This window comes from Scomber scombrus, chromosome 14 (genome assembly GCF_963691925.1).
Source record: "Scomber scombrus chromosome 14, fScoSco1.1, whole genome shotgun sequence".
Taxonomy (NCBI): Eukaryota; Metazoa; Chordata; class Actinopteri; order Scombriformes; family Scombridae; genus Scomber; species Scomber scombrus.
The window spans coordinates 18,739,296-18,811,384 of NC_084983.1; the positions used below are offsets into that span (position 1 = coordinate 18,739,296).

Consider the following 72,089-nt stretch of genomic DNA (forward strand, 5'->3'; position numbering starts at 1 on the left):
TGCAGTTATTGCAGATTTAAACATCCTGTTAGACAGGCATGTTGGAACTTCTTAGAAAACAGTGTATATTCAGTGGTGACCTCATGCTGTACTAGTAGGTGTAACTAAAGCGTCTAGCTATTAAAGCATCACAAATGTTCCAACGCCACCCATTTGAACACACTAAAACTTTCTTTCTGTGCATAGTTTATAGCCCACTAGTTAATAAGATTTATCTTTCACTGTTTAATGTACCATCCTAACATCATGTTTCGCAAGGAATTACATCACTTTAAGTAAGTACTGATATCATTTAATGGGGCATTTAAAACAGCAGCTTTGCTCATTTCAGTGGTTGTAAATGTCACCACATGCAAACAGTGATCTCTTGCTAGTGAACGTAACACTAGGCTGGGTTTCACAGTGTTCCACCTGTAACCACACCTAACAGTGTCGTCATGGTGTGCTGACACACCCTGCACTTCAGTGCAGCAAGCTGAATAGTGAAAACATTTCAACAAAAAATAGACTTTTAGCTGTTGTGGTATGAGTTTGGTTCTCTTGTAGCTCATTTTGATCATCATTTCTATGCGATATGATGAGAACATTGCTACAACAAAGTCCATCAGGACAAGATGAACCAGCAGTCAGACCATGAGACGGGTTGTAAGCAAGCCAATCGTTTATTTACCTTATCTAAACCACCTTATTTAGGAGATTTAACTGAAAGTGAACACACCCAAAACTTTGGTTGTAATTTCTCATTGTGCAAGAAACTGTGCAGCACAGAAGGTCAAAGAGAAGCAATATTTGAACAATGGACTGTTTGGATAATCATTGTTGTTGTGTGCCTTTGTTTTCTCAGAAAAATATGTCAGGCTAACTTTAATATAGTTTAAAACCTGATTGTATTTCTTGCATGTCTGACTTCTTTTGAGTAACATACCCATATCTCAGAAATGAACTTTAATTACAGTGATAGGAAAGACAGGCGAAACTATGAAAATAAGAACCAATATGTAATAAATAGGGCTCTGTAAGTGAACTGCACACAGCACACTAAAGTTAACCAACTTGGCCGGTCTGCGTCCTATATAACCAAAGGAGAACAAACAGATGGATCAAGAATATGATCTCACCTTACTTAGACTGGAGGTTTGAGTACTATGATACAGTAGCTGACAAGTAGCAAAGTGACTGCTTACATAATTTCCTCACAGGGATCATTAAAGCTTCTCCAAAAGTGATGTAATCTAATATCATCTTATCTTGTGAGCAGGGCTGGGTGGATTCTGAGGGGCTCAGTTGTCAGCAAAGGAGCTGCATGGCAGTATTGAAGAGTACAACACAAAAAAAAAGAGAGAAGATGTGAACCAGATGAGAGCAGAGAGGGAGGGAGAAGGAGAGATGGGAGCTTTGATATTTTCTTCTGGTACCTGCAAAGAGAACAAGCAGGAGACGGCTGACATTTGCTGTACTGTGGCGCTGTGTGGGTGGGAAAGGAGAGGGAGGAGGGCTGGATAGGTAGACACAGAGGGAGAAAGGAAGTGAGGTAGAGGTGGGGGTGGGGTCGAGTATGTTGCAGGGGTGAGGTAGGATGAGGAGCACAGGGTGTTGGGGTCGAGAGGAGAGGAGATGGGTCGTTTTGCCTTTGAAAGAGGAAGGCTGCAATGGCGGAGGGGTGGGGGCAGCTTAATTGTCTCCAGAGACAAAGAACCCTTCTTTTGGTGTGTGACCCGCCCCCCACCACCACCACCACACAGACACACACACACACACACACACACACACACACACACACAGACACACAAATACTCCACCCAAATTCCTTGCGTCACCCTTCCAACTGCTCCACCCCTCCTCGCCCTCTCCAGGCTGGGTGGACTTTGAACAGTATGGCTACCACATTCCAGCACGGATGAGAAAGGGGAGGGCGGGACACTTGGGATTTTATTCATTACGTTTTCCAACCAAATAATTAATCATCAAAGTTTTTGACATAATTCTTTGTTGCCTTTAGTTTTGTTTTTCACTTTTTTTTTAATAGTGTTTCACATAGAGCAGCAGCCAGAGAGCCAAGAGGTAGTGATGGAGGAGAGAAAGGGGAAACGTGAGAGAGAGCAAGCTTAATGGTTCCAATAGATTAAATGAATGACTGCTACTGTCTGACCCAGACCCAGATAATCTGACCACAGAGAAAATGATATTGACAGTAATGGCAGTGTAAGGGTAAGAATACATATTTTCATTTGACAGATTGCTGGTAATTAAAAAGTGATAATTATCATATTATCATGCCAATCATTCTGTCCCAACGCCAGAAATTTCACAGACATGTTTGGATGTTTATGATCTATCATAATATATTGCAATTTTATGTCGTAGAAGATGAAACCACATGGTATAATTACCAACACAGTAGATCAATAAAAGCACACAAAAAACACTTCTTCTATGCATACATGCAACCGCATTTAACCAGATTCACTTGTTTGTGTTCATATGAACTAAACCCAATTTGTTACTAAATAAATATAAAACTATAAACTTGTTTTAACATGCTATGGCTGACCCAAACATTCCCAGAATTGTTTAAAAAAACTGTCATTATAAATCTTTCAGTAGCGCCTCTCCCATTCCTAGAAACAGTTCCTGTACTCATCTTTTGTCATTTATTTATTCATCCTGCAGAAATGACATTAGCATTCATTTGGAGTCTTTCTGACCACCTGATGAATGCTCTGGTTTTGGTCTCCACCGATTCCTGGAGGAGACATCTGGCTCTTAAGCAGCTCAATGCTTCAATGCAGCTGCTGCTATGAAGCTCATTATATCGGCTGCAACTTAGCTGAAGTGAAAATGAATTTACACAGAAATGTCTTGCCAGCAATTACTCCCAACTATCAAGGATTCAAAAAGTAAGAGCACAGCCTTACAGTGACTGTCCTCCCTGGTGAAAAAACCTCAATGCGTTAGAAAATTATACCAGCTTGCCAAAACTTGAGGACGACCAGCGGAGACTTGAGATAGCCTCGAGAGATTTGTCTTTCAGTTAATTGCTAATTAGCATTGTCTGTGAGTTCTGCCGAATATTTTTCATTAGCATCTGTTCACATTGTTTTCCTTGTGCTTTTGACATTGTGAAAGGTTCTTGAAATTGGAGAGAAAGAAGGAAAGAGGGACTGCTGAAATACTTTCTTTAAAAAAAAGAAGAAATTTGACACTAGAACAGGATTAGATACTTTGACAAAGACGGAGAGGAGACGAAGTTTGGCCTTAAATTTGATCTATCGGTTCTGGAGCCTAGCAGACCACATCTAACTGCGCGCACACACACACTTGGAGCAAGTCTTTGTCTTGCTAAGTTGCTGGAATCCAGGCATCGTTGTTAAGAAGTTATTAAACCCCTGCTGTTCTCTTCTGTCTGTTTCCACTCGGCTTCTCCTTCTTTTATTCTCTTGCTTTTCCCATTTCACGGATTTATCTCTTTCTTTGGGCCTTATGTTCTCCATCATCCTCTTCCCCAATTTCTTTTCCGTTTCACCATCTTCCACTGGTTCTGTCCCTCCTCTCCGTCCATCGTTCTATGATCATTCCCTCATCCTCTCCTTTCACATTGAGTGCAATATCTGTACAGGGAGTGTATCTTCACCCCATCTGTTATCAGTGCTGTGGCCATTATTCTATCATCTTATCATTTCAATATTGATATAAATTGTCACTTTCAACCTGTCACTGACACATCCATGTCTCTAGCTGCAATGTGTAAATATTTTTTATTCTATTTTTATTTTTATTTTTGGGGCATCATATATAGATTTGATGAAAAATATCTTTCTCTACCCTGTTTTTCTGTTGCATTGAGCACGTTATGGCACTAGAATTTCATTTCTTTCTTATCTTCTTCTCATCTTCTTATCTCTGCAGTTCGAATTAAGCCAGGTTCAACGTCTCCGGTGGAGTATCAGAGTGAAAGCGACGCAGAGAGCGGTACGGAGTCTGGATCGGCCTCCCTTAGCGCCCAGAGCCTCTACTCAGGGTGAGTCCACGCCACAGATGGATACAACAAACAGCTCAATATCACATATTTAGAGAAAAAATGCAGACATGAAAGTGGTACACTCTAGTCAGTAAAGCTTGGTTTACTGTGACATTTTGTTCTTATATATCTCAGACAATTAGAACTGGGGATCTTTGTATTAGTAGATAGTGAAGGTGGAGCAGGGATACAGTATAACAAAAGTACATTGTGTCTTTTAGCACAAGTGGTGATGTGGAGCAATATTTTGATAAGCATGTCATCAATAACTACTCTGAAACTCTTTCTTTTGAACATGTAACAAGCAATCTTTGTGTCCATGGAGAGGTTGCTTTTTACATGTTTGACCCTTTATACTCACTTGGGTTTATATCAGTCACTCTTATAAAGGAAATGTCCTATATTTATTAGATTCGAGGACTCTCTTACTCCTGCTTGAAACATTTGATTGTATTTGTAAGTTGGGCCTTGATATCAGCTTTCCTGACGTGATGCTATATAAATCTTATCTTACTTCACTTTATTTTGTGACCTTATCTACCAAAAGTTAAGCAAAAGCTGTATCCTTCAGTTCCTGAAGTTGCACATATGGACAGCTGGTGGCAGTAATTCGTCATAAACAGTAGCAGCACATTATTAAAAGACCAGAAGAAGACAAGGTTTACAACATTAAGAAAAACAGCTTTGCTTTTGTTTTATGAGACGGGATGTACAATCAATATGTTTGTCTTAAAGGACCAGTTTAACATTTTTGGAAATACGATGAAAAGATGAGAAGAGTTTAAAACATTTACCTATCAATACTTCCAAAGCTCACTTGTTAACTCATTGTTTCTTCTCTGTTTAACCTTTACAAAAACAGGAATGCAACCATGACAGTTTTTTAGTTACATATATGTATTGGATTAATATCTTAAGAATAACAGTTTATCCATCTGCCCAGCACCTCTGTGCAGCATCTTTAGCAGGAGCAGGAGCACCTGATTTGGTTTTGGACTTTGTAAAGGTGCGATAATATCAAACGTGATCATATCACTGAGATGAGAGGACTCCAGGATGTTGGGTACAGTCACTGCTCCTGGCTACTCCATTTGTCAGAAAATAGTTATAGAATGCAACTCCCCCTAAAACTACTAATTGTCATTTTATATTTCTATTTACTTATGGATTAAACAATCATAATGTTAATGTTAAGCTACATTAAACACATTCTGACTTCAGCTCTGTACTTAACACAAAGACTGTAAGACTGATTTTGTCCTTTTCATTTCACTCTTGGAAACAATGTGAATAATTCCTTTAAGGACAGACTGTATTTGGGTGAGAAACAGTAAATGAAAACAAAGCTATCTTTGTTAGAGTGGAATATGGCGTTGAGAAAGAATTTTCTCTCCACAGAGTGCCAATATAAAACAAATGCAAAACTGTTGACATCATATAAGAACCATAAACCATGTGTGATGTCATCTCAGTGTGAAGTCCATGATACGAGTCGGCAGGGCCAGGGAGAGAGAGACATTAATGCACAGCAGGGTTTATGGGAAATGCGGTCTTTTTTGTGGATCACCTCCCTCGCCTGCAGCCTCCGGACTAATTACATTACTGCAGTGCTACCATGACTGGACACTTATATAACCTTATATAACCCACTGTACAGCACTGGAGACGCCCTGGCTGTATCACAGGGAGACAAGTGTGTGCATGTGCTGGTGTACACACATGTGTATACATGCTAAGTGCACACTTCACAAATTAGGACATTTGGTCCTCTTAAGGAAGGTGTAGACATTTGAGAGGTTGTTAAGACTCAAGGCTACAGAGTGAAGGTTAGGATTCCACTGAAGGAACAACAATACTTAAGTGTGTGTGTGTGTGTGTGTGTGTGTGTGTGTGTGTGTGTGTGTGTCCGGTGTGTTTATTAGTAAATCAGGACGGAGCTCCTGCCACACCCAGAGGGCGAGGCTGCCTGGCTATGACTTAAAATCAGGGTGTGGACACTGACGGTTGGCTTAATGCTGTAATCTTGCTTGTGTGTGCGTGTGTGAGGGAGAAAGAAAGAAAGAGTGAGAGACAATGACTATTAGAAACAAAGTGTTTTTGTGGATATTTGTGATTTTTAATTGGGGAAGATTGTTTGTGAGCTTGTGTGTGTGTGTGTGTGTGTGTGTGTGTGTGTGTGTGTGTGTGTGTGTGTGTGTGTGTGTGTGTGTGTGTGTGTGTGTGTGTGTGTGTGTGTGTGTGTGTGTGTGTGTTGCTGGGCAGGGCTGTCCCAGAACTGGGGTGTAAACAAGGTTACGTAATGCAGCTTGCCGTCACACCTCCCTATAAAATGGCTCGAGAGAGAGAAGGAGAGGCTCTTTTTTCAAGTCAGCTTTATTTACATTCTGATTATCACATGAATATTAAAGAGGGAGGATGAGAAAAGTAAAAAGGACAATGAGACATAGTTAAGAGTTCATTGGTTTGTCATCTTCTGTTTGTCACTGTGGGGGGTGGTGGTGGTGGGGGGGGGTAAAAATGCAGAAGATATTAGGGAATCAGATAGAGAGAGAGAGAGAGAGAGAGAGAGAGAGAGAGAGAGAGAGAGAGAGAGAGAGAGAGAGAGAGAGAGAGAGAGAGAGAGAGTGAGATGTACAATAATGTTGAAGTAGAAGCTGTCGTGCAGCTGTGTTGAAGACAGTGTGACTCTCTGTCGCCCCCCAGTGGTCCTAAGCAGCCCATAACATCACTTTCAAATTAACCTGAATTAACCTGAACCTGATGAGAGACAATAAAATTCGTATCATAGTAGTATCATGTGAAAAAGGTCCAACAATTAAACCTGGTTAGTAGTTGCTTCTGATTTTAAATGTTCTTTTTATGTTCATGAATGCAGATTGAAAAAGAGATTCCAATTTATTTAAGTCAAGACCATATTAATACGGTATGGAGCACAAACTGTGACAACAAAAATGATGGCTGGCAGCAGGGGAAAAATGTGTCACATAAATTAATTGGTCAAGGGTAAAACATTCCTCATGGAGACACCTAAATTACAAATTCCACAATTTAAATAGTAATGATCAAGTACCTTTTTCTTGCATTCCTACATTCGGCAAGACAGTTCTGTATATGTTATTTACACGTTGGCCAGTCTTCTTATTTTGGGTAACGAGGCATGCTTCATGTTAACTCAATGCCCTTTATGTGACAATGTGTGTCTTTTTTTGGAGGAAAATATGCTCACTTCATATTCTTTTTTCCTTCCTCATGCTCTGTCTCAGATCTGTTATGGACTTGGAGCCAGTCGATCCAGATTCACCAGACATCAAGAGGAGGCGGATCCACATGTGTGACTATGAAGGCTGTAAAAAAGTTTACACCAAGAGTTCCCACCTCAAAGCCCACAGAAGGATACACACAGGTGAGATCTGAGCAGACCACACACACACATATACACACACACACAACTACGAGACAACAAAATCCATCCCAGTCTGAGGGACTGTCCCCAGAAAACGGGGACGACTGGTCACTGTATCCTTGTTTCTTTGGTAATGACATTTATTTGGGCTATGCATCATATCGTACTGCGTAATAGGTTTCATTCAGTAAAGCTAATACAACTTAAATACTCTATAACTTGTTTATTTAATCTGTACAAAATCTGAAGTGTAAAAATTGTGTAAAACCAGCTGAAACTCCAGGAAGTTGCCCCCTCTTTTCAGTCTTCGTACTAAGCTAAGCTAACAGACTGCTCTCTGTAGTTTCATATTTACCATACAGACATGAGAGTGGGATCAATATTCTCAACTAGAATCTCAGCTCAAAACAATAATGCAGACTAAAAAGAGGTGAATAGAGCAAGTTTGGTTGTTTGGTTGCAAATGATCATTTTTCTGCAGTCTGTACAGCAAAAACGCTTTGTATCCAAATGTCATCTTCTACCAACTTCCAACAATCACACAGTGGAAAACCCTTTGCAAAAAGAGGGGGAAACTGCCATGAGTTGTTGGAAATTATGGGAAATGTCATCTGTAGTAGGATTACATGGGTTTTGAGGTTTTTTTACCCGTTAATCTTTTTATGAAATATTTGTATCCAGCAGTATCTAATTCCTTTTTCATTCCTTCCTTCTGTCGTGTCCTCCCATCTTTTCCTCTCCCTTAACTCTTCTCTTTGTTTCCTGCCTCTTTGCAGGAGAGAAGCCCTACCACTGTACCTGGGAGGGCTGCACCTGGCGCTTTGCCCGCTCTGACGAGTTGACCCGACACTTCCGCAAGCACACAGGAATCAAACCTTTCCGCTGCACCGAGTGCGACCGCTCCTTCTCCCGGTCCGACCACCTCTCTCTGCACCGCCGCCGCCACGTCATGATGTGAACTCTGACCTCCCTCCTACCCCTCCCATCCCAAACACCCACAAACTCCTCATCAACCTTCCCTACACACCGACCTCTTGACCCTCTCAAAGTCCCTCACAGCACATCTTGTACCAGTTGGCCCCACTATATTTCCCCTCTTCTCCTCTGCTGCCTCTCACCTCCCACAGGATGTTAACCCTCATCAGCAGATATCATCTTCTTCTTCCTCCTCTTCCTCATGTTGAAATCACAGGAACATCAAGAATGTGTCTGTGTGTTGTGTGTGTGTGTGTGTGTGTGTGTGTGTGTGTGTGTGTGTGTGTGTGTGTGTGTGTATGTGCAGTGGAGGTGACAGGATTTTAACTGTGTGTGTTTCAACACATAATCATCATTACCGTCCACCCAACTACCCACCCCCACCATCTTTCAACTCAATCCCAAGCCCTCACAGAACACGTCCCCTCCTCAGAAAGAGAAGGATGGACAGATGGACCTCAAACAGCAGGGACGTTCATCCATCCATCACATGCATCCATCCATCCATCTGGAGCAGAGGAGGAAGATGAAGGGACAAGAGGAGGAATGATGTGTGTATTGTTTCTAAACTTACATGAGAAGGAGAATATTAAGCCGGATGTCACTTCAGCTGCTCTTTTCTTTTTAACAATATTAATTCTGTACATATCCAGAGTTGGAAAGTGATGCAACTCCAATCCTAGATAAAATGTTTAGATAAAACGACTCAATAACCCTTTTCCACATAGGAGCATTTCTTGGAACTTTTTATTAGGAACACAGGAACTTTACCTTTCTGTCTGACTCTACTGTTTTGACCGGAGGAACCTGGCAAAATTGGTAAATTTTGATCTAAATCAGGAGCTTCGTGATCTAAGACAAACAAAATATGAATGCAAATCTCACCAGACCTTCCAGTTTCTAAACACTGGTACTTGAAAGTTCTTGATACTTGTTCAGTGCTATTGGCACATTTTGGTTGGTACCACAAAAGAAGTAGTAGAGTATTTATGTTGATACCCTACCTAAATCCTGGGCCATAGATCCTGACCTCCAAAATGTCTTCTCTAAGGGACAAGGAACTATCTGGGTGGCACAGAAATTTAAAAAAAACAACAAACTCAGCAGATGTTTTAAGCCTCCCTTTCCACCTCTGCACGTCTCCTTGTTCAAACATCATGGTTGTGCTACTGTAAACTACGAAGTACATCGCAATGACTGAAAGTAATTTTGCACATGTCAAACCACAACACAAAGGTACTTTTAGTTCCTGTTATTCTTTGGTTCCTGCTAACAAAGCCTAACGCAACTAGAAACAAGGTTGGATTATATAAATTTGTAATCACAACTTTTAGATGAGGCATTTACTAAACTCTTATAGATTTTTTGAAAGGATAGACTTCCCAACCTTGTGCATATCAGTGTATGAATCTGTACATGTGTGTGTGTGAATGTAGTGAGCAGCTGAAGTGACATCAAACACACATTTCCTCCAAACATCTGTCTGAGGTTAAGAAAAAGTAGTTTATTTTCCTGACTCCTACATCTACCCCAAAACCTTTCAACCCCACCCCCATCCCCACCCCAACCCCCATCCCAACCCCTGGTTCAAGGAGCTTCAAGACTGTGAACTTTATAAAGATTCATTTGTTTTCATTGTATCAATCACATTATTGTTATTTGCGTGTTCTCCCCCCCCTGCACAGACCTTTCTGACTTGTTCTTCGATAACAGTATTTGCTTTTTATGCGTCGTTGTTGCTGTTGTTTTATGAAATAAGGCCTTCAGTTTTTTCTCTTTTTTTCTCTCACCCCTCTTTGCCAGATTTGGCGCTCTTAACAAAAAATAGCATTTTGAAAAGAAAAAAAAGATTTCAGATCCTTTGGTTGTGTTCTGAGGCTGTGAAAAAAGCAGAGGAGACACAAGTAGTTTGAGATTACAAGTAAAACTCTCGCGCAGGGAATAGGGGGACTTTTCTGAGTGTGTGTTTTTTGCGCGTGTTGTTCGTGTGCGTGTCTGCGAGTGAGTGTGCATGTTTTGAGACAAACACATAATCAGAATTTAAGATTTTTATGAGTGTGTGTTCCGGGCACTTGTTGTTCTTTTACCTCTTGCCCGTTGAGCCTTAATAACTGAAGTCAATCTGTAAAGGGCGAAACCAGAACCACTGACAGAGGGCGGTTGGCCAAAGAAGCTACTTTCCGAGACACTGACCAACTCGATCTTAGCAGTGTTGGCTTGTTTCTTTCTTTGTTTAAGTGGAAAAGATGGTTTTAACGTACAGAGAAGCCTCTAAAGTGCTATTTAAGTAGTCAAATACTCAATATTGGGAGGTTTGGCCAGGAAATCTGTTGAATTGCTGCACAGCACAAATCAGGAAGAGGGCGCTGTTCCTCCAGCGCAAGCAGATTTAAGGGGCTTTGACAATAGCAGAGGGGGGAAAAAATCACTGCTTCTTTAAAGTTAAGTAAAGAAAATGTGATCTTAATTCTGAGAAATTCTAGCAGTGACAATATCACCACTGTCTAATTTGTTTACACCACAAATTATTTGACAGTTTGATTTCTAAAAATGCTACCTGTAACCTGTAATAGAAACAGAAACAGACACATCAGCCACTTTTTGCCATAATGCTAAAACAACCAACATTGTACCGATGGAGCCAACATGGCTGCCACTGATAGCGACACAGTGGCCAGGCCCTCTGTCAGTGGTTCTGGGAGAAACCAGGCACTGTGTCGGGCTGTCAGGGTCTGTGGTGCCAGGGTTTAAAACAAGGGGGAACTAAGCTCTCTCCTCACTAGCATTTCTATACGGGTGAGGGGGTCAATTCTCTTTCGACTGAGCTTGTTTTCCATTGTGGTAGAACTTAATTTAATGCCTCAAAAACTAACTACCAATACATGTTTAATACATGTTTTTCTGCCTTTTCCATAAAGTTAGGTGTCTAAAACCTTTCTGGCATAACTCCCCAACCTTTACTGAACCAAATCTAATCAGAAAACGTCTCAAACTAAATTTTTAAAAAAATATTTAGGCAGTTGGAACAGAATTGACCCGCCTTTGACCCTGTTCTGTAACCCACAGTGTCCATGTCTTAAGTGGGCTGTTTTTCAGCACCTGATCTGGGCTGAACTTGATTATGCAACATAACACGACCTCGCTTCAAGCGCTGTTCTGAACTCAGTAGTAGAGCATTATAGCTGGTAGTTGTACTGCTGATATGCAGCTCACATAGGTTGTAACAAAGAACCTTAAAAAGGGAGGTCAGGATGTGTAGAAGCCTGTGCTGTTGACCACTGAATAAAGCGCCCACATAAAACACTCTGAAGCAAAAAGACAGACAGGAACTCATGTGTTGTGATGTCTTAAACGAGGGTATGTGATCAATGGAACAATAATCTTTTTATAATCCTGATGTGTCCCTTTACAAAATAAAAAAGTAATGGCAGAAGATATTTTACTTTAAAGAAAAAATAGGGAGTGCTGCACCGGGTCAAGAAACAGTGTTGGTGAAGTAAAAATGTAGGCACTCTTCCAAGTATAGGGCAAATAGTCGATTAAGAATAAAGAAGGCTTGGACAGACTTTTTGCTGGGCGGCGGCGCTGTTCTGGTTAGCAATTCGGAGTTGTTGTTGTGGTCATTTTGAACGCTGGCAAAATGTTAGACTTTTCATAGAGCTGAGATGGACGTGCAGGCTTCCTGTCAGCTGACTGCATGCCATGAACAGGGCAGATTGTTATATGGTCTGCACACTGCAAAATAATCCCTCTTAGCAAGTAACTGAATCTGGTTCGAGACTTTGATATCGTATTTTTCATAAATAAGATCAGGCTAATTGAAAGATATTGCCACTCATATCAATAAAAGTCTAGGAAATGTTTTTTTTCTCCATCATATTGAGAATCTGAACTAAATTCAGTCACTTGTTTTGAAGGATTTTTCCTTTTTTTGCAGTGCTGAGCAATGCAATGTTCCCATTTCTCTTAACATCCCCCTCTGCTTCAACTAAAAAAAAAAAAGTTACTAAGCACATCTTTCTAGAAGAGTATATGCATTTGATTGCAATTTTCTTTCTTTTGTAAACTGTTGATAAAGACATTAAGGACAATGACAAATGATTAAGAGAAATCCATGTACATAAATGTATATAATCAAAAAGTGCAGAGTAAATGTAACGGGTGAATTTCTATTTTTAACACTGACTAGATAATGTGAAAAAAACATTTTTTTCTCCTTCCTCCTCTGTTGGTTTGATGAAATGTGTTCATCATGTGTTCTTCTTTTCAAATCTAACAATACATTTGTTTTGTAGTTTCTTTAAAAAAAAAAATGGTCCCACTTGTGTTGTGCACACTTGTGTTGCATGGAGAGTAGCCTTCTTGTTTTCTTATAGTGACGTTGGTGAGCATGTCAGTGTGTGTGAGACAGTGGGGTTCCCTTAACATTAAAGACCCAAGGAAAAATAAAACACCTCACTGAGAAATCATGTTAAAGAATTAATAACTAAATCCATTTATTACAACAGAGCTTGACATTTCTGCACTGCACCTGATTAAAATATGACTAAAACCAGTCAGTTAAATGCAATATTTAGCAGGTTTGGGTCAGAAAACATTTTTTACTCCCATCTTCAGGTGTTCAGACAGAACATTTCAGGTCAGATAGGGCTAAAGTATCAATGTTTTTGGCTATTTTTGGTAAACTGACATGAGTAGATTTCCCAATTCACTCCTGACTCATAGCGGATTGATTATTTTGAATAGTTACAATAGTAGTAGATTCAAACGTATCCAACCTGTATTACATCTTCTATTACACGAAACAAGAAATAATCCATAGTTGCCTACAGAAAACCAGCTTGCTATTATTTTATTGCAGCCGAGTTTAAGCAGTCAAGTTCCCAAATAAAATATAGACAAATTATGCTAGTATCTTTTCTCCCATTTGAAATTCAAACATTAACAAACATTAGCACGCGTCATTGGTTGGGTAGATAATTCACTCAGGTGTCCATGCTAAAATTTTTGCGTGCTAACATTGTAAGATAAATGAGTATCGACGGCTATACTGATAAAAGATGTTTTTTTAAAAGTTAGCTCTCAACACTTAACATATGCCATGAGGCCTTGAACATCTGCCAGTGGTTAAAATTCCTGGGATATGTTCTTGTCGTTGAATGCTAACAAAATAAATATTGATATAACTACGTTAAAATAAAAGGGTGTTGGCATTAACCAATCCAGTATGGTTGTAGATACCCATTTATCTCAGAAGACGGACAGAGCTTTGTCGAAACATTGACGTTAAAGTCCCGCTTTGTGAAAACGCACTGAAGCTAACTGAGCAGAAGCTAGCAAGAGACATGACAGGACTTGAGCTCTAAATAGTTTTAAGTTTGTTTAATAAACTATAGAACAGCTTATATTTACTTTTCCTACCCAAAACAATCAGTTCATCCACAAATTAAAAAACTTCTACTTTACCTCTAGTCATATGTAGCGACGCAATGTAGACTAGCTTTGGTGTTATTTACTCGGGTTTTGAGAAATCTGTTAAGAACAATATATAATGAAGGTGAATGGAATTTGTGGTTTCTTTAAAAAAAAAACATTAGCAACAACATCACCTTAACCAGTTTGTCAAAACAATTGGAAGTCAAGGTCCATTTGCTAGCTTTTTCCACCCCAAACTTTCAACTAATTGCAATCTGATAGTAGCCTAATCCCCGTCTCTGTTCAAAGATGGTGTTTGGAAGTGGAAAAGAATGACCTCTTGAGCTTTCCCACTTTTTCTTCGATTGAGCACCAATGAAAACTCAAGACAGTATCTGTGGGAAAGACACACAGTCAATGTTTCAATCTTTTGAGCACCACAACTTGAATTCCATACACCTCCATTATACTTTGATAGAGGCAGAAATCAGAGACATATATTTCAAAACACAGAAAAAAATAAAACCAAAGCTGTGCGACTAGATTCAAAATGTTTGTATTCAACAAAATAAATCCAAGGCCCCTTTTATTTATAGGAACATGTACCACACGCCCATAACACATATGTGTGATTATGTAAATGAACATGATATTGATCCACTGCTTTACAAGCACACTGATCAGCTCTGGCGATCATCATAGCAGCTAACTCGGTAAACACACACATACTTAAGCCTTCAGTGTCAAAAGGAGGACAGTGAGTTATTACATTTCAGAGCCTGTTGATGACCCTAACAAAGCCTTTTCACCTGGTTTTAGAGTTAGAGCTGGGAGACTGATGCATGTGTACGTGTTTTTCCTGCTTCTTTGTTGGTTTTTCGCCATTTGTGCAAGCTTGTTTTACTCTGTACTCTTCTAAATCTTCTGTTCGTGTGCAAAGCAGGACACTGAAACATTTGAAAGATTTTGTATCCTTGCTTAAACTTTAACCTGGGATAGAGCTCATGTGTAAGGGTGACGTCACTGACCGTGTCCGTCGGTGTGCGAGTGCCTCGACTCACCACAAATCATTTCCTCTGCAAAATCAGAACTTTTAGGTATTTTCTATTGAATGCAGTAACTTATGGGCCAGTACTATATTTACTCAGTGCAATGCAGTTATCATTATAATAATAAAATTATTAATAATATGTTTTCTTTCTTTTTATTTTGTATTTGTACAGAACAAATGTGTAAAGATCAGTGAGGAAAACGTGAGCTTTTTGATACTGTGACTCATAGTGTTGAAAAGTCAGTTTCTCCCTGTACAGTTGTGATTTATCCCCCCTTCCTCCCTTCTTCTTTTATAGAATAAAAAATGTTTTTGGTGCAATTTATTTCGGTGTCTCTGTGTTGTTTCTTATATTTGGGTACTGACACTATACAGTTTCCAGTGGTTGGATTAACAGTAGGTCATTGATGTTACGGAAGAGGTCAAATTTCAAATGATCATGTAATAAAGAAAATGAGAAAGCACAGGAGATTGAAAGACAGTTTTCAATAAGAAATAAACCTCTGTCCTTTAGGAAGGAAAGAGGTAGAATTTCATATCAGTGACAATTAAAGATTAAATGAAAAAACACGAGACGACAAGGGATATAAAGAGGTCCTGAGAGTCAAAACACTACATTTCACAAAACACATCAACAAAACCCAATACCTACCATTACCAGAACCCTGGTTTTATTTTATTTTTATTCCAAAAAGGGCATTATATGAAGGATATTTTTGGTCATAATTAAAATTATATAGTATAAATAAATAAACATTTAAATTATTTTACCACATTACTAGGAATAATAAACAATCAGGAATAATAAACAAATTAAACTTAGGAAAAGGAAATTGAAAATGGAAATGCTCAAACTACAAGTTTAAATTGTACTTCACCATGTGTCAATTGACATTTTAAATTTCCACTTTCCCATTTGGCTTTTCAAGTTGTGTGTAAATAAGTGGGTGTGCACCAAAGGCTGGAGGGAGGGTTTGAAATGGCTGAACGTTAAAGAGAACAGTGAGTTCAGCGGAGAGGTATGAGTTAAAACTAAAAGAGGAACCGAACCATGCTCTAATGTCCACATTGGCTGCTATTGATGACAAACCCAGAGCTAACTTCATGGCTGAGACTGGGTCTCATATGAGGATACAAGACAGTCTGAGCCACCAACATGTTGTAAACTGATATAAAACAGCATAAACACTATTTGAGAAGTGGGTAAAAGGTGTTTAAATGCCTTTATCTTCCACTACAGCCCTGATTGGACTTCACAACATAGTGTTTATGGGAATACAGGACAGCAGCCTGCTTCATACAGATGCAGTGATATTTAGTGCTCAACTCATCAGTAGCCAAACTGGTCAGTAACTTTACAACATTACCTGCCACAGTGAATTTTTACCCCATTTGGTGGGTTGGACAGGTGTTGATTTCAAGCCCTGGTGATCATGGTTGTCAGCTTTGAGCTCAACTATCTGAACAGTTAACTTGGTGAGGATAAGATCCTAACTGATCTGTAAAGACATTAAATAACTCAGCACCTTAGACAGCAAAGTCTTATAAATAAAGACACAAGTTTGACGGTGTCTTCTAGATGCCAGAAACAACCATCCAACCTTTCAATTGTGAGTGCGACAGATGTCTGCTTTAATGAATCTGTCGCTATTTTAGGTTGAACTCCCGATGCAGACAGACGGAGACCAGTTGGCAGGGGCAAAGACGGTCTGCATTTCACCGAAGTAAAATGACAGGTGAAGAGAAACCAGGTGACCAGGTGAAAGGGTGGCAGGCAGACAGGATCTGTGGCACAAATTGGCAGTTGGGAAACCTTTCAAAAAGTTGCTTAACCAGTTTAGAGCTTGAGTTGGCACTTCTGTACCATGAGTAATATGACAATCTGGCAGAGATCTGTGCAATCTGTGCTGGCTTCTTATGGAGCTGTGGTGATTGCTTAATTACAGGCAGGTGCTTTTTTCTCTCAGGATGCAGAGCAGGTGTGTGGAGAGCAGACAGAGGGAGAAAGAACTGCACATTTGTCATGTCCCGCAGGTCAGTCCGAGCCACTGGCTCACCTGATATTTTCTGAGTGACACCCTGACGTGGTGTACTATCAACTTGAAATTAGATTGTGGGAACAGGAAGTTTTTAATTAATATTGATGTGAATGTGAATTCAGAGGAAATATAGCTCAGATATGTTATTTTATAGGCTTTCATTTTGAAATTCCACATGAGAATGCCATGATTTGTATATATGATGATATAGATGATGATATTAATGACATCTATTATAAAGGAAACAGGATAACTGAAGTCAATGTGGTCCATTGAAAAACCGATATCACCATTCGTGGAGTGTGGTCAAAAATATAAAATATAAAAATAATCTGTAAAAACCAAATATGAATAAACTTAAATTTGAAGAATTACCCCCTTTTTTTAAAGACTTATTGTTTCTGACATTTGAATCACAACACAATGACCCAAACACTGTCAAAAAGATACCAGATATGGGTGTGAACATTAATAGATCACATAAGCATCATGCAATATAATGTATTATATTTATTTGTTTATTTGTGCAAAAAAAGTTTCATAACTTTGAAACTACTAACTACTAAGACCAATTTTACTGAGAATTTTGGGAGTACTAAAAGTAAAGTGTTTTTTAAATGTATATTGTAATGACTGTCACAGGTTGGCACATGAATATTTATTGTTTTAATTACGTCCCTGATAAATACCACATAAAGTCAGTGTGGTGTGACACAATACACTCGTACATTGAACTGTCCGCCACAAGAGGGCGCACTGTAACAGAGAATGGGAGGAAAACTGAAGGAATCCTATCAAGGAGGAAAAAGAGCCAAAACATCAAAGTCAGGTCGAAGTCAGCAGAGGAAAAATTACAGGTGTAAACATCTATGTACTAGCTTAGTCATTTAAATGTAGGTTACTGCCTTTTATAATTATTCATTTTTAGATAATGAAAAGATTAGAAAGGTTCCTTCATTTGCAATCCAAACAGAGGGAGAAGATAGAGATCAAACTTGGTTAATAAATAAAAAACTAAATAAAGTAGAACCAAGTAATAAAAACCCTTTCCTTGTGTGTGTGTGTGTGTGTGTGTGTGTGTTGGCTTTTGGTGTAACTGTCACTGCTTTGCCGTTTGCTCTAAATAGGTTTATTGGCCTCATGCAGTCATGTTCAGGCCAATCATTAACACACAGTGACAGCCGTTTGATCCATCCATGTGGAGACAGACAGGCACTATATAAATGTGATAAAGAGCAAAACCTTGCTGCTTTATGTGATTTGGCGGCGTGCAGAACAACGCTTAGTCAGGACAGGAAAGGACTTGTACACTGCCGAGCTCAGCTGCTGTAGCCTCATGATCTGATTTACTTATTTTGTCATTTTTGTGAGTTCCACTGTAATGAATCATAGGCTACCAGCTCACAGCTCATTTCGGCCACAAAACCAGTTTTTGCTTCCCATACAGAGAATCACAGATTTGCAAGAAAGCAGAACCTCCATTTAATCTTCATGTTTGTTTGTATGTTTTTCAGTCATTTTACAGAATATATTTTAAGAGCAAGGTTCATATGATTTTCTAAGATAGTAAAGGTGCTGTAAAAGGTGGAGACACACTGTGTAATATGTGGGACAGATATAAATAATGGATGTTATATCGGGAACCAAATCTAGGTTTATTACAGTAACTATACTTGTGTAATCAGGATGATTCTCTTCAACTCCACCACTACTACAGCAAAGTGTGTGTCTGACATAATGAGGTTTATAATGAAAAAGTGCCACACAGTGTTTAAGAACAGTTTCCAACCACCTGGGAATCAAAACAAAGCTTTAAACTGCTTCAAATATCAGTGGTGTGCTTCTTTGCAGTTTTGAAGCTATCACCAACACAATGCTTTGAACATCGCTGCTTTGGAAAAGCCTCAAAGCTCCGTTGTCATGTGTAACATCAACACTTTGAGGGTTTTTTTTGGGGGCTTTTTTTTGCCAATACTTGTTTACACTTTTTTGCTCCATGAAAATTCATGCAGGATTAGCTGTTAGTATTTCCTGTTTGCGTCATGTACAGACAGCTATCATGGGATTATGATTATGATTATCAGGGCAGCTTTATGGACTTTTATCCAAAACCGACATAGGAGATATCAATTTCTCCAGAAAGCGTAAGTCATTTTGAATCTGAGTATTTGTACCAGGTCTGTGTGTTAAGATTTGACTGATTTATGAAGACTGAGTTAGATTTTTTGATACCAAATCACTTTAAGTAGGCACTAAAGGCTAATGAAACTACAGGCTGCTTTTGGATACATTTTCACTTTCTTTTTATTTTGGACCCTCACTTTCCAATTGACTGTCTGACTGGCATCTGATCTATTTCAAGACATGTTTTCAGTATCAGTCCACAGGTCAATTACCTTGGCAAAAACTGTGATCACACAGGATAAAGATTTCCTGGAAGCTGTGTGTATTTCTGTGAACTTAAATGTGTTTGACTGAATGCAGCCATTGTAGACAGACAGACAGACAGACAGACATCATAGCTGTACCCATTGGGACAAACACCCAGCAGCATCTTTACATGCCGAATTCTGCAGATACATTTTACACGAGAAATGCATGTAGAGCAGTATAAGGCAGGCACTCACTCATAATTAAAATTCAAAAGAGAGCCCTCAAATGTTTTTAATCCACCTTAAATCCAGCTCTCTCTCAGACACACTATGGCTAGTCTCACACCAACACTGCCTTCCAAAACAACAATCAGATTAAACCAAAACACAACACGATGTTAAGAAGAAAAAAAGAAAAGAAAAAGAAAAACTTATTTGGAACATTGTGAAGAAGAAACTAAAAGTCAAAGTAGATCCAAATACTATCAGACCCAAAAAATAGATTATGAGTTGAAATGAGATGATATCTCTCTATTGTCACAGGTAGAAAGCAGAGACAGATCCTACCCAAATACAGGCTCAGTGACCACAAACTGGATGACACACCAAAAAAAGTCTTGGCAACCAAAAGGAAACAGAAGCTGTTCAAGGTGAGGTTGAGACAGAGATGTACTTCCTCCTACAAGGTGAAAACGTTCAATGAAATAAAGAACATTTACTTAAAAAAGTTCAACTCTCAACTCAATTTCAAAGAGCTTATTGACCTCTAAAAATGGATAAGGAGACAGGGGAATAGCTTGCTGCCTAATATGTATCCACATGCCATAAGCTGAGGGACAGTGAAATGACCTAGACAATGTTGTTGCAGTCATGACAATAAAGCAAATTTGAATTTCACAGACAGAGCTTTGTATGAGGCTTCTGACCTGTCTGTGCAATACAACTGCTATAGATAGACTGTTTTTACTTCATAATACAGTATACACTCTGTGGGTTTGGTGAGACTTGTCCGAGCAGCTCTTTTGCTAAACCGTAAAGCCAGGTGAACACTACAGCTGATCCCTGCATGTCTGAGTGAGTGACAAGTCACAGTCTGTAGGTGCTATGGGTTGTTTTGACAGCTACGTTGGCCGCTTTCCCTTTTCCATTTTCACACTTATCATGTAGGCATGCCATGATGTGCAGGCAGCTTTTGTCTAAAACATTGTATGAAAAATGTAAGCGGTTAAAACAACGCCTAAGTACAGTGATACCAGTTCGGCCACGTTAACAAAAGATGTCAAAGCGATTCAATTGAGGTTTTGTAATAAACAGAATCCACACCTGCACTTTGACAGACATCACTGTGAGATCCTGTTGTCTCAATTTTATGATTATAGTTACTTTCAAAGTTGCTAACACGCCTAAAGTGTAGCAAGCAAAAATGATTGAATGATGAGATTTCTTGCAGATGCCAGATGAAGCAATCCAGGGAATTTCATCCCAAACATGTCAAGTGATGTTCTCTGGCTTATGTCGTAACAAGTCATTAATTTCTCTACCTTGTAAAATTTTCTGTCACGTCTGACATCTTGGTACAAGTTTCACAACGCAAAATACATCTTTCTGATTCTCTAAAAAGATGCAGCACACATCTTTGGTCAACTATAAGTGTTTTTAATGTGAATGCTGAAGATCTTCTCATCCACAATTAACTGATACAATGCACATCAAAGCTTATGTTCTTCAGTGCGAATTCACCAGAGAGATGTTTAAGAGAGAGGCTGCAGAATCAGATGGACAAGTTTTAACAGGAGTTTTACTGCTGTGGCTGTGGAATGAGCTGCAAGTGGTGCAGCCAGCCTCACCAGGCCCTCAGGTGAACGTTCAGGAGACAGAGGCCAAAGAAAATGTACCTGAACAGAAAATGGAAAAGCATCTGATTGTAGATAAACAGGTGAGTCATCTGAGTACCTGTAGGGAACAGTTTGTTGCACTGCTTTTGCCAAATTTAATGCATGTTAACATCTGGGAACATCAGGACAGAATGCACAACAATAAGATATGATATTTCCTATTGGACTTCTTATTTGAATGATCCACCACAAAATTAGTATTAAAAAATTATCTCTTGTTGAAGCTCTATCAAATTTTTGTTGATCACCAAACATAAAGTAAACATCCGCATAAACATCCCACCCTTATCTCAAACTGCAGAAAAACTTGAATAAAACTAAACAAAAACATCAGCCATGTCTATGTCCAAACAAGACTAAGAATCCACAGCCGTGCTAGCTGCTCTTTGAGACTGAGCTGTAGTGCTTTCAGATAAATGCTAACACCATCATGCTAACAGGCTCAAATTATAGTTAAAATACAATAGTTAATGTGTGCTAACATTAGCACTAAACTCTACCTGATTATGGTGCTAGAAGAAAATTCACTACAGTTCCTCCTGAAGGGGACATGGATGCCTAAGCCATTTCACTCAGGATACTGTCACCTGGGAAACATGAATGGATGTACAAACCGTTGTGCCAATCTATCAAGTAGAAATATTTCACTGGTTGAATGAAAACTTTGCCCCGAGAGGAAATATCAGAGGATCATCACAGATTCATCCTCTGGAAACCATTAATGTCAATCTATCCAGCAGTTGAACTAAAGCATTGGACCAAACAGTTCAAATTTGGACATTTTAAAATGATATTTATCTATATATGTGAAGTAAACAAAATCTGTGTCTGCTTGTTCCACCATTAAAACTTATGCTTTATTTGATAGAAATATGCAAACACTGAAAAGTCAGTTTTTATGCTTTACACATATCTTTTTATATCTATTTTTATACATATTGTTCTCATAATTACACCTGACATACAGCATTTGGAAACTCTTTGACCTTGAGTAAAATCTAAAAAGAAATTGTGGGGTTGAACAGCACAAAATGTAGTTAAAACGGTGTGTTTAGCAGGATAAAGGAGATTAAACAGTGAGGAAAACACAGATGTGGAATAATATTCAGATGCAGCATTTTTCTTTCAGTCTGAAAAAGAAAAAAAGGATTACTGCAGAAAAAAACACATTCAGCTGCACACATTGTAGATTAACAGGTATTCACACAAAAGACATTTCTTGGTGATTCATAATGCATATAATGTAGGTAATACACCCTTGCACGCACACAGAGTACATAAAGGGCGTTGTCCAAAATGATGAGGCAAATCTCTGAGGCTGGCTGCTGAAAGCATCTTGGCACAAACATAATGATTATTTTCCCCTGCAAGCAAAATGCAGTGGTGTCTCCAGTCTAAACTTTTAACTGTCTTGTTCTTCTTGCTTAATTGTCGACTTTTTTTTTGTCCGTAAAACCGGCAGCTTCTTTTGTGTCATGCAGCCCCAGCAGAGCTGCCTGGCAGGGTTTACCTTTCACCTGCCACGTCACACAAAGACAATCAGCTATCTCAAATGTGCAGAGCCTTAACGGAGGAATCAATACAGGAACAATGATTTACTCTGTTTCTGTTAAAAACAGTCAATAACCTCTTTTTAATATTTTACCAAATCTTGTATGTCCTCATAGATGTTATCGGCATCTGGCAAAAAATCTGCAATAAAATCAAATCTTGACATGACATGAATAAATGTTATTTCAAGCCAAGATTTATGATTCATATCAAAATATTGCCAGCTGAACTGTGCACTGATGCCAAGAACTTTTTTCTCGAAAAAATCGTATGTATTCACATATTTGTTGTTCCATATACATCAAATTCATTTTTAGCACAATTTTGCATTTGGTTCTTTTAGATTTACACCTGCTCAAGTACAAGCAGCCCATGGCCTCCAGCTGCTGGATCATTGGTCGGAGTAGATTCAGTGAAAGACACATGTAAAGGAAGTGTCCATTTATAGTATAGTTACAGTTTAATTAGATGGGGAAATATTAATCTTTGAAGAAGCTGTCAAATAATCTGAGCAGCAACAAGGATTCTGCAGAAAGGTAATGCCCCTTAATAAACATATATGAATAGGAATTCACAGTAAAATTAACAATACCAAAAGCTTTGCTCGTAATATAACAAGAAGCATCAGGTTATAAATGCTGCCTTGTACACGTGTCTGAATATAAAACATGCATGCACAGGCCCCTCAGTACAGTCTTAAACAGGCTGTTTTAGACCCTTTCTATTTAAGGCCCCCCTCTGAATGAGCGTACTCTGTTCTGATTGGACAGCTTTTAAAAGCTAACCAAAACCCTAACCCTTAGAAAACTTCTGCCAGCTCTGGAGGATTCATAAAAAACAATAGCAATAGGATTTAACCTCTTTTTTCCATTTTACTCAAATTTTCAATTTATGAAATACTTCTGTACATGTCAGAGCTGAAATCTGAGTGCAACAAAGACTACAGCATGCAAAAACAATCTGACGTAAGTTCAGTGGGGATGTAATTTTTGCAAATCAATCATTCAGGGCAGACTGAAGCCCTGCCTTTGACTTGAAGGCAGCCTTTACACATAAATTAATCTCATATTTTGGAACTTTGACTATGTTTAACAAAGACAACCCACATTATGACAGTATATGAATAGCATGTACAAAATATATAAATGATAGAAAGTGACAAAAAAAACAACACGATGAATTAAAAGAGTAAAATTGCCACTGATTTTTGTTTGCCCACTTGGAGGCAGTACAAAAAGTCCTTACATACTGCAGTTAGGTGATTAATCTCACACTATGAGATTCATTTGATCCATTATTAACGTAAAAATATTGATAGTGCAGCTCTAAGTGTCAAGGCTTCCCAGTTTGACTAACACATTCCCAGTTTTATGCAAAATACAAAAACTTCCCCAGGGTTTAACAAATGCTGAAGACATTTTAATTTTTCCTGAATATTTCTCATTTTCCTTTCTGCTCGATATTTGAACAATCAGCCCAGATTAACAGCTTTGAGAACTTCCAAACCATTTCATTCAACAGAAGTAGAGGACAGATATATCATCAGTTTGGTTGAGGGACAGTAGCTAATAGTTTACACAGTATATGATGGGCTTATGTGTTTAAATAATGTTCTGTCATCTCACTATTTACTTCTTCAGTTTGACTAAAAGCTCCTATGTTTGAAGAAAAATTGCTCTCAAAGAACGATGACAAAAGAAAACTATTATTTTGTGAATTATTTTATTTCATTGCAGCATCAAACAGAAAACAGATAAAAATAGCATTGTTGTTCTTATTAATTTGTACATACACTGATGAATTCTTGTACACACATTAAGTATCAAAACCAAAGAATTAAAAACACAAATTCCATACGGCCGATCTAAAATCCCATTATTGAAAAGAAAAAACAATATTAATATTATATTGCAAACAAACAAGTATTTACAGTCGGTTCTGTTGAACTTAAAACTAGTTATGTACACTGTGTGTGGCCAGTGCTCCCTCCATGAGAGAGACAGGAGAACTTGTTTCCTTAGGAAGGAAAATAAAAAAAAAATAAAAATCCATAGTGTTGAAATAACAGGATGCGTTTCCCCTACATGGAAACAAGTCAGACAGATCTGAGCCAATCGATGCTTGACGTTTGTTTTATCCTCCATGGAGTTCCAGGTGGGTGAAGCCTCCAGTGCAATACAAACAGCTTGAATTACAATTACATAAAACTGTTTATGTGATTGTTTAAATGTTCTGTACTCATCACCTCACTTGATACTATCAATGAAATACCAAGTATATAATTTTTTTCAATTTCTTAAATCAATTCTTTGGTGTCATTTTTCCTCAACGCTTCGACGAGTGAACCTGCCGTTCATCGACTTACAAGGACTGTGTCTGCTGTACACGTACATTAAAACAATCAGGAAAACAATCTTGATTACAAAACAGGTCGATCCACCCATCTGTCTTTCTTGAGTGTAAGTGTTGAACAAATACAGGATAAAAAAAAATAGAGGATAAAAAAAAAAAGCACTGAATAGAAACTGCAAGCAAACCGCCAACTGTCGTCAAAGGAGCTCGGTCGCCGTGGGAACGGGTAATGTCATGGATACAAACATTGGCAAATTGCTCTGCTCTCTGAGCTCGCCAGGTATTACCTGTGCTGAAATAACTGGGCGATTATTAACTTTTCCATAGAAAGCTTTCAGATTTTGTCTGTTGATTATTTGTTTTTGTTTTGTTACACCCTTAAAGGAAGTTGAATGTGTACTAATTCTGACATTAAGAATAGCTTGATGAAGAAAACAAAGAAACAAAAACAAGTTGTCAAGTATGAATCTCAATACATTCATTGTATTCTCACACACGCACACACACACACACACACACACACATATATACATAGGTATTTACAAAAGCAGTACAGAGCAGTGTCCGCTCGATGTCTTGTTTCCACGTCTCCTTGAAAGTTCAAAATGATCAAAGACGGTGACGATGATGATGAAGTTGGCAGCAGATTTGTACGAAAAAAATAGTTCATGTTGTTGTTGTTATGTACAGATGAAGAAAACGTTTCCAGGATGTAATCAGAAAGAATCCCGAATGTGTTGTAGGAGCCTGACACCACAGTTCTCATGACGGCAACATTTGTGATAGTTTCATTATGCATGTCAAGTGCTCGAGTGTGTGTTTGTAGGGCATGGGTGTACTGTGTGTGTACTGCATGTTTATTTAAATCAACATACTAGGTTATTTCCTGATTATTGATGAGAACAGGCACCAAAATCATCTCATAGTTTCTGGTAGATCATTAGCTCAAGTGCTAAGACTTCAGCAAACAGTGTTGACTGATAACAGGCGGCCAATAAAGAAAACAATGAGAAAATGAAGGGACTATGAAGCTAAACAGCCAGAACTTTTACATGATGTACACTGTGGCTAAGACAGAAGTTAAAAGTAATGAAATGTTTACAAACAGATATACTGACCATTAAAAGATCCCCTTATAAATATGCTTACAATGTAATTGATGGAGGACAAAATCCACAGTCCTTGTTTTAGGTACTTAAAAACACTGAGTATAGTATAGTGGATATCTTCCATAGTTAGCCTTTTCAGTTTCCTTTGTGTTTCCCTGGGCAATGTTTTCCTGTAATAAAAAGAGGGAATTTGACACTAAAAAGACAGCAACTGTTAAATATATTGACTTGATTTGACCAATTTGGACGACTGAAGCTTTATATTGTGGCGCATAGCTGTAAGTGTGTGGGTCTGGGGTGTGTGTGTGTGGTTTATGTGGCCGCAGTGCCATGTGATGCTGTTAATGCTCGTCTTGGTGCATGTAACATTACCTCTGATGATGTATCAGGTTTGTATGAATAAACTGTGGTGCATCCTGCCAAGTAAAGTTGTAATTGCCTTTTTTTGGCTATCATATGCATTTCAGAACCTATAAAGAATGATTGGGTCTTTCTCTGTGCCCACCCACACTCACTTCTGCCTATGCTGCTGTTCATATTAGCTTCAAATAAACATTTAAATACATTTTTGCACAAATAGGACTGTATGCACATTATAAAGGGATCTTCTAATGGTCAGTGCAAGAAAAACCTCTCAATGTTCATTTTGGCATCTTAATATTATTTTAAGATCGTTAAAATATGTGTGATCGCTTTCTCTTTTTTTCTTTTTCCATTGTTCACGTCACATTCCTATTGGCTGTGGTAGGTGTAAACCACCAAACGACTCAGGTGACACACCTGCTACTTTTCACTTGCCAGAGAAGAGTTTCACCAGGAGATCAAGAAGCGTAACGAGAGCACGCTCTATCTCCCTCAGACTCACTCACTGAAAAGGAACCAACCAGCATATGTTTGCAAGTGTAACAACAAGGATATGATACCCACCTGCAAACACCACTAGTGGCATTTGTAGGAGAACCAGAATAAACACAGGTCCACAGGGATGATTTTGGACCTGTATCTGGTCATGATTCCTTTAATGCTGTTAGGTTCGGGTGGACTGTCATGTGTGTGGATACTGTAATATGTGTGTGTGTGAATGTGTATGTTTGTATATATATATATATATATATATATATATATAAGTATGTCTGTGTTAATTCTGGTGGCGCTTCATGTGCAGGGCCAGGTGGTCGGAGCGTGAGAAGCAGCGGCTGCAGGCGACACATTTGAAGGGTTTGGCTCCGGTGTGTTTCCGGTAGTGTCTGGTGAGCTCGTCCGATCGGGCGAAACGCCAGTCGCAGCTCTCCCATGTACAGCGGTAGGGCTTCTCTCCTGCAAAAGAGAGGAAGAGAATATGTCTGCTTAAGACAAGAAGTTTCCTTTTCTTTTTTATATCTTGAGATCAACCACCCACATTTGACCAACACACACCATGATTTTGAAGGAAATTTGTTTTTGTTTCCCATCCTGGGTCTTATTTTTGTACTTTTATCCATCACTTCTATCAGCTGACATTTTAATCACAATATAAATTGCTGAAATCTTTCAGTTTGATTCCTATCAGCGTGTTCCTGCATTACTGGACGTAGCCGTATATCTAAATGGGGATATAATCAGTATTTGGGCATTGTTAAATGGCAGTTAGCTGTGTGGGTAAGAGACTGTCGCTTTTCAGAGCTCCCTCCTGTAAACACTCTGCTCGTTTCCATGAAGCTGAACAGCGAGATAAAAATTGCATGATGCAACATTTTAGATATGGGCTCCACTATTGTGTCAGGTGTCAGCACCCACATACACACAGATATCAAGACTGTTTTGCTTTGTTAATAGACAGAACTTTATTTACGGAGTGATATTTCTCAATATTGAGCCAAGTGTGTCTAATTTTGGGCGAGTAAGAGAGAAAGAGTCAGAAGGAAGGAGAGAGGGGGAGAGAGAGAGAGAGAGAGAGAGAGAGAGAGAGAGAGAGAGAGAGAGAGAGAGAGAGAGAGAGAGAGAGAGAGAGAGAGAGAGAGAGAGAGAGAGAGAGAGAGAGCGAGAGCGAGAGAGAGCGAGCGCATAGAAAAACATTGAAAGTCTAATTCAAGGGTTTTATCTCTTTACGTGAATCAACAAGATGAGGTCACTTCATTCACAAACCATAGCAGAATTTTAAAAATACACCGTCACAGCCGCAAGATGCTCTCATTAAATTCTTGACAATGTGTAGCTTGTGACAAGCTGACAGCACTAACCGCTCTGTGAGTGTGTGTGTGTGTGTGTATGTGTGCCATCACAACTCACTTTGTTAAAAGTGTAGAGGTAATGGACACACCTTTATTTACAGTCACATTTGTCATCATTAGACCTAGTGTTTGTGGTCGCATGTGCCCCAGGTTAAGCAATCCTCAAGTAAAAAAAAATAATGTCTTGAAGCAGGTTACACCTGACGGCTGGAGGAACTATTAATCAGCTCTAACTGCAGTCAGTCTGCAGTTTTATTCTCTCTGATAATCAAAGGCAATGTGATTAATTCAATTATTTCATCATCAATTCCTGAGTTCTTGCGAAGTTACTAATTCATAATAAAGATCATTTTTATTTTTCACAAGAAGGCGTCTGATTAAGTAATGTCTTATTTATAAGGGGATCTTTTAATGGTCATTATCCCTGGTAGATGTCATTATCTCTGGGGGGGTTTGCCTGCAACTAGAGAAAAACCTCCTGTATGCAAGAAAATGTGTACGCTGCCTTGGAAGTGATTGTTACAAACTTATTAAAATCAGGATGTGCTTCAGACATGCAGGACCTGGACCAACAGGTCCTCAAAACTAAATGACAAAATGAGTTGTTTGTTTTAAAACTGCTTTCTTAAAAGGTACCCTGTGAAGTTTTTTTTGGCAATGTTTAATGAGTGACGTGTATGCAAATGCGCTTAGCATTTGCGCTGAGCATGCAGGTAATGCAATACACATTTGAGCCAATGGTATCATACTGTTCCTCTGATGGACAGGTGGTGGTAATGAACCAAAAAGAGTAGCATGACACCATCAAAACAAAAAGCGTGGAAGACAACAAGCTATGTGTTTTATGAGGATGGAAGTGCATTACTTGTTTTTGTGAATATAAACAGAACAGAAAACCTAACTTTTGAATATGAAGAGTACTGATTAGAGGAGCTTTAAAAATGAGCCCCATACTGGCCTTTCACAGTGTGCTCTGGAATGAACACTTGCTTATTGTACATGTGATGTTGATCATCTTGGAAATAAAGTGTGTCCCACTGTAACAAAATTATGATGTGGTTCGGGATAAGAAGGTATGAAGAGAAAAAGCACTGAAGACTAAAACTAACAAGATACACCCAAACATTGACATTTCTCTGCTGTGCCTCAACGTGCTTTTGCCAAACAGTGAGCTAATCATCAACAAAGAGGGGGAAAAAAAGGCTCTGTTGAATAGGCCAACATGCAAACAACAGGAAAAAAAATGTAATTTTTCATAGTTGAGCTGGAAATTAATGTCTGAGGATCAATGTGAGGCATGAGCACAAACAAAACTCAGAAGGAGATAACAAAACAATGAAGCCAGATTCCTTTTCGGAGTACTTTTCTGAGCCAAAAGTTAAAGAGTCCACGTCTTGAACAAAATATTAAATGCTGTTTATTTGTTTAAAAAAATAATAATTCTGAACCAGGATATAAAGGATCCAGTCTGTGATCCATTCTTGGTTTCTTTGAACCAAAGTGTTGTTAGCTGTGTTTTCTTGTAGATTTTGAATGCCTCAAAAGGTCATTTCTACATTGTGTCCTTGGCTGAAACCACTTGAGAAAACCCTTCTATCAGTGAGTGTCATGGGAGTGTGACTGTCTTTGACCATTCGTGTCATCGAGTGCTCATTACCAGCATTGGCCCTTTTAGTGCTGATTAGATAGCTTCTGCAATTGACCATCAATCACCATCTGATAGCCATTACCAAAGCGAAGGGGTCCAAAGAGCAAAAGGGGGATTTTTGTGTGTGAATCAATGTTAACAGTTTTTTTAACTTGAATTGGCATATTTCTAAAATACCCCATCCACAATAATCTCATAACTATTATAACATGATATTAGGATGACTAAAAGTTAAAAATGGTATTTCACAAATGTTTTTCAGTAAACAAAATGTGTTTTTTAACAGCTAGAAACATAATAAAAGCTTTAAAACACACATTTGGAGCACCCCTTTCCCCACAATTAAATATAATTTTTTTTTTTTTTTCTTTAATCCAACAAGAAACGAAACCCCACATCAAAGGCTCAGAAGCACAGCAAAGCCTCCTATCTGGACAATATCCTGTTTCTAGACTTAACCGCTCTTAATGTGTGTGTAGAGGTGGAGTACAAATGTCACCATATAAAGGGGTTGAGGCTCTCAACCTGCAGGTGTGTTTGGTTTTTGCTCTATAGCTGCGCTGTTGGGGTCAAAAGCACAGCCGCCTCACTCAGACTATTATCCCTGAGGGCTAGTAAATAGGCTGATGAAATACGACACATACGCACACTGAACAAACACACTTGACTGGTATATATTTCTAAACAAGCTGCCAAAAAGGTCAGGTGCAAGCCTACCCTCAATTCATCCATCCATTCCTTTTCCTTTAGTGTACAGCTGAGTTTTGGGAAAATTTTACCTGTTGGTAAACTTATTACCTGTGAGAACAAGGACAACAGCATCATTTTGTGCATGTTCAAATACCCTGCCCATATTAGTATACATTTAAAAAGTAAAAATCTATAGTTTTTCATCAGTTACATTGTTTAAGACAACTTAAAACTGAGCTCTCCCTCAACAAAATGCAGTAGATCAACTTGAAACAATGCTTTTGCACTATTATATGGAGAACATCAACTGAGCTTGAGGTGCATAATGACTGCCGTCAGTGCCGTGTGTAAAACCTTTCACAAACACAGACGATAGCAAACACAGCCAGCGTGCAGTTTCTCTTCTTCTTCCCACTTTTTCCAGGAATCAGTCTTTGGCATTTGGAAATATTAAATTAACTTTTTTTCACACAATAATGACTTTTGGTGTCTATGATATCATCTCTTAACATGTAGGATCACCACAGCTCCTAACCATGCAGACATCTTCCTCAAAACTAAAAATGATACCAGGGCTTTTACAAGCATTTCTAACAAGACAGACAGCAGCTGTTTGATCAGGTGGCTGATAAGAAACAACTGCACTATTATGTCTTTCTGAAATACACACACACACACTAATGTAGTATGAGTGCACGTATGAACACGTCATGAATAATAATAGACAAACAAGACAGTTTCATCCAAACAAACGATGAAACACACTCAAATGTACAGCTACAGTGCCATCGATCATTCAGGGATACAAAAGGCTTTTGTTTCTGGCTGTACTGCAGAACATGTACTGTATATTTACTCTATAAGAGGATTCAAATCTCTAATCCCTCTGGATTAAAACAAAGTGACTCCTACTTTGATTCCAGGTGATTCTACTATTACTACTACTATTATTAATATTACGCAGTCTGATTCTGATTTTGACTTCCTGAAGTTGCATCATTAAATGCCACCAACAGCAACCAGTCCATAGGTCAGAATCTTAGATATAAACACATTATTATGTTTATCAAACATGAATAATATACATTTCTCTAAAAGAAAGACACATTGAGAAAATGTCCAAGATTTCTCAACATTTTGATCAACTTAAACCATTCATGCCATAAATGACTACACCCATGCTAGTATAATGTGTTTTACTGTGTCAAAGAGCAAACACTCACAGGCTCTCCAGGACGCCCATAAACTCTTTGTGGACCTCTTAGCTTTATCAGCTCAGTTAGTGTTTGTGAAGAGGGCTGAAGGGTTCCTTAATCAGAGTGATAGTACTCTACTCTTTACACACACACATGATTACAAAAGTCAATGTGCAGACCTGTTGAGGCCATGGTCATGGCTGGCTCCACATGGGAGGGGCAGATTGTTGTGATAGCAGAGCTGACAATGACCCCAGTGATGCAGTCCAACAACACTCACAACTACAGCACCCTGCAATCTGAATCTGTCTTTTGAATCTGTTTTGTTTACCATTTGCTTTTCTTCCTTAATTAAAACTTTTACTTATCCAAGTATTAAGTTGACATGTGCTCATTGATATGTTTTACATCCACATTTGCTGCCACGGGAGCTGGTTCAATGCATTTGACGATCGGAGGCGTCTCAGCAGTAGACGCTGAGAGAGGGCAGTTATGCCACGTTCATATCATCGAGAGTTATCGTAATCATGAGTTTAATGTGTAATGTGTACTCTAATGTGTAATTATGACTGGGAAACTGATTTAAAAAAAAAAAAAAGCTTTGCTATACAGTACCAATCACATGTTTGGAAACACTTTCTCATGCAACTTGTAACAATAGATTGCAAGTAGATATTGCTTAATTTTAAGGGTTCCTAGTCAAACCGGTTGGGAACCAGTGCCCTTTTGAAACTGTTGTGCATGCTCATTTCAACTATGTGCGTTGTCTGTCAGTAAGTCAATAATGGGATATTCACTGTCAACTAATCACCTCACAGCCACGCAACCACAGCAAAGACCCATGCCTACAGGGAACTCTTTTCCAAAACAGGTGGAATAATCTATTTGAAATCACAATAAATAACAAAATTTCCTTCCAGTGACAAATGGTTTTATAGCTGTGCATTGAAAATGAGTAAGATAGACATCCAAACTCATACGCTAATCAATAAATTAATTCATACTCCTTCCTTATACTGATATTTCCCATCAACACATTTTACATTTGTTATGAAACGGTCGAAGATCATGTAGAATTTCTCTGCTCTCTCATTGCTTTACAGTATTGTATTGTTTACCATTCTCACTGCACATTTTACTGTCTATTTGTTTTTCTGTGCTGCTTTATTCTACTGTCCAACTTCCCCACTCGGATCTATAGTTTCATCTTATCTCTTTATGACTACAGTGAGATCTATTTGCACATTCATATGTCCCCCCCCTCCCCCCCTGCTGTTATCAGATGAGTAAATCTCCAAACTCCAGGTCTGTGGCTGCTGGGAATCCACAGGTTTCATTTAACAGAAGGGAAACACATCAACCCCCCCAATGCTGAAAAGGGACTGAAAAGCAGGAGTAACCTGTTTGGCCTTCGTTTTAATAGCGTGACTTCCCTCCTTCCCTTTCCCCCTTTCCTTCATCTCTCTCTCTCTCTCTCTCTCTCTCTCTCTCTCTCTCTCTCTCTCTCTCTCTCTCTCTCTAGGTATGAGCATGTATAAAACATGATCGAAAAAAGAAAAACTCTTAAGCAAACAAATGTCACTTCTATGTTTTTTTTCTTCTTTTTATTGTTATTCATCTCTATTATAGTTGCTGGGTGGATCGAAACTGGCAATGTGACAAAATATGTAGTATACAAATGAATAAACTGAAGCCAACTGAACTCTGCACTTAATGGTTACACAGGTGACATTGTGACTAGATGGCAGCTGGTTTGATCTTTAGGATTCATTTGGAAAATGTGGACAGAAAGAGTGAATACATAGTTGTTTTCCTCACAAAGCTTGAAAATGTAAACAACCTCATACATATAAATTTAATTTTCAAGGCGTTATGACTCTCAGAGCTTAAAATCTTACTGACCATCCAGTAACATTAGGTTGCATTGCACGTAATATAAAACAGCCATTTTTATTGTTTTAAATCAGATGGCCATCTATCAGTGACTGAATCTCTGACTACATAATCCAGTCACATGTTGCAACTGTTGGAGGGGTTTGAAAAATGTAGGAAGCTAAATAAAAGTAGGAGGAACTGATGACTCCGATTTACCCGTCAGAAAGTTAATGCGCAGTGATGTGAAAATTGCGGCATATATATCATGGTAAATAAACACAGGCAGTGGTATCTAATTTGAGGTTTTCTTACCTGTGTGTGTCCTTTGGTGTGCCTTCAGGTGAGAGCTCTTTGTGTAAACTTTGGAGCAGCCTGTAAAGAAAGAAAACAGAGAGAAACCATGAGCCAAGCATAAATGTGTGATCCAAGGAGAAGAGGTGTTTGTTTGCAATTTACTAAGTTGTTGTGCCAAGTCCATGAAAATCTTGTAAGAACCCAGTGAAAGAAGGGTTTGAGAAGAAGATCCTTGCCCCCAGTGGAGGATTTAAATTAAGACAAACATATCGGGAGATATAGAAAGTAAATGAACCACAACAGACCTGGATAGTCACAAAAGTGGATCCTCCTTTTCTCCAACTCAGGGTTGTTCCGCCTGTTGTATTTGGGACCTGTCAGGACACCCTGGCCATGTGTCATCAGCATGGCGTGAGGAGACATCCCCGGCACCTTTAGCCCTGGCAAACGATGCTGGTATGGAGGTGGAAGCTGGGGCGCTAAACTGAGCAGCTCAGCCTGACCGTCTGGGCTCCCTGGCTGGGAGTTTGGAGGTGAAGGTGGCAGGCTGTGGGGGGCTGTGTGCTGGGATGAGTTGTTAATTGAAGCCTGGTAATAGCCATGGTGGTGTGGTAGCTGGTGCTCTGCCATCATGTAGTTTCCATTTGTTGTAGGCAATGTGGCACTGCTGAGGTTCAGCATGGTCCTGCCATTGGAACCAGACGTGGTTGGGCTGGCGTGGGACAACGTCATGGTGAGGTCGGCACAGCTGCTGATGGGCATGTGGTAGACCTGCGGCTGGGGAGCTGGGGGTCCGATGTGAAGCTCTGTGTCTAAATTCGGCTGCTGCTGGGAAACTGTGACCACTCCTTCAGCGCTCATGTCTGGTTTGATGAAAACGTTGTTGACTACAGGCGGCACACTAAAGACGGAGGTGAAGTCTGGCAGTGCCTGGGTGGCACTGGTGGGGATGGAGCAGGGCACCTCCAATCCAGGTTCTGTCTTGATCTGCTGGGGCGTAAGGGTCTTGGTGTTGGGCCGGTAGAGGCCTGTGCGGAGGTGAGTGGTGCTGGGAAGGATGACGTTGATGTTGAGGCTGTAAGGGGTGCCTATTTTGTCATCTGAGAAGTACTCGTCAACCACAGAGGCACTCTCTCGTCTGTATTTCTTGTCACCAGTGTCTATCATGGGACTCAAGAGAGGACCGTTGATCTGGGGAAGGTATTTTTCCATCTCCATCCGGATCTAAACAGAAGAGAGAGGAGGATAAAGGAGGAATTTAATGCGTGTAATGAAACTGCAATTTACTACAATGCTTCAATCACACTCAATTTCTTTAGTCAAATGTTTATTGGTGAATCCATTTTGCACTTTCCCCCACCCCAAGCTGCTTTATTTCAACTCAATAAGCGATTTCCAAATTTCCTAGAATGCCTTTGAACTTACAAAAGAGGAGGAGCATGAACTTGTTCTCAATCAAAGGTGAGCATACTTCCATGTAAACAGACACAAGCCATGAACACTGAGGTGTGTCCAGGATTGCGGCTGTACAAACTTACAAACCCCACCTGTCTAGGATTTGCAGTGGACTCAACAGCAACTTGAGAAACAATACACAAAACAAACTTCCCATTTTCTAAGGCATTAAAACCAAACTTTGCTTCACCGTCACTGCTGTAATTCGGGATTCCATCTCTTCTTTAGATAAAAGCATACTAATGCCAATTGAATGATGACATTTAAAATTGGGAAAGCGTTCTATGGAAACATCCAGAGGGGCAGCAGCTACTATTTGGCAAGGTATTTGTTTAACACTGACAGAGTATTTGTTTAACCGCTGTAATTTTTGTCAGATTAATCGACTGCAGATGATGATAAGATGGTTGTGACGTGGTTCATTTCCACATAGAGCAGTTAACTGAAACAAATAAAGGCAAAAAAAAAGTATATAAAAGGAGTGAAAGACACAGTAAAGGAATTAAAAGAGAATAGAAGTAATTTATAGACGACAAAAGAAAAGTTTGGTGATGTTGGTACCAGGTCTTCCTACTCCATCATCCTCCCTTCTTTCATAGCTCACATTCCTGTTTTACAAACAACCAGGATCAGAATTAGGACCTACATCCAAACTCCTGTTATGTCCTGTCGTCTCGAGGTCTGCCATGAGTTTCATAACTTAACGCCTTTTAAAATGTGTGCAAATGTATTAATCAGTGATCAGTAACTGCTCATGTGAATGGTTGGAATCAAAGCTGTCAATTCATAAGCTTAAGAACTATTGGTGTTACTGCTCTCGCTTTAATGTAATTAATAGGCTGATAATTAGATGATCCTGAACTTTTTCATACAACTATACAACAGTTTGGCAATTGAGATAAAGACTTTAAACTAGGAGCTACAAAATTAAAGGTGTTTTAAGCACTGACTGTACAACAGGCTTTTTCCCAGGAGAGATCCATTGGGACACAGGAAGTGATGTGTTTTTGTTCCTGGTCTTAATAAACACCAAGATATCAAACACAAAAACAATATATAAAATGGGGTTTCCTGTTTGAGGCCAGAAAATAGCATGCAGAGAGCAGAAACTCATGTAATTAAAGTAAATTAAAATTACTAGCAGTAGCAGCAATTGATGACTTAAACTTTCATCTTTTAAACATTGTATTGCAACTACAAATGACAGGTTTTACAATAACACATTACCACTGTCTGCTAAATATAAAAACCACACTGGTTATGTTACATGAAACCTTTCTGTATTTGTATTCTTCTAACTGGTTTGAAGTAGGCAGGGCCTCATTTTCGTGCACCAATCTGAATTTTGACAACAGAAGAATCGGAAACTGATGACATTTGTTGCTTGCTTTTTTTGTTGCTAAACACAACTATCAGATCGGATCAAATGTACCTGTGTGACAGTTGTGGAAGTTGTGCCTTTGTACAAGGAAATTTTGTTAAGCGACAAGACTAGACAGGTAGAGTGCACAAGAAAATAAATTGCAGGTATTTTTCTCTTTCGTAATCCTGATGAACTGGTGTGTCTGTTTTTGTGTGTGAATCCATCTATAAAGCAGACAAGTCACTTGCTCTTTAGAGGTGCACAAGCCGTTAAGTGAAGAATTTGATCTGCAGACCACACACACACACACACACAAGCACGCACACACACACACACACACACACACACACACACAACAATAAATGCATGCGCCACAAAAATGCAACCCCCCCCCCCCCCCCCCAAATGTATGTATCTGTAAACAAATGCACACAAGTTATGGCATGCATGCAGAGATTCACACTAATTTATTGACACGCTCAACTACAGACCTGCACACACACATACACAAACAGGTAGAGAGTTCCCTGCATGGGTGTGGCATGCAAGTAGTGATGCATGAACAAGAAAACGAGAGAGGAAAAAAAAAAAAAAAAACACCCCAGCCAGACAAAAACAAAGACTGTAGGCATGAGAAAGATGCAGTGAAACCTAAACACTGTCAGGTAAAAATAGACCTGCCATACAAATATGATCCTCACAATGACAACAGATGAAGAATGGATGGAAGGCAAGACAAAGGGGAAGAGGGAGAGGGTGGAGAGAGAGTGAAAGAAAAATAGCCTCAGAAGGATATGAGAGAGAACAAATCAGCAAGAAAGAGAGAGTGAGAAAACCACAAGAAAAGAAAGTGCAGCTAATTATGAAATTGATACCGATGTATGAATGAAGCAGCTAATCTGATGGTGACATCTGAATAGATTTAAAGTCGCAGTTGATCAGGAAGCCGCACCGAAACTACAGATGGGAATTCTGTGCATGTTTCTAAGGAATCTAGAAAAAAAATTGACCGAGTGGTAAGATAAACACAGTGTTTAATTATGCTGCTGCAAAGATGTAACAACAACTTTCAGTTTTCAGTTTGAACACAACACTTATTGTTCTGTTGTGTAACTGTGAATACATGTTGACTTTAGGGCAGTAACTCTTTGCACATTGATTTACTGTAATATTTAAAGAGCACATTATTACTAAATAATCAATGAATCATATGATATCATCATATTTGATCAGAAATGATGATGTTCATACCTGATTTGATTTGACCAGTTATTGATAAAATGTCAAAAATAATGACAAAAGGATAACATTATTTAAAAAAACGCTTGCATGTGTGACCTGCAGTACCAAACTAAACTATTAAATAAATTACAAAACTTGATCATTAAAACAACAAAAATATTACTTTCCTGATGATTATCATTTCAGCAGTTAACTATTATGTTACATGATTAAATTGATCTAATTATAGTATTTTAATATTTTACATTAGTTGCAATGATTAGTCCATTAATTATCAACTATTATATCAATTGCCAATTATTTTGATAAAGAATGACTCCAAACAATTAAACTATTAAGAAAAAAAAGTCTAAATTTTCATGTTTCAATCCCTAAAACCTGATTATTTTCTGGTTTCAGTGACATGATTAATATCTCTGACTATTTTTCACTATTTTCTGACATTTTATAAACTAAACTAATCGAATAATTTAGAATTACTAAGTTGACTTGACTTATCAGTGAGAGCTGAACTATATGAATACAATCCCCCCCCAAGTAATCAGAACCCGGAGAGTACAGTGGAGTCCTGGACTGAATCGTTCGTCGGATTTGGGACAAATGACCTAACGAGGTGCTGATGTGCTCGAGGTCAGGTCCAGCAGCTGAAAAGGTGGTACAAAGGAGCAGAGAGGGGCCCATTTCAACGCTGTTATTCTGCAGCACTGCTTCAAGTGCCAGCATGTCAACACACAGACACACACACACTCAAAAACACACATCCCTCTTTTTATATCCTGCTGATATATTTTCACACAAACACTTAAACGGCTGTTCTTCTACATGTGTATATTGTATAAATGTATTTGTATTTATTTAAGTGCACATTTATGGATTATTTGTTTCCATTATATCACTTGTTTTAATGTAGTTTTAATTTTTCAGCTGTAATTTTTTTTATTTGAATTGTTCCTTTTGAATGTGAGTGCATGAGAAAGCAAAAGTGAGTCAGTGAGTTGGTTTATGTACATTTATATATATGCATATTTGCGTATATGTGTGTGTATTTTACATCCATATATGTATATATGTTTAAACATCTGCATGCATTTAGTGAGTGCTGCTCCCAATGCCTAAAAGGTGTCCATCATTCATCGCTGGTGAACTCACGCAGCCTTGTCACCAGTGCAATCTGAGCGCTTGGTGAAATTAAAGTATTGGGTATTTACTGAGGAAAAAAGAAAACAAAAACAGCCTCTCTGTTTCATGTCCACTGAGGGCTCCTGTGTGCCTTTCAGGATGGGACACAAACAGGCCCTGTGCTGCTGGGGTGCTGGCAGCTGTAACCCTTGGGTGCCCTTGGCCATGTCCCCTGCTGGCGTGCTATTAATCCTGCTTATCCGGCTTGTAGTTTCCCAAAAACGCAACCGAGCGCTGAATTGCACCAAATGTTTGAATAAATCTAGCATTACAGATACCTTTATCATGTATCTGCATGCAATTTAGGGGGTATGCTGAAAGGTGATGTTAACGTGATTTATTCAGATTTCTACAGGATCAACTATCAACAAAACATCTCCAATGACTGAAGATCTAACTGAGCCACACATTGTAATTCACATATTGTTGAAGTCACTAATTTTGCACACGTAAGCAAACCAGATGGAGTAAAAACACCATCCTTAAAAATCATAAATCATTTAAAATTAGTCCCTGCTCTAAGGGATTACCTCCTTTCCCTCCCTTTCCACTACAGAAATTAAAATCTCTGGTCTGGACATGCAGACTTCAAGAACAGTTTGACTTTACATTTTCAGTCTTCAAAGGAAACTTCAGTCATAATTTAAACAGCTGAAAGGGAACTTTGGCATTTTGACATACGTTTATTTGGGGTATTTGTCTTACAAGTACAAAAACACAAAATGATAATGTTAACTAGAGGCATGACAAACTCAAAGGGAACTAGTTGATGAACTGCAGTTCAAAATGTCTTGGTAGCGTTTCATGAAGTAAATGAGGAGAATATCTTGGGGCCAAGACTGAGTCAGTTAATAATTGGACAACATATACAACTGTTTTCTATGAATACTTCTGGCCGATAACAACAGTATGGGCCTCTTATCAGTTCTACTCAGGTTTATTGGATAGAGTGGGAGTTTCCACACTTCCAGTTGATCTAACATCCATCCTTGAATGGTCTCCATGCGTTTTAACCCAATTTTCTACAAAGAAAAACTTTACACTGCTAGACATTTGACATTTTTCTTCTCATATTACTTGCAGCCATTGTTCTCTGTTCAGCTCTATAAATGTCGGACCTAAATCTGTTAATTAATGTCATGAATTAACTAAAGGATTAGGTTTCAGCATCCATCTGAACTCCTCTATCCTCATGGGCCCTCCGTCCTTATCACCAAAAACGTATAACTCCTATGAATTAAGTTGATGATGAGAACCCTACTTAACAGTAAGGCTGCAATTAAGAATTATTAACACCATCAATTAATCTGCCATTTATTTTCTCAATTCATCAATTAAGCATTTAATTTGTAAAATGTTTTAGAAAAAATGTCAGAAAATGGCATTCACAATTTTTGAAGAGTCTGTGCTTTTGTTTTCCATTTGCAACTTTTTTCTGACCAACAGTGCAAAACCTAAAGATTTTTTATTTTTTATGACAATGAAAAGCATCAAATCCTCACATTTCAGAGGCTATTTCATACATTTGGTTATTTCATACTGAACAATGTATCAGAAGAGAAACCGTCAAAGCAGCCCTGTGAGATAAAAGTTTCAGAACTACAAGGTCTGCTGCATCGGAGCGGTTCTTATGCTAACTGAGAAACAAATGCCTGCGTCTGCACACCAGTTATCCTTTATGACTCTTAGGAATGCAAAGAAACGTTGGTCATTTGCCTTTGGATCTCAATAAAAACAAGACTGATAGTGCCGGGGCCTCTCAGTCTGCTCGCTGTGAATCAACGGAGCAAAAATCATGACAGGGTCATCAGAGGAAAAAACAAAACCTTTGAGACTGTGGTGATGTTTTATGACCGCTGATGGAGGGAGAGATAAAGAGGCTTGTTTTGGCTTCTCAGGATAGTGACTGGTGAAGCCAAGAGTTACTACCGTTCAAGTGCAGCTCGTCTTTGAACATCTGGTTTACGATGAAGACGCAACATCAAATTTCAACTAAAGTTGCTAAAGAGCGAGCGTGTGTATGATGGTGAGGCTGCCTGTAAGCAGTGCAGTACAGGCTATTTGTCAGTGAATAAATGCTACAACTCCTGAAGACCCAGATCCTACAGAGCTGAGCAAACTGAGCTGACGGTGGCCGTTAGGAAAATCTTATCACCTAACCCTACTATAGACCACAGGTATTAGAAAAAAGGTGATTAACAGTGGACTGTCTGCGGGCAGTGTGTGCTGTCTGGTACAGAGATAGAAGGCATGATGGTCACGGATGACATCATCAGACCAAATAACTCACACAGAGAACAGCATGAGTCAAATGATGAATCTGCTTTGGTTTCTGTCAGCCTGCTGGTAAAAGGATTATTCCGTGTTAGGATGAGACTGATTTATGCGTTTCCACATACATGCGATTCATATTAAATACTTGTTTATTGGTCAGCCATGTTATCTATTGCCAAAATAATGCGGGTGAATCACTGCTGAATAAAACTAGAGCAAACAATTCACATTCTTGTGCGGAAAAGCTTATTTTATAATTCAGCCACTCACACAGTCGAGAGTCAACTGAGATTACTTTGTAGAACAGTTGAAAGCAACTTATTTTACATGTGGTATTAGTTTTGCTGTTGCTCTATTTTGCCCTCCAGAAGAACCAGCTATTCGGTTCATTTTCAAACACACTGTTTTGCATCCGCTTCAGTTTGTCATCTGTTTCTGCATATTACCGTACTCTGATTACATCTGAATTCATAATAGAAACTCACAATGATACCCGAAAAAACTAAAAAATATCCATCTGTGAGCATCTGTGGGCTTTAAGTTGGCCACAAAATAACCCAACAGATAACTATCAACATCAGGGGGAGACGAAATGAAGAAAAATGCAGCACTGACAGACATCAACTCAGGTTAACTTAAGTATTAAGATTGCCTAATATCACAAATTTGCGTCAGGAGGCTTTCCAATCTGTACAGTAACACAACATCCTCTGTCCTTAGACCTTCAATTCAAACAAGGAAAAACTCCCTAAAAAACTAAGAAACCTCAAGACAAGTAACAAAGTAGGGAATCCCTCTCCCTGACAGACGTGAAATTGATCTGGGTACAGAATGGGACACAACAAAATTATAATGGGTTAAGAAAATATAAAGCTGAGCACAAAAACAACAATCAAGAAAAATGTTAGAAAACAGAAATCAATAAATTCAAAGACCAGAAAATTTAAAGTTGGAAAAAATAACTCAGCTGTCATCGATATTCAATTTTCTACAAATGAATCATTTTGTTTCCCCAATCACTGTGGGATTATACGAGCTCAGACTTGTTAGCAGACGCTTGCTCAGATGCAAATCAGCTGCATGTGTTGTCCTGGAAGTCAAATCGTTAGTCAAACAAAAACCATTTCAGCGTTGCATGAAAAAAAAAAACAGCCAGCAACAGTGGGCATAAAAAGACGTGGAGATGTAGGATTTTACACTAACAGAGGGTTGCCATGACACAAAACATGTGGAAAAAGTTCCGTCTAGTCAAAACAATGACATAAGGAGAACCAACTAAAACACAACAAGCTCCAAGTACAATCCCAGGATCTACAAAAACATCTTTAAGGCCTTAAGACAAGTCATTTTAAACCATATCTGAATATTGATCTCAAGGAATCATTAGGCGTGACTGGCGACATGCTCTTGATCTGTACGCCATCAAGTTACTCTGTAACTTCGCCTGTCGTCTGTGCTCAGTCTTACAGGAAACCCATTGCTGATATAATGACAAAAGAATCTGGAAATAGGTTTCATATCAGTAACTTATTCTGTCATTACTGCCCAAGGAACATGAACAGATTCTTCAACAATACTTTTCTTGCAGTGACGGAAATAAAATTATAACAAACTGTCCTTGGCTGACAAAATGTTGGCATTTGTACAGACTGGATCCTGTGCAATATAATGATAAGTCTGCAAATCATTTCAAAAGGAAAATTATGAAAGTTTCTCTGTTCCAGCTTCTTTAACGTGGGCATTTGCAGCTTTTTTATGTTTTATATCATTGTAAATTGAATATATTTGAGTTTTGCACCGTTATGGCTGTTGTAGTTTTTTTTTTTTTTTGCCATGTACATTATCATGAGGACAGGGGAATTGTAGCGACCATGTAGAAGGAGTGATCTGACATGTGCAAGAAAGAAAGTAATAGGCTGTGCACTGATGAAATTAATTAAATAAAATGAATTTTATGTAATGGATAATGATTTACACACTTTTACATACAACACAGTTATTGTGTTTCTTTTTCCTAATGACAGACAGTTGAATTCACAAACAACAATAACACATTTTAGCTTTGAGTTTGGACTTTCTCATGTTTGACTGTTTGTTGACACTGAATGTAATGTGCTGGAGGGCAAACCCCCGATCCCAAATTTCACCCATTCTCATCTGGTCACCTACAAATGGAACAGTAATGCAGATCTATTCTTAACCCTTTATGCTCTGAATTCCTCCAGTGACTCAGACATAACTCCTTATAGCTGCACAAATCAATATTTTTATATTATCAAATGGATCAAATAATTATTCTATGTTTAATGTGAAAGGGCTTGTAGTGATGAACGGGGAAATAGTCACAGATTAGTTTTGCAATTAAGTTTTACGGTATCTTTTAGCTCACTTTATGTTACTTGAGGTAAGTCTGAGACAAGCTGATGAACATAGTGGAGCATTTAGCAGATACTGAGCTACGTGTTTTCCTCAGGAGATGGTGCAGACCAAACCAGAGCAAAAAGAAAAGTTTTTATGTTGGACATTCAACTCTGCTCCAGATGTAAGGAAAACATGTTGTTTCCTATCTGCTAGATGTGTAAACAGGTAAGTGCTTAACACATTCACCATAACAACTTTATGAGCTGATAATATGTCAGCGTTTACAACCCGTTGCACTGTCCCCAAGTGGCCAAGAAAACAACTTCAGTTTGCCAAGTTTAATTTCACACCAGTTTTCTCACAGACTTTGAGACACAATTAAAAACAACGGTAGCCAAAAGATCCGTTACAGACAGGTATTTGACCAAAATCACTCAGCAGTAAGGGAAATGTTTTGACATACACAAGGACAATACTACATGATACCAAAGACCTGCATGTGACTGGTGTCTGTGGAGCCTCATCACCCTTTTTTACTGCTGCTGTAACTTTCTCATGAGGTCGACCTTTATCATCCTGTTGCCTCGAGGCAGCTTATGGAGATGTGGGCCCTGCTCAGACAGGTCGGGCAACATACTGCTGTCACGACACCAGCTCAGTTAAGCGGTCTTTAACACACGAACACAATGGCACAAAGACATGTCTCAGACAAAAAAAGAAAGTGGAAAAGGCAAGAGACAGGCTATTTCTGTACCCATAACTTCCTGTAGTGCTTTGCTTTAGTCAGAAACAGTGTTTGAAATTAAATAATAGATAAAAGAATAAAGGATGAAATGGAGAGTAAAAAAAAGGGTGACAGTGAAAGACATGGAAAGCAAACAGAGAGTGACTTCTGTGGAATGTGTTAAAGAAAGCAACAACATGCACCATCATGGTGAATCAAGAGCATATAAGGTAAACCCTCTCAGATGGCGGTTGATATTAATCTGCCTGTGGGGTAACTATTCCACTTAACCTGCCTTCTTTGTTCTTGACAAAGTCATGCTTTGCATAACAAGCACTGCATGTTACAGCAGAAAGAAGCAAGAGAAAAGCAGCTGGACGTACGCCATTTTGTCTCAGGAAAAAATGTTACTATATTAATTTGTAAGTTCTCATCATTCTCCATTTGAAGCAACAATGAATAGAATAGAGCTGCAAACATTTAACAGAAAATTATGCCAAAATCCCCTTAAACCAGCTTCTCAAATGTGAAAGTGTTTTCTGGTTCCTTTAGTCTTTTATAATAAGAAACTGAATTTATTTGGGGTTACCAACTGTTGGTCGGGACAAAACAAAATATTTAAGGTGACTTTGGGAAACACCAGTCACTATTTTCTGACATTTTATAGACCAAACATCCAATTAATTAATTGAGAAAATAGTCAACAGATGAACTGAAGATGAAAGTAATTAGTTGCAGCTCTGTATCAGAGAATTTCCACACAAATAATATATAAAGCTCAAGTCAATAATTTACAGCTAAAACCTGTTTTCAGCTACATGGCATATGAAGCTCACAAATCAGTTTATTTAGTTTATAAATTACCCTCTTCACAGTTCATGACAGCCATTCTGTCCTACATGTATCTGTACATAGACAGCTATGCGTTTCTCATAATACACAGAAGACAGGAAAAAGCCTTATTACTGAGAATGACTAAGCTTTGTCATTCTGAGAGAGGGGCTTCAGACCTTTTCAGTCATTATTATACCTTTTTAACCATTTTAATGTACTGATTTAATATTTTCTGGGTGAATGAGGACTTGTGTAGGCTATGTCTTTTTTTCTTGAGCCTAAAGCTTTAATTATATGCAATGTTATTATAGCTTATAATCAGAATTTATTCAAAATTGGTTGGTATAGATGGAAGAAAGCAAGCGTAAATGAGCACATGCACATCCATATATTTCTGCAGGTGCTGGTTAACAAACATTATACAAAAAGAACAAGAAAGTACCCGCACACTGACATCGTGTCGACTACTATGGGACCTCTTCAGGTAAAAAGTTTTCCTGAAGAAATAATAATAGTAATATCAGACTTTTTTCTTGCATAACACTGCTGCTGCTGGACAATGCTCACTCAGCCTGATACTGACCGTTTCAGAGAGATGTACAATAGTTTCTTGGACTGTTGTCGGTTCAAAAGTGATCCACCATGTGACCACTTTACTTCCATGTTTGCATGAAAATCAACAGCACAAGCCCGGCCCATTCCCCAATCCTAGTTGCTTTGTATGGAATATGTTGCATACGTGTACAACACATGAAGAAGAGTGCATCATATCCATATGCATCAACATTGCAAGACAAAAAAAAGCCAACAAAGAGCACCAAGAACCAACATCTTTCACCTATAAAATCCACTATAGGTGTACAGCATCGGTGTTCGTGAGAATAGCAGAGCAGCTTTATTTGGGTCTCGGTGTCAGCTCCCTGTTTACCAAACACCTGGCAGCAGGCCAAACTCAGCACCGTCCAAAGGCATCCGGTTTCAGTTTGTGCAGTGTTGTGATCAGGCAGGGCCAGCGTACAATCCACGGGTATTTAACTTTAATGCAGCTGTCATGTCTCTGCCATGATCAGTTGTTTACATTTGACAAAAGAGGTGCTGGTGAGGTCACAAAAAGCTGTTTATACTTTTTTGTTTAACTTATTTTCTATGATTAATTGGCATGTCGACCTGCTATAACGTCAACGTCTGCTACTTCCTGAAACGTTCGGGCACATTTCTGGCAGTGGCGCGACAAGTGTTCACTAGCTATCTTGGATAGACAAGATCTGCAAAGGAGTGCGATAATTGATCAAGAAGAAGCCATTTTGCACACTAAAATTCAGCCTGCTATTCCATCATGTGATCACATCCCATGACTTCTGTAGGCAAGGACAGCCATCATAATTTAAGGAAACAAGCAGGAAACCACAGAGCACATGCATTCAGGCTATATCTAGTTGAATGTAGGCTACTAGGTGTTTAATTCAAATTAAGGCCAGCAGGGTATTGACTTTGCAGTGTATTGATATCATCAACACAGCATGTATAAAGTGTATTTGTTTTTAAATAAACCACAACAAACAACACCTTAGTCAACTACAATGGACTAGTTCTTGCTCTTCAGTGATGGCGTGCATCACCTTTTATGTATCCATAAATTATTCCCCATTTGAAACCAATAACATGACTAAAACCTACAAATAAAGTTTAATTAAATACTACAGAGCTGCCACTAGTTGCTCCAAACAGCTTAATGTGTGCACTTTACTTGCATTGTCTCACATGTCAGGTGTCTGTGTAGGACTTAAACCTGCCTGCATGTACAGGTGAGCTGCTTTCCCTCACAAAGGTAAAAACAGTCTAACTTTTCTGGGGGGAACAAAAAAAAAGAGTAGGCTACAACATGTAACTCAATGGTAATTCAATGAATATTAACAGCTTTTGTATAGCCTGCAAAAGCGACTCCCTGTTTTAGCTGAAGCACCACCTGCAGCCACGTTGTCTGTTTTAGACGTGAATGTGAAGGGGGGAAATACAATTATTAAAATACCCGGAGGGGCCGGAGCCTCGGTTCACCGGTAGCCTGGCCGAACCTCAGCAGGGCAGCAGTGACTCTCACCCCGGTTTGACGTCCTCAAATACGGGCGAGTCCTCAGCGCCGTCCGTTCCCGACATCCTCACCGGCTTCAGCTGAGTGAAAACCACCCTTTCTTCTGTCGTGTGCGGCGGATTAATGGCCAGGCCTATACTCGTTGCCATTTAACTTAATTGGTCACTTAAACAAATGTATTGTTTTCACAGTTTGGCTTAGCCTAAAAGCACATACACAGTTCTAATATTTACTGCGCCTTTTTTTTTTTGGAGCTGAAAGCTACACAGTAAGTCCACAGCCCTCCCCACTTTGCCTCCCAGGTAGGTTTTACCTGAGCTCAAGTGTGGACCTGCTACCTGAAGGCTGCGAAGTACACACGACAGCCAATCAGAGTAGAGGATGGTCGTTATCCAATCCGTGTCCAATGTTGGGGGAGGCGGGACTCACCTGAGAGACTCCACGAAAGGAGGAAAACAACTCGAAGGTATTATGCATATAAGCATTCTCTCTCTCTCTCTCTCTCTCTCTCTCTCTCTCTCTCTCTCTCTCTCTCTCTCTCTCTCTCTCTCTCTCTCTCTCTCTCTCTCTCTCTCTCTCTCTCTCTCTCTCTCTCTCTCTCTCTCTCTCTCTCTCTCTAACACACACAATTATAATTTAACAAGGCTGTAAGAAGGCCGATAAAGTTGATCTCAATCTATATGTGAAACATAAAAATAAAAAAGTGATGAAAGCCAGAAAGCAGATTTTTATTTTATTGTTTCCTAATATAATAAACCAGCTGCCAAATGACAACTTTTAATTACTTCCTGCGCACGTTTCAGATTTCTGCAATGTGTTTCCCAATCACACAAAATGAATGAGTGATATCTATAAAGATCAAATTGTGTCCATGCACACAGGTAAAACCTACTGTATTCCACAAAAATCTATCAGGTGAAATCTGACTGATATGTCTAGTATTTTTCTAATCAATAATCTAACAGGATGTGATGGTTCTTCCTTAGGAATCTCTCCCTTTCATCTTTTTCTTTTCTTTTTTTCTCACCTGTGTGCACATGGACACACAGGAAGTTACCATGACTGTGTGTTTTATTACGTGTTATGACAGAAAATGATGAGATTCATGGAGAGTAATAACAACAACATAATAGAATAGAGGAGATCCCGTGTTATAATCTTTTGTATGATTTTTTTAAGTGAGTGCTCTAATAAAAGATACAAGACAGATCCTCATTCATTTCATTTCCTTCATTGAAGTTATTTCTGCTCATTTAAAGCATCTTCTCCTGTGAGTCAGTTACACCACCAGGGGGGCATTTTCACTTATACTGTAGGCAAATGAAATTATTTGCTAAGTAATATTGTTAAAGGGTAACACATTTAAAAGTTTTGTAATTTTCTTGGAGTTTCAGAGACTTGGCTCCAGCTCGATGCAGCTGAACATATTTGAAGAAAATCACTGTGTGCATTAAGATGCTTTAGTCTTTTTTCTTTAGTCTCTTCAACACAAATGGACGAGGGTTGGCACCAATGTTGTTAGGACAGGACTAACAGAGAGACTCATTGCCAAAACATTTCTTTCTCTACACTCACCCCTTGCATTTGCTCCTCCCTTTGAAAAGTGGTTTGCTTTGTCCAGTTATTTTTTTAGCTGCACCCAGGTGTCACAAGATTTTTACTGATTTGGCACAACCTTTATACCATAATAATAATAATAATACTAAACTTTATTTCTCTAGCAGTTTTCCAAACTGAATTACAAGCTGCTTCACTTAATACAATATACACCAAGTAAAATAAAATGAACACAATAACATCTACAAAAAAACAATAAAAAACAATAGTCAACTATAAATAGATAACATGTTAAACAATAAAACAACAACATCAGCCCATTATTGCAGGTGACACACTGTTCTCAACTCTTGTACTGAAAAACAGCAGACAATGGAAATAGACGCACTGTATATTATGATTCCCCAGTTCAATTCCCACCTGGAATTTTTGTTGCACGTCAATCCTCCATAACTATCCGAATACTTGACACCAACTTTACTCTATACCCAAACATGAGCTATATAATATATTTAATTTTAATATGAGATGCTAACAGTGATACAAAAACATGAGTCATGGGTAACAAGCACGACAGGCATGACACAAAACCTTAAAAGTTCATAATACTGGTGGTGCGTTTGCTGAAAGGAAGCAACAGGAATCAGATTAAAGTCTGTAGTCTTCATATAAAAAAAAGTTACTGACCTTTACACCTTGCTTGTGGTTTCAGACAGACGCCTCAGAACTAATTTAAGAGAGGTTGTGTTAAATGTTGTTGGCAGGCAGAAAAGGTTCTTGACGCACACCAGCATCATAAACAGCACTAATGAGCTGAGAGGGTTGGGCTTATTAAAACTAATGACTAGATTACCAAAATATGAATCATTGACTTTTAGAGCTAACTATAATGTTAATTCAGATTTTTAATTTCTGACTTTTATCTATCACTGCAATACTTCTTTTTATAGGTACTAAACTGTTATATATGATACAGTTTAATTTATTTCGCCAACCACTTCATCATACAGCTTGTGCATCTTGTCTAGAGTTTCTCAACATGACATGGATGACATTTGGCAGTTTGTAATAACAGGTGGTGGTGCACTTGTCAAACCTGGTTGGGACACTTTGTTGCCATGTGAGTAAAAAAAACATACAACTGGGGTGTTATTTTCTCATCATGTCTATTGCTGGCCTGACTGAGATCACCAACCGTGAGAAAATTCAGTACTGATATGGATTCTGTTTATACTGAATATAATAGCAGGAGCTTTTCTGCTCTGGTCTGGTTCGTCCCACTGGTCGGCCTGCATATTTTCAAAGTATAAATACCACAGCGAAGCATGACAAGCTGTGACAAAAGAGCTGATACAATACCCCAAGCAAGCTATTAAAAATACAAGCTGAGTATTGCTCAACCCATCACATTACCCATTACACTACAGCATGGCGATCCACCCACCAGTGTCTAGACTCTAAAGGGGAAACCGGACCAGTTCTGCTGGCATTATTTTATATATTTCTTATTTTAAACAAAAACAATGAAAAGACAAAAATCATGCTCGTTGTTTGCTGGTTTTGTTTTTTCAAACGTGAGGATTTTTAAGGTTTTCTCTGTTTTCTGTGATGTACACCAAATGTCTTGATCTTTTGACTGTTTCTTGGACAAAATGAGACATTTGAAGAATTCTGAAGAGCAATTTTTTTTATATTTTAGAGATAAAAATGACTAATAAAATAATGAAAAAATGGTTTAAAATAGTATAATTTGAGATAATGTAAGAACATATCAGTTTGTGTAATGATCTGGCTCATTTATGTGATTTAATCTTTTTTTCTGTTTGTTTGTTTTGGGTTTTTTTTTGTTTTGTTTTATAGCAAAAATGGAGACCTGCAGTATAGCTCAAAGAAGTAAGCTATATCAAACAATACACATGTTGTTAATTGAGGTAATGGAGTGAAATCTATGTTTTTTTACTGTTTTATTGAGTTTAAACAAACAGAACATACAATGCCTCCAGACAGCCGTACAGCATAAATAAGTAAAATAAATCTTAAAATAACAATAAGAAGAAATATTGACAGTAATTGAGTAAGATTAAATCACAATAACTAATAAAAATTAATTAATTAATGAAAAAAAAGTAAGTTTTTGATTGAAAGCTAAATTGTGCAACATACAGTCATGACTGTATCTTGTTGTCTGTCAAGAACAAGCATAAATTAGTTCTCCATTGTCCATCCACATGCTCACTTTGTTCCAAAAACTCATATTTCTTTGGCCAATATGGCTAAATCCACAGCTTCAGTCTCAGTCCTTATTCACAACCCAGATGAGCTTGTAAGCAGGTGTATGTGAGCGTCCTCCTTTTGATTTACATCCTTCCATTGTAATAATTTGACTACACACTTGGCGTCCATCCAGCCCCCAATGGAGCACAACTATAATTAACACATACATATTTCATCTCATACAAGCAGAGCGAACAGTATACTGTGGCGACAGGGTGACACAGGAGAGGATCATGAGAGGATCATGACAACTGAAACATTAGAACAAGTTACAGTAAATAATAACAGCGTATTTAATGCTTTTTATTACTTTATTATCTATAAAGATGAATACATTTACAATAAAGTCTAAACAATCAAACACAAATATTTCATCAACATCTCATATCTCGTGCTTCTCCGATTTCATGTTCAGGTTGCGACAGGTATGAAGCATCTTTTAAACAAAGAGCTTAACCAATAAGTCATTATAAACTCATCCTGTGCAATAAGACATTGTTCAAACCCACAGACATTCAATACAGCCCAGTGTTTGAAAAAATACCAAATACGTCAGGTTGATAAAATAATGCAGAAGGCATCTCGACTATTTCTATCTGATGGAATTATGTAGCCATGAAAGCATGCAGTCTTGTGTAACATCACATAGCGTCAATGAGGAGCTGGAAAAAGTAGGTACAGAATATACTTTGTATGAAACTGTCAGACAGTTTACAATAAAAAAAATGGAAAGTAAACAAGCCATACAAAGCCGGAATGTCTTTATTTCTTACTTTTACTGATGATGATGAAGGGCATTTTGAATATTGCGTCTCTAAGACAAATAACTCATAAGCCTGTCATGACTGAATCTCAGACTTTTGCTCCAGGCGTGTTCCTTCTTACCAGCTTCATGCTGAGTCTCTCTATCTCTGATCTCTTGCATCACTCTCTGGTTTATCATATTATGCAAATTGGAAGTGATCAGAGGGGTCTTCGCTTTAAAACTATATGCAAAGACCCCTCTGGTGCAAAAAACATGATTGAAATGATTCTGTAGATGCACATACAGGGAGGACGCTGTTTCTAATGAGAACATTAAATAAACCTTTTCTTTTCATTTAATGGTTTTCCAAATTTCTCTGTAATCCTGCCTGACGTCCTGTACTGGAAACCGTTTATTCCTCAACAATGCTTTTTTACATGGAAGTCAAATGAATACAAGATCGCATGACTTGATAAGGCTGCTGATTCCCAGTCGTGCAGTTGAAACTCTGTTCGCTTGTAACAGGTGACAGTGACACAAAACACTAAAAGAAAATCAAACAAATCCCAACAATGGAATCAAACCAAGCGAAGACCTGTAGAACAGCCTAACTTTTGTCAATCATAATTTATGCGTGCATTTGTGTGTGGACAGAGTAAACAAAAAGAGAACAGAAAAACAGAAAGGTGCTGAGGAGAAGTTAAAGAAAGTTAGAAAGATAAGGAAATAGAGGAGTATTTCATTTGTTTTTTCAAACTCTGTCACTTATTCGGTGAGGGAGCAACACCTGAGGATGAGAGAGAAGAAACCTGATACACTGCATTCCTCTCTGTCTCTTTCTTTCTCTCTCTCTCTCTCTCTCTCTCTCTCTCTCTCTCTCTCTCTCTCTCTCCTCTCTCTCTCTCTCTCTCTCTCTCCTCTCTCTCTCTCTCTCTCTCTCTCTCTCTCTCTCTCTCTCTCTCTCTCTCTCTCTCTCTCTCTCTCTCTCTCTCTCTCTCTCTCTCTCTAGCGGCAGCAGGTTGTTATTATTAGGCAAAGGGCAGATGAGGACATGGTTTTCCACACTCAGCAGGTTTACAACCTCCAGACCTCTAATGACAAGATTTAGTTTTAAGAGGAAACATGTATGAATTTTCATGCCTCCCAATACCCATAATACAGTATATCTGCAAGAAATGTATAGGTGTGTTGACCAGTACCAGCAGCAGATTGATTATTGAGAGATTTAAATTTCAGGGTTTAGGAGTCATTTTCTGGACCACGATGTCAAGTAGTACAATGCAAATGAGATGTAGTTCAGTGAATGGCAGTGAATAAGTAACACATCATTCAGTTATAGTATGCTTCTCAATTAAAGAAGCAATGCCACCTGATGACAAACAGAAAAGACATGCATGGAGGCACATGGTAATCGCCTGCATGTCATGTCAGCTCCTGTGTGTTTGCTGACTGCATGGTGAGAATATCTTTAGAGGAAACTGCTTATCAGTCAGATGAGTTGTGTGTCATAATTTCTTTGAAAAGTGAGTATGTGAGAAAAGCAAAAAAAACCTGTTTCTATCAAGCTTTTTTTAAACAGTATCTTACAGACGGATGGGGGATGGGAGGGAAGGGAGGGATTGGACACTGAGAATTGTTTTATGTTGAATGACTGCCCAAAAAAAATCAATAAACACTGAATGACCAGAGAAAACAAGAATGTATCACTTCTCTTTATCAAATAAAACATTCAATTGTTTTTACCATTATGACTATTTTTATACCTTAATAGGGACAACGTATCTTGGAGGAGATACAACTCATAAAAGTCCAAAATATACAAAATATTTAAGAAAATATATTTATTGGTACACATGAGATAACTAGAATTTATTTTCACATCTCATTTTCCACTCCTGCCTGTTTAAGAGGTTAATGTACTGTACCATACTGTATGGTATATATTTTTTTTGCAGTTGGCCATGACGGCTGTTTCAGGTGGTTAGTTTCTGTGTTTATTTTGTGTTTCTAAAAAATGTATTTTCCCTTAAAACATAAGACAGCATGAGGCAGTGTGAATCACGTTATGAGTACATTTAAGCCATTTGGTGTGTCAGACCTGTTGAAAGGTAGTAAATATTGAGGTGTGGTGTTCTTTGAAACTGGACCCACCTCTTTTAACACCTTTTTTTTTTATTATCCCTCGACAGCATAAGCAATAACCCAGGTCTTCAGGTGATTGATCAATGCAATTATTAATCATAATTAAAGAGTATGGTCCAGACCTGTTCTCTGTGAAAGGGGCCCTAAGATAACTTCCGTTTTTGCTTTTGGTGCTAAATAAATAAAATTGACTTAATATAAGAAACTATTATGTCCTTTACTCTAATACCAACAGTCATTTCAAATAGTTTCACTCAGTTGGTCTGAAACCTAAACCTATTCTTCTTTCTTGCAGTACACTGTGAAATGTACAGCATTGTGTCAAGTGCCACTATGAAACAAGATCTCTATTTGATTCTTTAACGAGGACTTTCTGATGTTTCTGCCTTGTATTCAGTACAATAGTTAACCTTTGACACACAGCATTTGCCACTACACCTTTGAATAGAGGACTGACTGGTGATTGGGTCACATTTGATTTACTGGAGAGAATTTCACAAGGTCTTCTGCTGAAATCTAAGCAATGACTCAACTTTCATTGTGGCTGAAAATATCTAAAGGCATTCATCAGTTTGTGTCAACACTTACAGTGACTTACATACTTTCTTATGTAACCGCATTATAGTATTAGAAACATTAGAAAATATTAGAGATAAATTCATTCTAAAACTATAATCAACTGCCATAAACACATGGTTTATTACTGCTCAGAGGGCCCATAGACATCAGCGGGTGCTGCTGCTGCCTTGAAGCTATAAAAGGTGGAAGGTTGCCTGTTTGAGACCCCAAATTATATATATAAAGATGTATGAATGCCTGTATGAATTTGAAAGCTCATCTAGCTAAAGTGTTCCAATTAGACAATCTGTATTGCTCAAAGTTAAAGAAAAGTTTTAGTTGAAACCAGCTGCAGTGAGGGACTGAACTCTGCATAACACTTGAGGAAATGGAAATGGAAATAAATCTTTTGAAAACAAAAGTGCTCAGGTTTCTGGAAGGAAGGGTGGTGCATATTTAAACCTCATTAACATTCATTCACCTTTCGAACCAGCTGGATTCAAGAAATCAAGAATCCATCTTGTCAGGCTTCGAGTTATGCGCTTGTGTCCGAATCACTGGTTATTCAGACCAATCTATACCCTATGAGGAATCGCGCATGATCTCATAATATTGTGCATCGAGCTGCCTCACAACGGCTGTACAGGAAAAACCAGACAAACTTGCAAGGCACACATGACAGTGAACCTTTGAGCGCTAAGCGTCGGCATAAAATAAAAGAAAAACAAATTTAGAAGTATAAAAAATGTTTAAGAATACTATCAGTTATTGTAGAAAAAAATTATTTATGAAAGTAGAGTATGACTGAAATAAGTTAAATAAAAATATGGGAGTAATAAACAACAGGAAAGTAAACAGACTGAAATCTTTTTTGTAGATTTCCTCATTTTGATCAATATGCACTTTTTTCCCCCCCACATAAATTTTGTATTATATGTGGAAGGGCTTGTACGAGACCCATTTCTTGCTTAGTAAGAGTAATGGGAACTAAATCTCCCTGAGTGGAGTGGACAGTTTTTTGGCTCCTGTTTGTTGGAGGGGAACCACTCACACTGATGCTATCTGCCACGTCTAGACACCAGACAGCCTCCAGTGTTAACCCCTGCTGTGAGGCGATGTCGGGGGATCCGAACTTCCAAGCTGACCATAAATCAGTTCTCCTGCCTCAGTCTCTCTGACCATTATTTGAGAGCTTACCTTTAGAGTGGAATGCTAACATGCCATTAAGCATGCAGCCAGTCTGAGGGAGATGAAGGGAAAGTGACAGAAGCACGGACATTTCAGCAAGCCAATTTTTTAGATCTTAGATCAACAGACTGGGTGATTCTTTTTTCTTTTTTTGTGGAATACATTATTGTGGATGATGTTACAATATTTGTTACAGGGCATGACTGTGGGACCTTAACTACATGGTATAACATTTTTGAAGATGATGTCCTCAGCTGAACTATTTCTTCTCTCTGAATTTCGAAATGATTCATTTTGACTCAAAGGTCTTTTTACGATTCACTCTTAGATCAGTTTGCGCAACCAAACTAGAAGCCTTTATCTCTCGATACCTTTGTTCAGTCAAGCATCAACATGTGCGTCAAACAGAAGAGTAATACTGGACCATGGAAAATTTCAGATTGCATTAAATAATGACGATTTCATTATTGTGTGTTCATTATTCGGTGTTCATTAACCATTTGTATCTCATACTCTACTGAACATTTGCACAGAGCATTTTTTTATGTGCAAGTATGTTTTGTATCTAATGTACAATATTTTTAGTATATCTATATGACAGTTACAGTAGGGTTGAACTATTCAAAAACACTTTGTGTGGAATGACTGTGGTTAACAGAGCAGAAGGTTTGACAGGAAACATCAATTCTCATCTCTGGTGTTAAAAGTTAGAAGTATGTTATATGCTCATCCACCACCCTGACATCCGCACACGTACTCTGACATAATTATTCTGCAATATCACCTTATTGGGCAATGCAGCCATTAAGCAATTTTTTAATTCATCTTTTGCAATTGCTTTTTGCAACCCACGTCTCCTCCTGGATACACAACCATCCAAGACAGGGAATGTATTCAATGAATTTCCCCTTTCCTTCTCCTCCTGAGAGGTTTAGCCGGTTGAGGATGCCATGTTATTGTAGGCATTTGTAAAGCCCTTTGAGACCAGAGATGTGAATAAACTCAGTTTATCCTGTAAAGTTGACTATAACTAAACATTCCCAAAAAAAAGAAAGAAAAAGAAAAAGTTTCTCTCTATCGTGCATGCATAAATTGGTCATCTCTAATTCAGTGTCAGAGGTGTAATGTCATTGCTTCTTGAAAATGTAGAGCTATAAAAGACCCCTAAGTCTCTCTAAGAGGTCTCTGGGAATTAAACGTTTTAGGCATTGAATTGGCTAGAATTAGGTAAAGTAATAAGAAAAGAAAAAAGAATTAAGAGAGAAGAGAAATATATTCGAGTAAATTTTTTTTTTTTCAGCCCTAAATGTCCTTTAGTTAAGAAAGCTGAATAAGTTTGACTCCATCACCTGACATACATGTTGATTTCGGATGATATTGCAAAACCCCCCCGGTAACAATATCTATGCGTGAGAACTATAGTAGGGTTAAGGTCAGGAAAACATTGTGGTGACAGTAAATAAACTATGGTTAACGTTGGGCAACTAAAACGCTTGGTTAAGGTTGCAGTTTAAATAGAAAAGTGAATATAAACTGTTGAATTGTGTCAGGAAGTGTACCTGCTCTTCCCTTTCATGAACATTGGCTCTGCAACACATAATCCTTTCCACACCCTTACTGTCTGCTGATTCTGTGTATTCATTTAAAAAGCAGCTAAAGACATATGTTTAGACAGGCGTTTGTGTAACCACTATGCATTGTATCAGCATTTTATGTTTTTTCATTCTGTATTTTTATTGTATATTGTGTTTTTTTAGTTTTGCATTGTCAATCACGTATCCCGGGTGTTCACTTCATTTACTATGTTTTATTTATTTTTGTATGAGCCTTGTAAAACACTTTGTGACTTATGTCATTGATAAGCACTGTATAAATAAAAATGTTATTATGTTACTTCCTTTCATCTTGCTACTTAAAGTGGGACCTGTGGATGTAAAGTGTAACCTGTGGAATCATCCAGTACTTGCTAAAAATACTAAGGTGATCTGTACTGTGAGTATGTGGGAGTAATGTGCCTTCTAGCAACCTAACTTCAATTAAGAGTGTGTTTGTATTGAGTAATGTTTGTCTAGTTTTCCTTTTTTTTTTTTTTTTTAATCAGTCATGGAAGAAAAGGATTTTAACTGGATTAAAAAACTACACAATGTTAAAACAAATTAATCATGATGGGGATTACAGGAAACATATGCTGATGAATGTGATAATGATGATGATAGTAAAGGGGTAAATGGTTCTTTCCACTGTATCGGGGGGCTCTATCAGTGAGTGGTGGGTGTGATGAAACGAAAGTCTCAGATTGGCTATTTGGACTCGGAGACCTCTTATTGACTAAGGGAGGAACCTGTGAACAGCCTCTGATTGTTCTCAGGAATGACGCGTCCAATAGAGGCCTATTTACCTTCCTTTAAGGTAAGAGCTTAAGCATTGATCCGAGCAAACTCTGAGCTGCTATACGTCATTACGTCAGTTATCAGCAGTATGTACAGAGGTGACACCTTGTCAAGTTCAAGGTGGTGGGAGGAGGAGATGGGACAAAAGGAGGCAATAGAGATTTTTGTTCTGTTAAGTTTATCACAAGTGAATGAGGAGAGGCAGGCAGAGATGTTAAACACAAGCGCGCACACACGTTTGTCTTTATATCCTTGTGGGGACACTCATTGACATAATGCATTCCCTAGCCCCTTACCCGAACCTTATTCACAACTAAATGTCTAAAACCCAACCCTTACCCTAAACCTGATTCTAATCTAACCTTAAAACCCAGTCTTAACCCTTAAATTGACTTTTGTCCTCAATGCTGATTTTCAGCTGAAATTGGTTCTCTCAAAAATAGAAAGACATGAATACACACACACACACACACACACCCACACACACACACACACACACACACACACACACACACACACACACACACACGCCCAGAAGCAGAATCATCCTAATTTTTATCCAAATAGGAAAACAAATGTTAAATCCTCACTTTCCGTTTGACATTAATGATGGATCTTATGGCTGTAAGTGGAAAGTAGGGGTCGCTTTAAGTGACAAAACATTAGAAAAAAAAGAGTTATGTGGGCAGGAGTCTTTACAACTTCACTGGCTCCCAGTCAAGGACAGAGCTTGTCAATCCAATTTAACAACTTTTAATGTATTTAACAGAAGTGTTCCCAGCTACTTTTCCCCCCATTTTTTTTAAGAAGGTGTGTGATACTCACAGAGTCAAAGTGAATTCAAACTTTTTTTAGATTCAAGTCAAAGATTTTTTTTTTGTATTCAGGGACAATAAAGTGGACAACACTGCCTACTCTAATTAAGGGTTAGGACATCACATCTTTAATTAAGCTTAAAGTCAAAGGCAAAACAATGGCTGCTAGATAGACGGTATCTTGATATGAAAATTATTTATTTTTCAAATGGTTTCTCTGTGTTTTCCAAAGTCAACATTCATTGAATATTGTAATGCAGCAAGAGCTCATCCACCATTGTGAGAGAGCTGGCAAAATGGCATCCAATAGTGCTTAATCTTTATTGTTTTAAACACATGAATTGCAACTGTTTTGTCTAGCAGCAAGGTCAAGGATTTAAAGAAATATCAAGATATGTGCAGGGGATAAATGTCGAGAAAAGACTAACCAAATTAGGTAGTAGGTCACAGGATATGTACCTGTGAGTGATTCAGTGGTGTTGTAACAGAGGAAGACAGTTAAAAGGAATTTTCTCTTGAAGCATATCATAACCCAAATAAAAATGTAAATGACCATATAATCTGGATATTTGCCAAGTGATCATAAAATGCTGACGCCACCTCACTTCCGATAATAAAAATGACTTGTCACTTTAGATCTCTTATCCATCCAGACATGACAATTCACTGATGAACGCTGCAATCATTTTATTGACGGTGTGTTTATGAGAGAGAGAGACAGACAGTTTATAGCCATTATGACCTTCATTTTCAAATTTACAGCCAAAAATTGTACCACACTGTTATCCACAGTAATGAGTGATTTCAAAGGAACAGAAGTCATTAAATCTGTGGCAACATGCAGGTTTTAGATTAAGATCAAAACATACAGGCTGCTTTGGACTTTACACACAATCACAGTTATATAATATTCACAATAAGCAACTATTCAAATCTATAAATGTTTGTTTTATCATGAATAGCGCCTTCTTGATGAGGAGGAGTTTGAGTCTGTTGTAATAGCCTCTTAACTGTAAAAGTATAATAATACACTGTAAGCCTGCAAACTTGAGGAACTTGTTCAACCACTAACATTATGAGCACAGTTACTGACGTACGGTAGAATTTCTCATCAGGAAGGCAAGCAGTTTATGGGGTACCTCAGTATAACTGTTAGGGCCATATACGTGAAGTTAGTAACACATTACAAAATGTGTCAAGGCTGAGGGAAAAAGGCTGACAATGCAATATACTTTCAGATTAATTATGTGTCTAGAAAATATATATTTCTTACAATTTTTCAATTATATAAAAAAATCCATAAACAGGAAGGGTCTCTGCCTATTATCAGAATATATACAAGTTTTATTGTTGAAGCTGAAAATTGACACGTGTAAAATAGAGCTATCCTTGTGCATGTTGTAACTTAATGTATTCTGCATCAGATATTTGAAATCATAGAGATAAAGCATATAAAAGTCACAGAGGCAACATTGTAAAAAAATGTTTGTAACTGGTCGATTACAGACACCATTGAGATGTCACTCATCTGATACGTGCACTACAATGTCACATGACAGTGTATCCCTCTTGCCAAATGAAGCAAGGAGAGAGAAAAGAAGTGTTTCACAACTCTGAAGTTGCTGATAATCCTGCTGGAAGTGTGACCATATTTGGCTTTCAGGAAGTCCTGGAATTCCTTCAGGTGAGATATGAAGCCGATGACATCAACATGAAGAGGGAAATGGGGGAGGGAGGGAGTTAGATTACACTGTAAATGCTGTGTTATTTGCTTCCTGTAACTGGGGCAACCCACACCACTCCAGCGCGTTGTGTGATCCTGAACGTTGTGTGAATCTGTGTCACTCTGATTAGATCTTGAATGGAAAAATCCAACTTGCAAAAAAAGTATGTGCATAATAATAGCACCTTTCAAATGTTTCTGATATAGTGAAATCCATCCTATTTTTTCAGCTTATGTCTCCAGAGCACCCCCTTGCGCGATGAAGCATAAGCAGCAGATTCTTGAATGTTATTTTAACCCCTGAAGACAAAGATCCCACCATATCAAATTACCCCTCCACCTGTTTGAGAGGGAAGGGGGGGAAGGTGAGTGAGAGAGACAACTACCAGGAGAAAAGAGAGGTGGGCTGAGCTATTATTAACTCTTCATTGTTGATGTGTAAAGCGGAAAACCTCCCCCAAAAGGGATCATATGGATTCCAACCCTCTGAAATGTGCAGCTTCATCCTGCGTCTTTCCAGCACCACCTGTGCAACAGGTTGGCAAAAGGCTTGCTGTGTACTCCAGTTGTACTATTTAAGCTTGCATTAATAGATTTATTGGCCACTATAATAAAACACTGACATATAATTACCTTTTCGATTGATATGCTGAGCTAATTAGCAAACATTTGCTTATTTCCACAGCAGTTATGGAGCCACTTTATCACTCATTTGACGTTGTGTTTCTGTCCACCTGGGGAATGTAAGTCCAATATCACTCTCTTTTAGCTCTGTTTTTGCTCTCTGCCAACTCCTGAGGGAAATATAAGGCACTTAAGCTGCTAAATGCCCCACTATGTTCAACAGTTTCTCACTAACTAACTGAGCAGGAAGTGTACAGTGGGTTTTTAGAGCTTTTTTAAAAAAAGCTTTTTTTTTGCCTTCTTGGTCAACAGATAGTAACTGATGTTAAAGACACTGATGCTTAGTCAGCAGCAGACAAAAGATCATAGTTTCATTTGAAAAATGTTTGCATAAATCACATATTCTCTTTATTCAGATTATTACCATATAATCCTAGAGGAAACATTCTTTGCTTTTCAATTTCTCACTTTTCCAGCCTCATCTTTTAAAGTATCATTGAACATTTACATTAAAATAAAGTGGATACTTCCTGGCATGACCTAATTGGACCAAAAGTGGCTTTAACGTCAACATGTTATACTTTTTCCACTCTTGATATGTAATTTGCACATTTGATTGAAAAGTTCAAAATAACAAAAAAAAAAGGGTTACAAAATTAAACATGGAATCTGATAAAAAAATCTTCTTTCTTGTAATGATGCTTTTGTAAGTGTAATCTATCTTGATAAAAATGTTAAACCTGCCAGCTGGCTTTTTTCCACCCAAGCCACTGATACTGTAATTCTAACATGCACCTACAAGCCTCACCTACCACTAGCACCAACATTTGCTTCTGCAACCTTAACCAGAGGAAATGTGTTTCAACAAAGAAACCCATATTTGGTTTTGATGTAACTTTGTGTTGGTGTTTGCATTGCATTGTAAGTTTAAACACTACTTTTCTTCATTTGGAACCAGGGGAAAGTAATCGTTGTCAAAGAAACTACTTATCAATTAACCATAACAATGGAATAGACAAAGGATGAAGGATAGAAGGATGTAAACCCATTGCCTCTCAGTTTTGTGAACATCAGTATTGCCTAAATTATAACACCTTCATTCACAGGTGCTTGGGAAGGTTTCTCCCACATGTTTAAACAATGAGGGAGATGGCTAGAGATACTGTGGAAGAGTGGGTGCTTCAATAAACAAGATAATAAGAATCAGTAGAGCATTTCCACCCCATAAAAATGTAAACACATTACTGGCAATGTGAATGAGTAACACTGGAATACTCACCTCCGGTCAGCGTAGGTATATATTGTCACCGCCCTCTTTACCCACACTAAGTACTACAATAAACTCACTGTGGCTGCTATGAATGGGTATAGCTGCAATACGAGGATAAATCTAATTGGCATTTTGAAGCAATAGGCTGTGTTGGGGGTGGATGTTACTTCAGGTGCTGGTGCAAAGACACTGTTGAACCGGGTTCAAAATTGACTCCTCTACATCATCATCTGGAGCTATACTGAAGTAAAGAGTACCATTCTTAGTTCCTTTGGCATTTTGATAATGCAGTTGGAGACTGCTTTGCTCCAAAATCTCCAGTTGCTTAATAGTCCAGTTCCATCAGACTCGGGTGCATTTTACTCTTTTATTTGATTTGTTTTGGTAGGTCTGATCGCAATAATCATACTAAGGTGTGGATCAAAACAACTGTACAAAAAATACTTTAGCAGATGTGGTCTCAGTCTGGTCCCAAACTGAATTTGGAGTGGTTTGTTTTTGGTGGGAACGTGATCCAACTTCAAATCAGCCCAACTACTAGGCATACTTCTCAAGTTTAAGCCAAACTTTTCCCTGTGGCCAGGTGCACTTTGCATAGTGAAATGCGGCTGAGCAAATGTATGTTTAATAGGTAGGCATACCTAGATATTAGGTATACAAGGCATATTATGCAGGATTTTTTAAATAACAATGTATAGGTTCATACAAAAGTAAATCCCCTTCAATCATCAGTTTTGAGGTGGAGGTGTATTTATCTGCAGAGACTTTGCCCTCTGCCTGTATTTTATTATTTTTCTTATAATTTCATTGTGCTCAGGTTGTTTCTGGGCATTGACCTATGGGTATTGTGAGGTTTTGACTCGGACCATAGGGATTAGGTTGCATCGCTGTCTGTGTCTCTTTCCTCTGCTCTTCTCTCTGTCTCTGTGTCATGGATGTATAAAGAGCTGCAGGTTTGTGTGTCTGCTTGACCGAGGATGAAGCTGAGCTAGACACACGCAAAGCAGAGAAGCCACAGTGGACATGATGAAGCTCTGCATTCCCACACAATCCAGCACCTCCATGAAGGGTTCTGCTGAGGTGTGGGTGCGCTTATTAGTGCTTCAGAACAGTGCTGTAAAACATGATGTTGTTGCTAGCTCAAAATATTGTTTTTATTTTATTTACATGTTTCATTCAGAAAACTGTGGTTGGTTTGTTACGCAGCCTTTGAGACAGTGCCACTTCCGCTTCTCTACAGTTTAGTCTGTTTGCGAAACCCTCAACCTGCTTCTCTATTTCTGCCAGATCTTATCTTATGATTTACTGATAAGCATGAGGTTTACAGAGATACACATGCACACACACACAAAAAAAATGTTTCCTAAGAAATTGTTTTTATGCATATGTTTACACTCTGAAGTAAAAACATCCTCTAGAAACTCATTAAAGACCAATAATGACTAAGTGTGACAATACTAATATCCAATGTATTCATGTACTATTGCAATGACAAACATGTTATAGCAGCACAAAAGACATAAAACAAAGGTTTGTTTGCCTTGAACCTGAAGGTAAGTGTGAACACAAGCATCAACTCAATACATGCAAATGTAACTGAAACAGTGTGTTTCCTGATTTGCGTCATTGCAGTCGATTCGACTGGCAGGAAACTTCTGGAAGAGCAGTAATCAAGGTAAATGATTCACTTTGAACTAAACGCCATAAAACTGTCACACATGCAAATTCATTGATGAAGTGCCAGACAACTAGAATTCTCCACAGTTTCCACAGTGGACACACACACACACACACACACACGTTTATATCATTTCAGATGACATTACATTGACTTCAATCCGACTTATCTTAACCTTAACCATAATGACCACTTGCCTAACTGTAACTCTTACCCTGACCTTAATATTATCCTAACTTTAAACCAACACTTAATCCAAAACCTAAATGATTTATGTTAAAAGGGCTTGCTTTTTGTCCTAATATAGAAGATGAGTCCCCATAACTTGACTGTGTAAACAGATTTACATCCTCACAACATGAGGAATGCCTGGTACACATACACACATACACATGTATTAAGCCTCTTATCTGTCAGCATCAGGTTCCCTGGCTCTCCAAGCAGGTGTCACATCAGCATAACTTTACCCCGTCACGACACTCAGCGGGTGAACAGGAGCACTGTGGACCACAATGCACTGGTAAAACGATGCGCCATTGAATGGGTGACAGCCAAGTAGAGCTTCATTTACAGGCAGGCAAACCCCTGGAGACCTCAGACAATCTGTGTGTGTGTGTGTGTGTGTGTGTGTGTGTGTGTGTGTGTGTGTGTGTGTGTGTGTGTGTGTGTGTGTGTGGATTTGAAGTTTCTTTGTATGGATGAGCAAAATAGAACATACCCGCTCAGATTGTGCTTTTGAGACAAGCATGTGTGTGTTCGTGCTATGATGGTGCACTTGGTGTTGCATCTCTGTGTGCAATTACATAACTCCATTGTGTTTCAGTGAGATCATCTGTTTTTCCACTAATGTCAGGAATCTCTGAGTCACCTAGCAGTTGAAGACACCAAAAGGTTGCTCGTTTTTAACCAAAACCACTCAAATTCATCATGAACAAGACCTTCAATGGAGTCATATAAAGTGGTGCTGAAGTGTCCAACCATTTAAATCCACGCCTCGACTCCAGCTTTTTTCATCAAGCTGACTGATCTCTAAAATGTAATGGACAGAAGTCATTAAGCAGCTCTTTGCCCATATATGTGTTCCTATTGTTCAGATCACAATTTTATTTAAATAGTGTAAATAATTCCCTTCATTTGAAAGCCAATCTTTTGAGTTAATATAACCAATCACATATCCTGCAGTTTTTTTTTTGCCATTGTATTTTGCAAAGATTTGGAGTTTTGGACTCTTCACTGCATTATCAACCTGATAAAAGGCAACTAAAAGGCTGAACTTGGATGTCGCTTATTTTTAATAATAATAATAATAATAATAAATCAAACTTATATAGCGCTTTATGCGGTGCTCAAAGACGCTTTACAATTTCCCTATTTCCCTATTTAAAGCTATGAAACAAATGTTTATAAGTTATAAAAGGTTAAAAAACAAACAAACAAAAGAAGACAAAAACAAAGGTTAAAACATGACGAGTCCAGTGGGAGCTAGGAGTTGAAGGCTAGTATGAAAAGGTGTGTTTTTAGTGCAGATTTGAAAGAGGAGAGGGTTGGGGAGATTTTGATGTGAGGGGGGAGTGAATTCCATAGGGTGGGGGCAGCAACAGAGAAGGCCCGATCACCCCAGGTCTGGCACTTAGTCCGGGGGACTTGTAGCAGGTTGGCAGAGACGGACCTGAGGGATCGGGAGGGGGCGTGGTGATGAAGGAGGTCAGCAAGGTAGGGGGGTGCTAAGTTGTTGAGGGCCTTGTAGGTGGTGAGGAGGATTTTAAAGTTGATTCTGTGTTTGATTGGAAGCCAGTGAAGTTCACGGAGGACAGGTGTGATGTGTTCTCTGGAGCGGGTACCGGTGAGGAGGCGTGCAGCAGAGTTCTGGACGTATTGGAGTTTATTGAGGACTTTGGTGGTGGTGCCGTAGAGAAGACTGTTGCAGTAATCGAGCCTTGATGTAATGAAAGCATGAATGAGTGTCTCAGCAGCGGTAGTAGACAGGTTGGGGCGGAGGCGGGCGATGTTTCGGAGGTGGAAAAAGGCGGTTTTGGTGATATGGTTGACATGGGGGAGGAAGGAGAGAGTGGGATCCAGGATAACTCCAAGGTTACGGATTTTGGTGGAGGGGGTGATGGTGGAGATAATGTTGAGGGAGAAGTTCTGAGTGGAGTGGGTGAGGGAGTCAGGACCAATGATGAGGACTTCGGATTTGTTGGAGTTGAGTTTGAGGAAGTTATTTTGCATCCAGGTCTTAATGGCAGTCAGACAGTTGGAGAGGGTTGAGAGGGTGGAGGCAGTGATGGTTTTGGAGGGGAGGTAAAGCTGTGTGTCATCGGCGTAGCAGTGGAACTGGAGACCATGGAGACGGAGGATCTGACCAAGTGGAAGCATGTATAGAATGAAGAGGAGTGGACCAAGCACAGAGCCCTGGGGGACACCGTGGATGAGAGGAGCAGTGGCTGATTGGCAGTTGTTGAATTGGTGTCTGTCTGAGAGATAGGATCTGAGCCAGGAGAGGACGGTGCCAGTGATGTCGAGGGTGGATTGAAGACGGGAGATGAGAATGGAGTGGTGGATCGTGTCAAAGACAGCACTGAGGTCAAGGAGGATGAGGATGTTGAGGGAGCCGGTGTCAGAGGATAGCAGAAGGTCATTTGTCACTTTGAGGAGGGCAGTTTCTGTACTGTGTTTAGAGCGGAAACCAGATTGGAAGAGTTCGAAGAGGTCGTTTGAGTCTAGGTAGGTGATGAGTTGTTTGGCAACAACACGTTCGAGGATTTTTGATAGAAAAGGCAGATTGGAAATGGGGCGGTAGTTGTTAGGGGAATCAGGATCAAGGCCGGGTTTTTTTAGTACGGGGTGACTGATGCAAGCTTTAGGGAGGAGGGGACATGGCCAGAGGAAAGAGAGGAGTTTACAGTGGTTGTGCTGAGGGTGGTGAGAGCAGGGAGACAGGCCTTTAGAAGTGCGGTGGGAAGCGGGTCAAGGTTGCAGGTTGATGGTTTCATGGTTGAGACTGTGGAGGAGAGATCAGAGGAGGTGATGGTAGCAAAGGTGGAGAAGGATTTACCAGTGGTTAGGGGGGGCCCAGGTTCGGGACATGGAGCGGGGTAGGTGGTCAACTGGCTGTGGATTGTGCTGATTTTGTCACTGAAGAAGGATAGGAAGTTATTGCATTTCTCAACTGAGAAGGAGTGTGAGATGGTGTCCATTGGTTTGAGGAGTGTGTTAATGGTGGTGAAGAGGGTCCTTGGATTGCTGCTGCCAGACTGGATGATTTCAGAGTAGTAGGAGGAGCGGGTAGAGTTCAGGGTGTCTTTGTAGAGCTGTAGATGTTGTTTATACATTTCGTGGTGAACAGTAAGACCCGTTTTTGAGGCAAGCCGTTCCAGTTGGCGTCGTTTGGATTTGAGATGGTGGAGTTCATCAGTGTACCATGGGGCAGAGTGGGTGAATGAGACCAGTTTAGACTGAACGGGTGCAAGCTGGTCAAGGCAGGATGAAAGTGATGAGTTGTAGCAGTTGACCAGGTTGTCGGGGGAGTTGTTGTGGGTGAAGGTGAGTTTTGAGATGGACTCAGAAAGACCTGTGGAGAGAGAGGATGGGTTGATGGACTTAAGGTTGCGGAAGGTGATGGTGCGTTTTTGCTTCTCGTGGGGGGAGGGAGTGTGAGTTTGGAAAGTGATGGCCAGATGATCGGAGATGTGAAGGTTGTTACTGGCCAGGTGACTGATGGTGACTCCAGTGGAACAGACCAGATCCAGGGTGTGGCCTTTGTGATGGGTTGGAAAATCAACGTGCTGGGTGATGTTGAAGAATGAGAGGATTTCCAGAAGTTCGGTTGCTGGTTTGCAGTCAGAGGAGTCAACATGAGTGTTGAAGTCGCCCAGGAGGAGAACAGATGGAGATATAGCACAGAGCTGGGTAAGGAATGCAGATGAATCAGAGGGAAAGGCAGGGTCGGGCTTGGGGGGACGGTAAATGACTGCGATGACCAGGGGCTTGGGACCAGATAGTTTAAAAGAAAGGGATTCGAATGATGAAGGGGTTGGGATGGATGTTGCACTGGTTTTGATGTCATGGCGATGAATGATGGCAATTCCACCTCCAGTTCGACCATCCAGACGAGGTTTGTCAATGTAGGAGTATCCAGGGGGTGTGGCTTGATTGAGTGAAAAATAGTCCATGGGTTTTTGCCAGGTTTCGGTGAGACAGAGAAAATCCAGTGCTGAGTCAGAAATAAATTCACTGAGTAGAAGTCCTTTTTTTATTAAGTGAACGGGTGTTGAGAAGAGCAAATTTCAGATGAGATGGGTTTCTATTGGTGATGGGTTGAGGAGCTCTGGGTAGAGGAGTGAGGTAAACAGTGCGCACGTTGTGATTGTTATGGTGATTGAAATTGAAGTGTAACCTCTTCTTTTAAACTGGCAAGTGAAGGGTATCCAATGTGTTCCACCTGACCGTGTGGATTGCCCTTAAAGCCCAGTAGCAGGTGACACATCGTATGTCTGCAAGCTAATTACCTTCAGTTGTGTAGTTACGTGATAAATTGACAGCCATTAATAATGAGTGAGATAATGTGTTATGCCTGGTCGACTGTGGAACAGACACCAAACTCCTTCAACCCACTGACAGACACATGTAGGTCAGTCCGACGAACCAAGACAGCTAAAATAAACAGGAGGATATTATTGCTTTTAACTCATAAGGTTGCATTTATTTGATGCTCTATTGGTTGAATACAAATCAAACCAAAGAAAAAACATTTAGAATAGAATAGAATAGAAAGTCTTTATTGTCATTGTACAAAGCACAATGTTCAATAAATTCTTTAATGAGGGAATTTCCTACAAAAACTGTTAAACTGTTAAAACAGCTATTAAGAAGCAGATAGGACAAAAAAAAGACAACATAATGAATGGGCATTTTCATTTTTGTATCAAAGAGGTGCTTTGCATATGAACACCCACCTACTATGTACATGTAAGCAGAGAAACATTTTGTGTTTATTGGCTCTGTACTCCATAACAATAAAATCAACAATAATTACGTGTTTTACTCTCCATAATTTGAGTGTTTATGTGCACATATGAGCTGGCCCTTTCCAAACATACAGTAGTCCCCAAGTTGTGGGAGGAGACATTTATTGGAGAATTAAAAGAAAAAGCATCAGATTTGATATTTCCTTTAGTTGATCAATCATACCAAAATCACAACAAAAGTCATCTCAATTCACTTTAGAGCAGGTCTAGACCATACTCATTAAATTTAGTTTAAAGAGACCTGACATTCCCAAATGAGCAAGCACTTGTGGCAAGGAAAGACTCCCTTTTAACAGGAAGAAACCTCAGGCAGAACGGGGCCCTAAGCGATTGGCTGGGAGAAACAAGGAGCAGGGCAGGGCTGACGAGGCTGATACAGAACAGGTGTTTAGATGGGCACAGAAACACAGGAGGGAAACAGAGCAAATAGAAACCCCAAAAACACAATACGCACTTCCAACACAAAGTTATTCTCAAATAACCTGCCATCTTCTGAAAATAACACACAAAACCATAGCAGAACACACATAAAAGGTGTACACTTTGCTTCCTTGGGGCCAGTATAAATGCTTTCATATAAGACAATGGAGACTTGACCAGTAAGTTTCATTGTTTGTACAACACTCTTATATTCAAAATGTAGGAACAAAATTGATATACACATGCAGTTTCTCTTGTTTTCAAATAGATCAAGTGCTTAGCGATTTGCTTGGTATTAGGTAATGGTACATAGTGTAAAATAGGTTGGTATTGTTGTTGTTGAATGACTGATATTACTGGTGAGTGTCTGTTCAGTCACGCTTCAATGTCTGAACTTCTGGGAATCACTTTGTTATCCTCTGGGGTGTCAAGCCAAGCTGGCAGCCAAGTTATTTGTTTTTTACATGCAGTTTACTGGCATCATCTTTGGAGATTTATTGGTACTAAAGATCAGAAATCACCTGAAGGACTTTCTTGGTATTTAATTAAAAATTATTTTTTTAATTAAAATTGTAATGTATAGTTGTAGGCTTAAGTGACCCCAACCTTACTTGGACTCAAAAATGCAAGTTGCCTTTAAAACTGAGAAAATACCTATAGTCTTTGGAAGTGGTGAAGGCACAACAGAGCAGATTGGCAGGGAATAATACAGTTGTACATGGCTTTTAGACCTTTTGAGACAGTCACACAAGCTAACAAAGCAAAAGTTGGATATAGACTTGATTTTTGAGTATTTTTTGCTTAGCCACTTAATCCCCCAAAGCAGGTACTACACTAATCAAAATATAAATGTGCAGATATTTCAGATAGACACCCTAACACTTATATGATTATTTAAAATAAATAAATAGGGTTTTTTGAACTCCTTGCCTAGCTCTGCTGAAATTCAACCTAATGAGGTCCAATTAGCCACAATGACTGATAACACCTGTGTGGCAGGCAGGGTTTTTAATAATTAAAACAGATGGCTGTCCCACTGAAGGCTTTTTGTGGCAACTCGTGATCTAGTCACAATGACATTAGGGAGTAACACAAATAAAGTGAAACCATGTAAACATCACAACTATACAACAATAAACCCACTCTTAAGACACTTGACTAGCCTCTTCTATTGTTTCATGACCTTATTACACATTTCCGAACTGTCGAAAGTAGACGTAACTAATCATAGTCATGACTGTATTTTTGTTTTTGTGTTTCCAGGCACAGGGTCTCGGTATTACACATGCTGACTTGCCCTCATGGCTCGCTGATTCTCAAAATGGACCAGAGCCATAATTTCCGTAATCAGTTACACTTGTGGATGTGCTGATATGATGTGTCAAAACATCCTCTGTGAGAGGGGTTTACTTATGAAAGCTCCCCTGTGCTTTAAACAAACATTATGGGATTCTAGAGGGACTGTTGATTTTAATTTCAAAGTTCTCAATGACCATGTACAAAAAACATCAAACTCAAGCAAAGGGAAGATATCCTTTGTGCCACATTTGGCTACAAGCGACTACTTTCCATCTGCAGTTCTTGGGCTGAACACTAGAGGGTGTTTAGGTTCCTTGCTTCTCTCACATTTCCTCCTCGGCAGCACAAGCTCAAATGTTTGGATAGGTGACCAAAACTTTTCCTGGATGATTATATGGGTGTTGCCACCTAGTTAAAATATCTCCAAGTTCCTCTGGAAGACTCCTCTCTCATTATTAAGGGATTGGAACAATATCAATGGCTGCAAGACTTAATCAATTACTGTGTCACACTCTGGAGGAGGGACGAGTGAGGACCAGAGTAAGCATAATTAGCTAGATGGAAAGCACAACACCTACACCTCCGAACCAACTCCGAACCTTTATGCAGGAGCAACCAACCAGGATTACTGATGTGACAACTAACTGAAAACATACTTTTGGGGTCACCTAAAGAAATGGGTGTTGGAATTGTTTCTAATGAAATGGTTGATTTAAATTTGGTTGGGTAAGAAATCAGTGAGGAATTACGTTAAAATTCCCAAAA

General features: G+C 38.9%; 2 protein-coding genes across 2 annotated transcripts in view; one reads left to right on the forward strand and one right to left on the reverse strand.

The window, feature by feature from the left end:
- The window catches only part of klf8 (Kruppel like factor 8), a 76,115-nt gene extending 60,939 nt beyond the window's left edge, over positions 1–15,176 (forward strand). Inside the window, exons 6-8 of the mRNA XM_062433204.1 lie at positions 3,907–4,018; positions 7,282–7,421; positions 8,198–15,176. Of these exons, the coding sequence (XP_062289188.1) occupies positions 3,907–4,018; positions 7,282–7,421; positions 8,198–8,379 (434 nt within the window). The 3' untranslated portion in view covers positions 8,380–15,176. The remainder of the gene's footprint in view (positions 1–3,906; positions 4,019–7,281; positions 7,422–8,197) is intronic.
- Positions 15,177–27,318: 12,142 nt separating this feature from the next.
- On the reverse strand, positions 27,319–47,763 carry klf5l (Kruppel like factor 5 like). Its single transcript, XM_062433514.1, is given in 4 exon segments — positions 27,319–27,497; positions 34,112–34,171; positions 34,399–35,317; positions 47,581–47,763. Coding segments are annotated over 4 exon segments (1,341 nt in total).
- Between the last annotated feature and the right edge of the window lie 24,326 nt (positions 47,764–72,089).